The 69,432-nt window shown below is 36.2% G+C and overlaps 6 protein-coding genes across 8 annotated transcripts in view; 2 read left to right on the top strand and 4 right to left on the bottom strand.

Moving 5' to 3' along the window:
- Positions 1-2,903: 2,903 nt before the first annotated feature.
- On the top strand, positions 2,904-7,249 carry LOC133866006 (uncharacterized). The gene is made up of 8 exons (XM_062302553.1): positions 2,904-3,132; positions 3,647-3,910; positions 4,020-4,091; positions 5,120-5,158; positions 5,571-5,678; positions 6,010-6,107; positions 6,262-6,373; positions 6,715-7,249. The coding sequence occupies exons 1-8, from the start codon at positions 2,947-2,949 to the stop codon at positions 6,973-6,975; spliced, it is 1,140 nt and encodes a 379-aa protein (XP_062158537.1). The 5' UTR covers positions 2,904-2,946; the 3' UTR covers positions 6,976-7,249.
- A 1,501-nt stretch (positions 7,250-8,750) lies between these two features.
- LOC133866022 (proteasome subunit alpha type-1-B-like) lies at positions 8,751-14,502 on the bottom strand. Its single transcript, XM_062302586.1, has 2 exons — positions 14,010-14,502; positions 8,751-9,615 (listed from the first exon to the last, which is right to left on the bottom strand). The coding sequence occupies exons 1-2, from the start codon at positions 14,358-14,360 to the stop codon at positions 9,115-9,117; spliced, it is 852 nt and encodes a 283-aa protein (XP_062158570.1). The 5' UTR covers positions 14,361-14,502; the 3' UTR covers positions 8,751-9,114.
- A 4,382-nt stretch (positions 14,503-18,884) lies between these two features.
- Positions 18,885-22,513, bottom strand: LOC133867038 (NAC domain-containing protein 30-like). 2 transcript variants are annotated; one of them, XM_062303711.1, is made up of 4 exons: positions 21,402-21,535; positions 21,127-21,299; positions 20,261-20,536; positions 18,885-19,813 (listed from the first exon to the last, which is right to left on the bottom strand). In XM_062303711.1, exons 2-4 carry the CDS (start codon positions 21,284-21,286, stop codon positions 19,299-19,301), a joined length of 951 nt encoding a protein of 316 aa, XP_062159695.1. In that variant the 5' UTR covers positions 21,287-21,299; positions 21,402-21,535; the 3' UTR covers positions 18,885-19,298. The 2 variants fall into 2 exon arrangements, with proteins under 2 accessions (XP_062159695.1, XP_062159694.1); XM_062303710.1 differs by lacking the exon at positions 21,402-21,535 and adding an exon at positions 22,254-22,513 and having other exon boundaries at positions 18,887-19,813.
- A 12,634-nt stretch (positions 22,514-35,147) lies between these two features.
- On the bottom strand, positions 35,148-53,355 carry LOC133867210 (uncharacterized). The gene is made up of 11 exons (XM_062303923.1): positions 52,800-53,355; positions 52,384-52,700; positions 50,782-50,859; positions 50,540-50,642; positions 47,268-47,356; positions 46,005-46,116; positions 45,074-45,127; positions 44,940-44,988; positions 40,873-40,973; positions 35,772-35,884; positions 35,148-35,667 (listed from the first exon to the last, which is right to left on the bottom strand). The coding sequence occupies exons 1-11, from the start codon at positions 53,169-53,171 to the stop codon at positions 35,331-35,333; spliced, it is 1,725 nt and encodes a 574-aa protein (XP_062159907.1). The 5' UTR covers positions 53,172-53,355; the 3' UTR covers positions 35,148-35,330.
- A 5,615-nt stretch (positions 53,356-58,970) lies between these two features.
- LOC133867077 (gibberellin-regulated protein 9-like) lies at positions 58,971-61,597 on the top strand. The gene is made up of 4 exons (XM_062303759.1): positions 58,971-59,117; positions 59,229-59,279; positions 59,445-59,505; positions 61,209-61,597. The coding sequence occupies exons 1-4, from the start codon at positions 59,070-59,072 to the stop codon at positions 61,388-61,390; spliced, it is 342 nt and encodes a 113-aa protein (XP_062159743.1). The 5' UTR covers positions 58,971-59,069; the 3' UTR covers positions 61,391-61,597.
- Positions 61,598-66,209: 4,612 nt separating this feature from the next.
- LOC133865316 (uncharacterized) overlaps positions 66,210-69,432 on the bottom strand; it is a 4,336-nt gene continuing 1,113 nt past the window's right edge. For both annotated transcript variants that reach the window (XM_062301703.1, XM_062301702.1), the window contains exon 3: positions 66,210-66,925. In XM_062301703.1, the coding sequence (XP_062157687.1) occupies positions 66,344-66,925 (582 nt within the window). In that variant the 3' untranslated portion in view covers positions 66,210-66,343. The remainder of the gene's footprint in view (positions 66,926-69,432) is intronic.

Here is a 69,432-nt window from a genome sequence, read left to right as displayed (position 1 = left end):
GGACCAAATGTTATCTCAAGAAAATATATCTTTTTTTTTCTTCTTCTAAATAAAATAGGAAAAGAGGTTACAATGGAGGATCCTTATCACTCTGGATCCGAATGGAAGAGAAAATGGGAGAACCCTTAGAAATGCTACCAAAAACATGATTAGTAGCGGCTCACTTGCCTAAAGCATGTGCCCTAAAGTTGCACTACGTGACATGTTTTGGTATGCTTATTTCACTACATTTATAACCTAATTGCTGTTTAAATACCTTAAGGGTTCATTTGAATTTGCAATTTCAAAAAGTGAGATTTTAAAATGTGCAATTTAAAATTTTGATTTTTAAAAACGCGTTTAAGCATTTGGCCTTTATAATAGCAGGTTAACCTTTAAAATTCTGTATTTTCAAAAAATCACTACCTTGCATGCGATTTATTTGAAAAACACAGATTTCTACGTTTCTAATTTGCAATTTTTTAAAAATGTAATTCTCAAACCATAAATTTTTTGCGAATTGATTTAAAAACGCAATTTTTTGTCTATGAAATCTCAATTCCAAATGCATCCTTATTTGTTTATTAAGTTAAAATAATTAGACTCATAAGTTATTTTTAACTGTATATAAAAGTTTTTTTTTTATGAACAATAATATATATTAAAAAAAAAAAAAAAAGGCAAAGCCTTACTATAAAGTATACAATAAAGACAAACAATTACCTTAAAAGCGTGTCAATCTAAAAAGTTAACAAAATCTATTAGATTGGTATACATAAATTCGTTTTGGGTCGAGTGAATATTATCTACTTTGACAAAATAATGGAGGGCCAAATGTTTTTTTTTTTTTTTTAAATAGTATTAGATTAATAAAAGGCATAAAATCAATTCTAAATACTTCGGGGTCACGGCGTTGATGGTGTCAACATGGCCAATGCAACTTCATGCGGGAAAAAGGTCGGTCGATACGGTGCCTAATGCCTTCGCCTAATTCGGCGCTGAATGGCGCGCATCTTCAGAGTATTATATTAGAAATGTTGTCGCGCATGCCTCATGCTGATTGCTGACAACTGAAGTCTGACGCCCCAGCCCGCATGGCGCATGCAGCATGGCAGCATGCTCTCTCATCCTTGGAATTCCTCTTAATAAGCAATCATGCACGCACAGGGCTAGGAGGAGGCCATATCTAGGCTCCAACCCATTTAAGTTGTACATGTAACACTTCAATTCTACGTTGAAAAGATGAGTAGCTTTTACACAGGATGAGCGGTTTATAAACTAGCGTTTTTCTTTGGTCATTATAATATCTCCATGGCCGATGCCATGTCTAATTAAGAGGAGCCACAAGTTGTACTTGTGAGACAACTTTTCAGAACCGCTTCGACTAACAAGGGAAAGCGGATAACTCTTCACATTCTTGGTTGAGGTTCAAATTTTTTTATAATTTTACCCCTACGTCAAAATTTCTAACTCAAGTCTAAACTAGAGCAGTATAGAATAATATCATAATAATAAGGCAAGCACAAATCCTTTATCATAACTATTCTGCAATAGTTAAAAGAAATGGGAATCTTTGAAAAAGGCCAAAGCCAAAACTCCGTGATTTCGGCAGGATTCTCGTCCAATTAATTAAAGTCACAAAAAGGTTGTCCCACTAATCATGCATCCAAATCTAAATAGCCACTCGTCTCTAATTTCCTTTATCTCTTTGTTCACTTCCCTGCATGTCACCCTAATTGGATTTGCATTGAGCTTTTGTTTTATTCTTGTGTCCTATATATATAGTTTTCAAGCCTCTCACTCAAGGCCATTATTCGACATAACCATCTAAGGCACTCCGCCGGCTTAATTTTTAGAGTTCTGCGTCACCACGATGGTCTTCTCTTATTTTACAGGCCTACCATTTGGTCCGGTCATTATATATATAACAAGATGGGAATGGAATCAAATACTATATATATGGGATAATGTTAGTCAACAAAAGTGGATAAACAAGATAAGATGAAACATATCAAATGCATCGTGGGATGTGACCCATTGTATTGTATAATTTGTATTCTTAATATGTCTTGTTTTTAATCCTATTCCTATATATATATATATATATGGATGTTAATCATGGAGTGCATGTTACTCCTCTTTTGTATAATGCGGTAGTGGGCTAGGTTGAAGCTTTTAGGCTCTCAATCATGTGAGAATATTTGGGCAACTTTTAGTGGTAGAGAGCTGCGTATAGTTTTGCTGATGATACCTTCATGAATAAACTTGCTGAGCGAAAGCACTTAATTAGTATTTAGCTTAAACAAAGCAAAGATTAGCAATAAGCTCTTGAAAAGTACTTGGGCGTTGAATTTTTGAAATTAGAATTGAATTCTTATTTTGTTTGCGAGTTTTGAGGATTAACTGTTCAAAAAAAATTAATAAAATATGATTTGTTTTTGAAAAAATTGAATAAAATATAATTTATTTTTAAAAAAAAAGATAAAATCAGAATCATATTCTGTTTCTAAAATTCTATCGTCAAACAGATGATAGCCATTCTCAATTGCTATTCCTTGGCTTCTATTTTATTCTTTTTGTGCGGCCAATGATTTAACATTACAAGATCTTAATTGCTTTGAAAATGATTTTTTCAAAAAAAAAATTCATTCGATCACCATTCTCTTTGAAAGATTCCTTGATTTGTTTAGCCAATTAGAGTTACGTACTAGTATTTAATTTCTTCATAAAAATTGCCTCTTTTTACTTTTTGAAGGCTAAAATGAAAAAAATGGTTACAAAATTAAAAATTAAGAGAGACTGATTTGATGCGAATTTGATAAATGCATGAACAAATATGGCGAATTTCGATCGGGGGCATATTGGTAAAAGAAGACGAAACCGCAAGGCCTGGTGGGAAGCCAAGCGGTGTGTATATAAAGGAAGCAGAGGCGCAGTGAGAGAGAGGGCAAGGGGTGGAGCAGAACAATGGGAGCGGAGGAGCCCTTGCCCAGCAAAAACAATGGGGACGAGGGGGTCAAGGTCAATGCAAAGCTGGAGGCTGAGGCTCCTCTTGTCCTCGGTCTCCAACCGGCCGCCCTCGTCGACCACGTGGCCCGCGTTGATTGGTCCTTGCTCAATCAAATCCCCGGCGAGCGCGGTGGCTCTATTCCGGTACTATCTCTATCTCCATTATTGACTCACTTCAATTTGCTCAATTTTGGATCTTTATGCTGATTTGGTGTGTTAAATTTATGTGCTTGGTTTTTGTTACTACGTATTTTCCATTTCCAAGTTGTTTTGTTTTGGGTGAATTTTATGCTTCCTGGCAATGCAGGCTCTCGTGTTGCTCACATTGGACCGCTCGCGCGGTCTGCTTGTTTGTGGCTTTTATGTGCTTCTTTTTGTGGGTGTTTTTTAAAAGCTTAGTTTAGTTTCCCCTTTTTCTTGTGCGTACTAAATGATCCAATTTTTTTCTCCATTGCACAAGTAGTTAGTTTTGGTTTAGATCAGCGTAAAGTAATGGTTTTTCTGTAGTTGATCAAAAGGGTATTAGAATTTTATTTTCTAGATGAATGAAAAACTGCGTATGCGCTTTCTTATAGCATAACTTGGGTAAAGTTGTTGTTGTTGTTGCGTGTAGTGATAGATTTTCTTTTGTGTGTGTATATATATATATTCTGTTTAGGTTGCGATTGAAGAGCTTGAGCACATATTGAGTGAGTTGAGAGCCCATATCCTTGCGTCCCCGGATGATCCATTGCCCATGAAGACGATGGCGGGTGGCAGTGTGGCCAATACCATTCGGGGACTGAGTGCGGGCTTTGGAGTCTCCTGTGGAATAATTGGGGCCTGTGGGGATAATGAGCAAGGTCGGTCCTTTGTGAGCAACATGAGCTCTTATGGAGTGAACCTCTCGAGCTTGAGGATGAAGAAGGGACCCACGGGACAGGTGAGCTTCATGTTACAAGTTTTGCAATGTTGATTGTTCCAAATCTTTTTTTGTTTAAGTTCTAAATGATTGGTGCTGAAACTTTTATAATCTATATTGTCTGGTACAGTGTGTTTGCTTGGTTGATGCTTTGGGCAACCGTACCATGCGGCCTTGTCTCTCCAATGCTGTGAAGGTTCAGGTGGGCTGACTTTTTCACATGTCTATATATTTATAGTGAAATGCTAGGGGTACAAAGAATTTTACCAAGGGTTTCCCATATAGTGAAGTGACACTGTCACGCCAGTTAAAAACAATTTCGCACATAAGAGCGGAAGTGACTCTGTGTAACGTCATCTAAAAAAAATTTGTGCACGTAAGCCGGCCGGTTCTGCAACTTCAAGCGGCCAGCTCTGCAACCTCATCTAAAGGGAACGAAGTGTAGTAGGTTAAAGCCTTCTCCTTTAAATCCTTTCCTTGGCATCGGATCTATGAAGCACTGCAAAAGCAAAACCTCAGACATACAGATTCATCTCTTAATTTATGCTTCTCTTTTTACCATCAATCTTGTGGCGTAGAAAAAGAGAGAGAAGACATAACCGTGGCACATATACTTAAAAATAAGAACACTGAACACGAGAAAGTGTGTATTGGGGGGGGGGGGGGGGGGGTCAAGTGGAGAAACCAAAGAAGGGGAATCTAAACTGCCTCTGAACTTCAAGCCGGCTTCATTCTGCAACCTCTCTTCTTTGGTGTCTGATACTTCTCCAGAAGAATGAGAAAGAACAGGGAACAAAAGAAAGAAAAACAGTACACACTCTTCTGTGCGAAAGTCACGTCCACTCTTTGTTGCTAAAAAACCCATTTTAGCACACCAAAGTCACGTCCACTCTTATGTGTGAATTTTTTTTTTAACTAATGTGGCAGTGCCATGTCACTGCCACGTTAGTGTGTAGAAGTCTCTTTGTAAAATTATTTGTACCCCTAGCATTTCTCATATGTATATATCGCAGGGTGTGTATCAGTGTATGTGTATTTTGAAGTTATGTTTTTCACAAATTTTAAGGGTCGACTTAGGCTTCTTACTGAGATAAGCTACATTCTTTAGATGTCTCTGTATGCATATGTAATAGGGTGTGTGTGTGTCTGTCTTCATATTAAGATAAGGGTTTGTCATGAATTTTAAGGATTTATTAATAAAACAAGCTTACAATCTTTATTCTCTTTCAGGCGGATGACTTGACAAGAGAGGATTTCAAGGGATCCAAGGTTAGGCATCTCCCTCTAGAATAAAATTGTGAATCAAACCTGCCAATAACATTTTTCTCCTTTCTTTCAGTACCTTTTTCTTGAATTCTTAATTTTCTATTATTGCTCTTCTTGTCATAGTAGTTCAGTCACTTATAAACTTGTTAGGTTACATTTATAATCCAGCTGTAGTGTATAAGATAGTGTACAGATAATGCGCTTTCTTTAATTAAATTAACTCATTGTTATAAAGATAAAGTCATTCATGCCACAAACTAGATCTGTTTTTTTTTTTTTTTTTTGGCCCATAGCTTCTGCAAGATAACATGTTTGAGGCTTTCTATAGGCTTAATTGTTTAATATATATATATATATATATATATATATATATTTTGTTACAGTACTTATCAATTTTTTTTTTTTTTTGTTACAGTGGTTGTTGTTGAGATATGCAAAATTCAATTTAGAAGTTATTCAAGCGGCTATAAAGATTGCCAAACAAGAGGGTCTTTTGGTGTCGATGGATTTGGCCAGTTTTGAGGTATATTTATACATCTACAAATTCTTTTAGTGTGGCTCAAGATGCTGATCCATTTTGTTTCCAATATTTGAGTTTCAAATGGATTTTTTTATGATAGAAAACGTTCTTATCGGCTGAAAGAATACTTGAAACAAACATTTTATTACATGGAATACAAATTTGCATAGAATAGGAAAACTCAATTCTCAAATATGATTTTGTGTGGTGATTTGCATTCCATTATTAGTTTCTCACTTTTTTCTTTCCCCAGCCCTTGCCTTCTCTTAACGTGTTTTTCTATCCCAAAATTCAGGATTAAATGTAATCTTACATGGTCCTTAACTTTGTACAGATGGTTCGAAACTTTAAATTACCTCTTCTACAGTTATTGGAGTCAGGGGATATAGACCTCTGCTTTGCCAATGAGGATGAAGCAACAGAGCTTCTAAGGTGACCGTCTGTCTCTTTATTGTGTCAAAATTTTAAGAGTCTTTTAATGAAAAATAGTCATTTTTACAGGCTCTTCAGTTGTTATGTATTTTATTCTTCTCATTTGATACAGTTCTCTGGTAGGTGGTTTACATTTCTCCTCCATTTTATGTAGGGGTGATCAAAATGCTGATCCTGAAGTTGCACTTGAATTTCTGGCTAAACACTGTCAATGGGCTGTGGTGACATTAGGCCCTAATGGATGCATTGCAAAGCATGGAAAAGAGGTAATTGAGATGCTCCTCCAGAACAAATTTGAGGATCTCAATACTGTATAACAATTGCCTTTTTACATGCTAGTGGCATATTCTTCTCTAGCCTACTTTTCAAATAAGCTCCCTCATGATAGTTCTAAAATATATAGCTTGGTGGATGCCACAGATATGGACAATCATAGAGTTAATGGTCCTTACTCAAAAATGGAAAGTCTAACCTCCAAATCTGCATCCAACTTTAAAAATAACTGTAAAAATATGCAAACACTAAATTTGCACCCTTTCCACAACATGACAGTTTCCTATGGATGTTCAATTGTGACTAGTGTAATGTATAGAATTTTACATGTCAGGTTGTCCGAGTTCCAGCCATTGGAGAAGCAAAGGCTATTGATGCCACTGGAGCAGGCGACCTATTTGCAAGTGGATTTTTATATGGATTGGTAAAAGGACTGTCTCTGGAGGAATGCTGCAAAGTTGGCTCATGCAGTGGCGGATCTGTTATCCGCTCTCTTGGAGGCGAGGTGACCCCGGATAATTGGCAGTGGATGTACAAGCAGATGCAGAACAAGGGCCTCCCTGTGCCAGATATCCACAAAATGATCACTCCATAATCACACGGTGGCATTTTGGGGCTGGCTTGACTAATGCTTACAAGACTATTTCTCCATGAAAATAGAATCACTACATCAATTTAAAATCATATTTTAAGGCTTTTAATCTGTGGGGAATGAGTGCTGTGCTGTGCCCAGGCAGTAATCTTTCAACTACGTTTATCAATTTGGATTGGATACTTTTGCGCATGTACGTAATGGATATATTTGGGGATCCCCAAACTAACACCAAAATTGAGACCCTGATTATAAACTCGCAAGGAATTCTAAACAAGATGGATGTGAGAGCGTCCGAGCCAGCATTTTTCTAACTGCCTCTCGTCCAGCAGCAAATGGCGATGTAATCATTAACTAAACTCCTTGCTCCGCTCCCAGAGAAATAAAATATCCCAGATAACTAGGAAGATAGTAAGCTCCTTTATTTGTTGCAAATCATTTAAAGCACGCTATTAGCCTGTGTGATAAATTGGTGTAAAGAATAGTATTATTCTTAAGAGGAAGCTTCTTTATTTTTTTATTTTTTTTGAGATAGCATCAAGAGTACGCTTAAATTTTTTTTTTTTTTTTTTTTTTTTTTTTTTGAGATTGCATTAAGAGTAAGGTTATAAACTTTATTTTTATCTCAAAATGCTGATGTAGCAATTTTAGCCAATCTTTTGATCAATAATTTTATTTTATTTTATTATTTTTTTTTAAAAAAAAAAAAAAAAAAAAGGTTAGGAGTTAGTTAGGACTAATATGTCAAGATAATTGTGAAATTAAAAAAAAAAAAAAAAAGGTTAGGAGTTAGTTAGGACTAATATGTCAAGATAATTGTGAAATAAAAATGTGGTATATAGCATTACTATTCTAAGAACCCTTGTAATTTAACTCAGACCTCTGGGATTGAGACTATCAACTCAATATCATTTTTTTTTCTTCCTCTTCTCTGTTCGATGAAAAAAAAAAAGAGATGTTTGAAATCCTAACACTTTTTTCCAGAATTTGGTTCCAACCTGATGTGTCACAATCCTATGAGAATGTTGCACATTTTTCAAAATAATAAATCTCATAGGATTGTGACACATCATGTTAGAACCAAATTCTGAAAAAAAAAAAAAAAAAAAAAAAAAAAAAAAAAAAAAAAAAATGTTTGAATGTCTAACATTCCTTAAAAAAAAGTGTTTTTTGCACATGCATGGATTTCACACCCAATGTGTCTTGGTTGTGCAATTGTTATACACAGGTATTTTGCAAAAATCATTATTCAAAAAATATATATATATATACTACTTTCGAGAACCCACAAAATAAATAATCAGAGGCAGTATTTTAGTGTTAAGAGAAACTCTGATAACTTGGATCCTCGTTGAGTAGTGTTGTGTTGGTTTTATAGGTTATATTTTTCACCCAATTTAATCTTTCCATCTACAACCTAAAGTTCAACTCAAAATCCAAAGGATGCTCACTCTTGCTTCATATGCCTACAGTCCCTTGCGATGTTACCATCTTTCCTATAGTACCCATTTCATTTGAGATGAAGAGGATCCTTCTTCGATGTTATATGGATCACGAACTTCCTAATAAAAGAAAAATGACAGATGTCTTTGAATATAGAGAGAAGTTGGGCCAAGATCTCATACGTAGTGAGACGTCACATGGTTGTAATTGCCGTCATGGCCGGCCAGAGCTTTGCTTGCTCGAGATGTATAACCAGTCTTCAGAGCTCGTGCCCCCAAAAAACACCGTACCTCCGCAGAAAACAGATTAGGAGAGAATATGGTGACACATGAAGCTTGGCAAAGAGAAAAAAAACAGGTGATAAATAGAAGAAAGCCTCTTGCACGCGCTGAACATGCAGAAAGGTCAAAATATTACCACAATACAAACAGTAGCTATAACCAGGTTGGATATCACCACTAAGTTCATACTTTATCTCGAGTATAAACGTAACAATGTAAACCTAAGTTCACCAGGGTCTAGCATTAAAATGTTTGCATCAATGAGGCAAAGATAAATTAAAAAATAAAAAGAAGTTTGAGAAGAAAATGAGATATTCCATGGTGCCATCCATATTGGTAAGCCATTTCTTCATAGATATGCTAGAAAAACCTTATCTCAAGGCAAAGGATGGAGAGACAATGGCTGGTTCTTGCATCCTCAAATCTCCATTGGAGCTGCACCTTCCTCAGCTGCAGCACCCTGGTCAGCATCACCACCCTGTTCGGCTGCATCACCTTCTTCAGCACCCTCTTCAGCAGCAGCATCAGGTTCAGCAGCAGGAACCTCTTCCTCTCCCACAAGCTCAAATTTATCGATCAATTGTTGTACAGTTTCCTGATCTAATATATGGAATGGCTCTCCAACTCCCATTACAGCAACTGTACATATGGGACTCCTGAGCTTCTCTCCCTGCAATGTTTCCCTTGTTGCAATAAGTGCATCTTTGATCAGATCTTCCCACGACGAGTCCACAAAGTTCTCAAACCTACGTTCCAAATATGTCTTTGCAGCTTGTGAACGGGACCCAATGGCAAAGGCCTGGTACTCAAAATAGTTACCACTTGGGCAGTTGTAATATAGGTGAGCTCCAGATTCATCTAAGCCACCTACCAGCAGGCCAACACCAAAGGGCCGTTTCCATGAGCGTTGCGTGCAGACCTGCCACCCAAAAGTTCGTTATAGCTACACATGAGGAATAGCTTCTCTTGCAGCAAGCATGGAAACATATAAATTTCCTTTTTCATTCTATTACAGACACAGAGCACATGGTAAATATAATTAAAACACTATCTAGGTAACTTTTTTGGTAAATAAATGCAGAGACCCCAATAAGATTGGTTTCCCATTAAACAATAATACCTTTAATGCTTTTGCTTCAACTGTGATGCATAAAGGAGACTAAACAGAACATTAAGTTCAGTCAACAACAAGACAATAAGTTCACACTACAGTTCCAAATCCCAAACCAATTGAACTATAAGTCCACATCTGAAAGAATCTCAGTCAAATAATGTTGAACTCATGTTTCTAACATCAGATTAAAATTTATTGCCAGAAACTACAACTTAGTTCAACAAGTTCAGTAATATGCTTGCAAAGATAACTTGGACACTAAGGGGGGAAATCACAGGGCAAAGAATCACCTTCAACATTACCATTACTGGGAATAAGCAAAAAATATGCCAACTAATTGTATTTTCCTGTTGGGTTGAAGCCATCCACTCATATAATTGTGGAATACTCCTTACAGCATATCAATTCTAAATCCTAACGAATTACAAGCAACTATCAAGTTTTGAACATTTAACAAAAAATTTCTTGTATGTGCTGAAAAGTTCTCTTTTGAAGCATGCGGAAGAATGTCAATCATGCTGAAAGGAGAGCTGGTCTTAACATGTAGGCGTGTTTATGAGTCTCTTCTCAAATGTGCACATGTACAAGATACTGTGCGAAGAGAGAGGCAGAGAGGCCACCTTAGAACACAGGGCACAACCATATGATAGAATTAAAACAATGGGTATTTGCAGTAAAAATAACAAGCTTCAAGCAAAATTTTCTTGATTTGAGACAAGGTATGCGTATCTACAACCCTACAACCAAGAATCATCTACATAACCGTCAAAAAAAGCAAATCATGATTGCATAATTCTTTAAACTATCCAAACACATTTTCCTAATGCTTTTTGATAAGTAATAATTTTATTGAAAAGAAAAAATAGCACAGCCCTTGTACACATTTTCCTAATGCTAAAAGGACAGCAATGGTGTACCTGAGGACATGTAATAGAAGCTGAAGCAATCAGCTAAAGTACACAACATATACAATTAGAAAAGAGAGAAAGATGCAGGAGCTTCCACGAATGAATAAAAGTAACGAAATTTGAAAGAGAATAAAAAATTTCACGTAATGCAAACAGTGCTCAAATAAATTCCTAGCAGAGTTTTCTTTGTTTAACATAACACATCCTATCATCAGTAAAGTCAATTCTGACACAGTTCCATCACTCAATATAACAAGAGCCATATAACCCAATTCTTGACTCAAAGCATTCTACTACATTATTAATCATTTGGCAGCGATGATTGCCCTCTTTTGTCCAACCTGGTCCCAACTTTGCCACCCAAGATCTAGATCCCAACTAAATTACTATCGTTTGATTTTAGCAAGCAATGGAATTTGAACAGAGTGTCCACTCCATGGTGGCTGGAACATACCACTTGGGAAAGAGAAACCATTGGTCAACTAGAATTACACTTCAGATGTAATTTCTTGGTTTTGAATGAACACACCTGCCATTTATGACTGGTTTTTACAATCTCTCAAAGTACTTTAGTTTGATTGGAATCAACACATAAAAGTCCAACAACTCCTTAACTTATATAAATCACTCTAATTGTATGGTCCAATCCTCCTCAATTACTCACTCGAAAAATTTCAAAGGATATGGTCATTTTAAGACAGATATTGCCATCAATACTGGCTGATGCACCCAAATCCTAGGTTTAAAATAGTTGCATTATGCATCTTAGATACCATATGTAACACCCCTATCCCACATTGAGAATATGAGTAGCCCACATAGAGTGAGTGGTCTATAAAGATAATCATGAGTGCAAGTCCAACATTGCTTATCCATCTACATTGCTTATCATATACAATATACACAAGAAAAGTTCCATATAATGAGTATACATATCCATCTAAAAACCTGTTAAACAAAGATCAGACCTATTGATTCTTTCTAAATATGAGCAAATGATCATTGGAAAAACTATAGTAGGCATTCTTACTCAATCACAACATAACGAAAATATTTCATCACACAAAACTCGCCATTATTCATTCAAAGATATCAAACAAGACATTTATAATTGCAGTTGCTTGTTAACAATTTATTATAACATGATTTATTCTTCAGAAAGCAACGGGAATAGTTCAAGGCATGGGAAATTCATAAAATGGGTTGGGCACTAAAAAAATATGTTCACCAATCTATTAATATGTTGAAAATAAAGACATTGCTATGTCAGAAATGAAAATATTAAACCAAATCCAGCCAGCCTAGGGGAGTGTTCATGCTGCCAGTGAAACCGACTGCATTTTTTTTTTTATAAGTAATAGAAAATTATCAAAAAGCGAAAGGGTGCAACTCAAGTACACAGGAAGTATAGAAGAGAAACACCTAACCAGAAAGAGAAAAACAGATAAAAAAAAATCAGGAAAACTAGAAATATGAAGACAATCATAGGCAGTTGTCCATTGGTAAAGGGTTTTGAAGAAGAAGGCCTTTAGCTCCACTACCATTCTTTCACAATCTTCAAAAACCCTATCATTTTTTTTCTCTCCAGATACACCACATTAAGCAAGGCGGAATAATCTTCCACATTGATACACTTTGAAAACTACCAAACTTCCCTTACCCACATGCAAAGAGATCCACCACTCGTCAAGGCATGACCCTCTCTAACTCAAAAAGACCAAAAACAGAATTCCATAAGTCACTAGGAGTTTCGCAATGGAGTAAAAGGTGATCTACAGTTTCCCCACTCTTCGTACACATGAAACACCAATCTACCACATGCAACACCGACCGCATTGCCTCACCACATCTGAGTTTGACTCTCAAAATTATCAAACCCAGCTTATTTGACATGTACAAATATTCAAAATTATTAAAATCTAAGAAAAACATAGATGTATGGATGACTATTCATACAAAGTCTTTGATTACAACCAATAGAGGATGTTTTTGACATTGGGTAAATCAGTACCCATGATATATTACCTGCCTAGCATCTTCAATTAGAGTAGAATGTGAGTTACTCAAAGGTCGACAACCACACAGGTTATGTAACATACAAAACACAAGTTTTGGTTGGTGAATCCCATGCTTGAACATAGGATTTGAAATGCCAAAATTCACATGATATTTAACCCCTCATGATTTCTTATAAACAAATGGATTTAAAGGTACCCATATCAGTCAAGAAATGCTCCTAAAAAGTTAGAAAAAATTCACTTTTTTTTCCTGAAAATCAAGGTCTACATGTTAAATTGATGTCATCCCCATAAATAAGGTCCTTACTAAACAGCAAAGCACACTTGGCATCAAAAAATCACTTGTGCCCATGGAAAACAAATGATTTTGTAAGAGGCAAAGCAAGACAGCAATTTGACAGTAAAACCAAACTTAAGATGCAGTTAAAATATCGAAACAGCTAACCAAGACAAATCTTAGTATAAGGAAAAGAAAGATGCAAAATCCTAACAACAGAGGTACACTTGTGCTCCACTAAATTAACCGAGTATAATCACATCTATGCCCCTAGCATTTTGCTCAGCTTAATTAGAACTAGAATGTAGAAAATGGGAAAAGGAGATAAAACAAGACAAAACACGCCATGTAGTTGTAAGATCTACTAATTTATTTCCCTCTCCCACAAAGTACACAGCATTCGGAACAATGAGCCAAGGGAACTAAAAAACAACTAGTTGAATCATAAGGGATAACAAAAGGGTTTCCCACCCACAATGACAACCAACATTTCACATATCCTCAGTTCAACTATAAGATTCCATTAAGGAAACATAGAGAAATCAACAAGACACCATGTAAAACCCCAATATCCTCCTTTGACCACCAAAACACCATACGCTAATGCCATTGTAAACTGCTTAGCATTCCACTTCTCTTGCAACCCAAGAAACCAAAATGTACATAATAGTTTGCCTCTCTAAAAATTCAAGATTTTGCGCATTCTCTCCGTAACCAAATCCACTCCTAACTCCAAAATCCAAAATTTCTATAATCCAATCACTCATCGACTACACAGCTTTCTTTCGGGTTCTCAATTTCAGTTTTTCCCTTTCTTTCCCGCATTTCTGTCATAAATCCAAAAAAGAATCACAACGAGAAAAGCCCTAAACCCCCGCAATTTCAAGATCCAACAAACACCACTCACCCAAAACAACCAACATGCACAGCAAAAGCAATAAAAAAACTTAGGGTAAAGCAATTAAAAAACTTAGGGTTTCGGGCATGACCACGGACCTGAGCCTTATCGGCGAGCTGGACGACGAGGCGACCGACGGGGAGCGGGGACTCGTAGGTGAAGCTGTGATTGATGCACTCGGAGCGCATGTAACGGGAGAGGACGCGGCCATCGGCGGTGAGGCCGGCGATGGCGACGCCGATGTGGTCGTCGACCTTGAAGATCTTCTTCTGGTGGGAGGAGAGCTCGGAGTTGGCCTTGTTGACGCAGGCCAGCACCACGTGGGTCTTGGATCGGAGGCCGATCGCCGCCGACCCTTGCTTCACCGCCTCCATCGCGTACTCAACCTGGAACAGCCTCCCCGCCGGGCTCCATGTCGTGACGTCCGTGTCGTACTGGTTCCGGAACATCGTTTCTCTTCTATGGCGTCGTTTCACTCTCTATTGCAATTCACACGAGAACAGTCTCTCGCTCTCGCTCTCGCTGTCTTTTGCTTTTATAGGGGTTTTCTTCTTCCACAAGGCAAAATCAGAAAGCAGAGCTAGCTGCGATTGGGAACATCCGCTATGTACTATGGAGTAGTTACTGTCTTCGAATGCCGTAAATGGGCCGACTTTCTGACCTGAGCTCAGCTCCGATATATTTGGACTTGGGCCCCAAAGTTTCCTTCTTCTTTCTTCTTTTTTCTTTTTCTTTTTTCTCTACAGGGCCCAATTTCATTTATGCTCCGTTTATTTCGGCGTAAAATGATTTCGACATTTTAATAATGGTCAACAAAAATTATTTTCAGTTTGACCATAGAAGTTTCTTTAATTTTTAGAAAACGATTTACGGTTTTAAACCGTAAAAACCGTAAATCGTTTTTCGAAATTAAACTCTTCATCCTTATACGCACGCTTGATATCCGATTGCCAGAATCCGACAATGGTCGGTCGTCGGAATCCAGGTGGCACCAGAATCCGACAACATCCGACCCCTGGAATATTGTCGGCACTAGAATCTGGCAACATCCAGCCACCGTCACCAGATGCCGGTGGACCAGATTCCGGCCAGAATCCGGTCGGATCTGACCTGATCCGGCCAAAATGGTTGGGATACGATCGGATCCGGAGGAAATGACTGGCCATTTCTGGACGGATCCAACCGTATCCCAACCATTTTGGCCGGGATCCGAAGGAATTCGACCAAACATGCTCGCCAGAATTCGGCAACGGCTAACGAACGTTGCCGGATTCCGGCAGCAGTTGCATTTTCGTCTTTCATAATTTTTTCGTACGAGCCAAACGCCGAAAAATATTTTCGAGAAAATCATTTTTTCTGAAAATAATTTCGTCGAAAATATTTTACGATAGAAACTATTTTATGTCGAAACAAACCGAGCATTAGCCACTTATATAGGTATTTTAGGTTTTCTCGTTGAAGAGCACCTGTCTACTATTTTGATGGGAAAATATGAAGGTCCAAAATAGTAAAGACTAGTTTAATACTTTAATCCAACCATATTGAATACTATTTTATGTGTTTATAACAAGGGATCACCTCATGAGTTATTTCCATATGACGTTTACTTATTAAGTCGTCGACTTAATTATCTCCTTTTACTTGTAAAACGTTATTTTTCAGAGGATTCAACATTAGAAATTGAGTAGGAGGATCATGGGCAGATGTAGCTACTTGGGTCATTATAGGATTTAGTCTAGGATTTCTTGTTTACTACTCCTAGCCTCTCTATATATAGAGGTCTATTGTAATACATCAACAATAATCTCAATAACAATGTAGTCCATTATTATCTTCCACTCTTTCTCTTCTGCTCTCTCTTCTACATATTTCTCAATTATATTGTATATGCTATCAAAGCTATTTAACATGGTATCAGAGTCAAAGGTCCCGAGTTTAAACCTTGACTCTATTATTTACCTTACATTTCAATTAAATATTTCACATGTTGGGTCTCATCTATTAAAAGGAAATCTGAGTCCACACGTGAGGGAGAGTATTAAAGTATTGATTAAATAATTAAATTTACCTCTTCTTATCAGCTTAAACTTTTGAGATAAGTGGTGATTTAACATGGTATCAGAGCATACCATTCTGAATCACCTTTATTATTTTTCTCTTTATTTTTCAAGCATCTTCCCAATAGTTTTTCAGCGTCACCCTTGCTTCCGCCATACCTCATTGCTCTATCTTCCTCTGTTCTTCCTCTTCCAGTCCTTCTTTCAAACTGGTGACCATACCATTCGAAACCTTGGGAGACAATTGTGCCAGAGCCACCGAGATCAGCCTCATCCGACCCACCACGCTTTGCCACTTGCCTTCTGAAGATTTTGCCGTCCTGTCGTTGGCCGATACAGTCCGTCGACTGCTCCAGTTTCCACCCAGATCCGTAGATCAGCTCGAGACCTATTTAAAGCTGCCAAGTACGCCACCATAGGATGCCGCATGCACCACCACGTGCAGATGGAAGATTTCTACACCATGTTTCACACGCTTTTCGACAGCTTTTTGTCAACTTTTCGGCCTTTCCTGGCAGATATTCCAGCGGCTTCTCTGTCAACTTGCAACCTTTCCTGGTGGATTTTCTGGCCGCTTTTCTATTGACTTTTCGGCCTTTCCCAATGACTTTTCCGGCAGCTTTTCTGTCGACTTTTGGCCATTCCCGGCAACTTTCCTGGCATCTTTTTGGACTTTTTCGGTGACTTTTGCTTTTATTTTTTCCAAACGAGAGGGGATGTTAAAATAATATCATTATGTTCTTTATTGGGTTTATTACCTTTTTAGTATTATTTCTTTCCTAATGTATTATAAGGTTTTGTCTAGGGTTTCTTGTTTACTAACCATAGCCTCTCTATGTATAGAGGTCTATTGTAATACATCAATAATAATCTCAATAACAATGTAGTTCATTTTTCTCTTCCGCTTTCTTTTTTGCTCTCTCTCTCTTCTACATATTTCCCCACTATATTATGCTATCAAAGATATTAATATGGTATCAGAGGCTCAGAGCTATATTTAACAAGAATGTTAATGGTTTTATCTTAGATGCATGCTTTGGTTGATGCTCATTTGATGCTAATAGTGACAAAAAAAGATTTATAACCAAATTTCCACAAAAACATAGTAGTAGCGTTTCAAATTATTCTATTTTTATAACCGTAATTGCCACACCTTAAGCGGTTATAAAATAATCGCCGGTTAGCATTAGCGGTTATTTAAAGTTATAACCGTACCGCATAACCACTTTTAAATTTAGACATTTTGGGCCTTTTTATTTTTTTATTTTTTTTTGTGTGTTAGGCCTTCATGGAACCTCTTTTTAGAGGTTTATTTTAAATGGTTTTTTTTGTGCCTTTTTTTTTTTTTTGGCTTAATGTATGGTGTCATTTAAAACCGTTTATGAAACGACGTAGTTATATATATGGAAGTTAGCAGTTAGTACCCGCATCCGCCTATGATAAAAACCCCAAAATACTTGGAAATAAAAATAGAGAACTTTGATTGATAATGCATTTGATGTCTTTGCTTACAGACTAGGGCTACATTTATAGGGATTGATTATTGGATTAAACAAGGAAATGAGACACAACTTATTGTCCTGCTATATTAGAATTGGATTGTACATGGGGGAAAGTAGTCTTTGGAAAATTCTTGTTAGGGATAACTTATTGGCACTTTCCATGCTGAATGCACAGTATCCATCTTAATTTGCTACACCCTTATTGTTGCTTGGCTTAGAGCATTCACAGCAGCTTCCCTTTGATTTTCTTTAAATTTAAAGAACAAAACTATTTTTTTCTTTCCTATCTAAATACACTCCACAATAGCTTTCCTTATTTTTTCTTATATCAATTAAATATTCTTTCTTTACAAATATAAGTTTGTACCTACCTTCACATTTTTCACAAAATTCAAACACAATCCCCAATAAAAAGCAGAAAGATGAGAGATGAGAGAGGAAAGAAAAATATTTTGTATTAAAATACTAAATAGGGAAGCTCTTTTGGCTCCCTACACATTGGGAAGAATGTAGCATTCCCAATGCTTAGGAAACCGATAGGGTATGTGATGTGCGTGGTTTTTTGTGATTCTTTTGACATTTTTCTTATATATAGGTAAGGAAATGGGCTATAGGGAAGCTGTTAGGAATGCTTCCTTATGCGGTGCTTAACGATACTTGCCTTATGCAGTGCTTAACAGCCTACCCCTAAAGCTGCTAACCACTCTGCCCTAGGATAGCGGTTTAGGGAGGTTAGCAGTTAGTTTAAGGTTATTAACCACCAATCTTTTCGCCCTTAGTGATTTTAACTATATTTGAGCTCTATTTATTAGTTAATTTGAGTAGAATTTGACTTATTTAAAATTAATTGAATGAACATGTTGTTTAAAAAAATGAAGAAAGTTTTTTGGTATTCCGTCTATTCTATAGTTATTTGAATAATGTCATTATTCACATTCATTTGTGACACTTATTTCACACTAGCTAATATAACGTATTTTAAGTAACTTTTCATATTAGCCACTTAAAAAAATAATAATAATAATAATAATTTAAAACACGCTACGCCAGCCATTATAAAATGAGTAAAGAGTTTCATTACTTTAGTTATTTTACTGTGTCAATTTCTAATTTTGGTCATTAATTGAGATTCATTGTGCAATACAAATTAATATTTAAGAATAGATACTACCTCTGGTCCTTTTTTTCTTCTTCTTCTCCTTTTTTTTTTCTTTTAAGGAAAAAAAAAAAAGTTGAAATGATTGAAGTTTTGCTATTTAAATCTAGGTGCAACATGTATATATCAAGTACGTGCTAAAAGATGTGAAATCAAATCTTGTCTCACAAAGATTTAACGAGATGGAAAAGAATTGTCTCTCTTTTTTCTTTTTAGGCTTTATAAGATTCAAATAGACACAAAATAATAATAATAATAATAAAAAGAAGAAGTCATAATTGCATTATGTTCCAGAGTACTGATGGATAATGTACAAAATGCAATTTTACAACAAAAGAAAACTCATTGAGTACAAATTAATGCATGTAATTAATGGAGCACAATTTACAATTACAAAATAGCACAAACAAGTAGGATGGTGAATAAAAACTTTCACCTAGAGCCCTAAAATAGTATCATGAGATAGTTTTCTCTGTAGGAAGTCTCCCTTTATCGCATCAAATGCAGTACTCTTCCTCTAATTTATGAGTGTGTGTTTTAGTGTGGACTCTCTTTGACAATTCTAAACGGGAATTCAACAATTCTTAACTCTAGCAGACACGGACTGTTATTATGATGATCAGCCATTATCTTAATTAATATAGATTGCGTTTATGCATGCATGATCTTTTGTTATAAGTCAGGAAAGCATGCATTGCTTTGAGCTTCAAGCTCATTGTTCTGGGATATTAATGGCAAGTTTTGATGGGAAAAGGATGTTGTGCCAGGAAACTGTGATGCTAGTAAGTTATCCAAATTTCTCCAGTCAATATATTGGCTGCTGATGCTCCTTTCCTCTTCGAAATCTTCGATGGCTAAACCATTATGCTGATGATGAAACCCTTCCTTTGTTGCCAAACTTGTTGATAGAGTGGGACTACCTAGTTGCGGTAGCTCAAGAAGCTGGCTGTCCAAAACATTGTGGCTGCAAACAAGCTCTTGTTGTGCTGAACTGATGGGTTCATGAAAAGCTGGAGCTTGAATGTTTGGATGAACCACTTGATCTGTTGTGCTTGCGAAATCTGAAAATGACGGAGGCCGGCTAACTTGGCTGTTTTCTCTGACATAGTAGGCATGAGTCCAAGCTTCGAAACCTTGTCTATGATTAGGAGTGGGCTTCTTGAATGCCCGACACACGACCCATCCTTCTTCCTGCAGTTTCCATGCACCAACAATATTAATGGTTTAGTACTAATTAATCTATAATTAACATGCACTTTTAAGGGTACCGGAAAACAAACTTACCCTTTGGATCTATTACGGGTTTTATATTGTTGACATCGAATTATCAAAAGTTGCACTGGTATCTCATTTTTCAATCTCTTTTAATTGCATTCATACAGTTAATAGGGTTTTGTGCTAACTCAAACGGCTAACATGTAAAATGTCTTTTATACCCACATTATCGTTTGAGTTAGCATAAAACCCTATTAACTATATGGATGAAATTAAAAGGGGTTGAAAAATATTGAACGACCCATATTGTTATTTTTGATAATTCGATGTTAACATTACAAAATGTGTTTGGTTTACAATACTCCAACGCATGTAGCACTAATAATATTAGTGGTAGATATAAGGTTAAGTTATTGAACTTGCCTGAGGAGGTCCATGCTCAGTTGTTTGGAGACGATATTCATGCATGATCCAGTCAGATTTCCTACCATTGGGTGCTCGTCCTTGGTAGAACACCAGAGTCTTTCTCATCCCTATGATTCGGTTCTTGGAGAGCACGGCCTTGTCCCTTCCCGTTGCCTTCCAGAATCCAGCAGCAGTGGCTCTATTAGTCCGCGTTCCAGTTGGATACTTCTTATCTTTGTGACTGAAGAAGTACCACTCATTCTGTTCATAATACCCTAGCTTGCATCTGGCTGCAGCCACCATACATCACAAAATAGAAATATAAGAAACCACACATCATGTAATTGGAACCATCTAGCTTCCCCTAGCTACCTAGTAATTTCATTCTCTTAGCTGCATTTTTCTAATAAGTACACGAGCTGCTTGTTGGTTCATTAATTAGGTTACTAGCTAATATGAACATTTGTGTCATTTTGCAAAAGTAGCGTTGCTAGCTGTGTTTAGATAGTCAAAATTAAATGAACGGCTGATTTTGTTAACGTTTTTTTTTTATTATTATTTTTTCAAAACAAAATCATTAACAAAAACTTAAAATATAGAACACTCACAAAACACTTAAAAAAAAAAAAAAATCACTTTTATGTCATATCATAATCTTTTTGTTAAATAAAAAACACCATCTAAAAAGCATTAAATAAAAAAAAATCAATTTCGTTGATTTCAAATTAAATTGTCACATCTAATAATTAATTTCAATTCAAAATCAACAGTACGTAGTACAAATATATAAGAGTATACGCAAGAGGTATATATATACAAGAAGTTTGAAAATTAATAACATTTTCTTTATATAGTTCTTGTACTATATGTAAATAAATACCTTGGATGTCCCATGGCTCCATTTTGTAGAGATCAATGTCAACAATAACATCTAGATCGATTTTCAGTGAGTTAATCTTTCTCGCAAGGTAGTAACCCACGAGTTCTTCCTCCGTTGGGTGAAATCTAAAGCCCGGCGGTACACAAGACTCCATCTCCATTGATAATCTTCTCCTGAGAAAGAGACAAAGTATGAGATCAGAGAGAGAGAGAGAGAGAGAGAGAGTACTCCCAGTAATTAAACTAAAGTTACATTTTTTTTTTTAATTTAATTACTTGAAATGAAGTGATTGTGAAATTCCTCAAACAAAGACGACCATAAAAAGTTCCTTTCAGCGTTGGCCTATCAACATGAAGATATATATGACTGGGAAATGCAAGTAAATTTCAGAGCTGAAAAGGCCAGTGAACCTCCACTAACGTTTGCCTCTTGTATATTATAGTTATGATTCGCATCAATCCCAGAAAAACAGAGGGCTAGGATAAAGGGTAATGATGATGATGATGTAACTTTGCGGGACCCAATTACAGTGGTCCTGCATGTGTGTAATATTTATCACATAAAATGGCAGACCAATTGTGGAGCCCGCCAAAGATCGATCCTAAAGACAATATAAAACAAACAAAACTAAATATTGGTTTATGTTGCATGAGCTTAGGCGAAGTATATTGAACACAAAAGTTGGCCGAAAAGCTTGACTTTGCTGGCAGAAGCATGTTCTGTTCTTTGAGTGTAGTGCACTCCCAGCCCCAGCCCCAGCCCGTGGTGTTTGAAAAGGCTTTCACACCCACCGTGCTACACAATTCACTCAATAGCTGGGAAAGCTTGTCAAGTACAACCACTCACAACATGAATACTAAAAAAGTATGCGGAAGCTCGCAGGCTGTCTCTGTCTCTTTTTCTCTCACAAATTGTAAATGGCAGGGATTTCGATCTCTTCGAAAGAACATCCTTTTTCAAACCACTCATTTCAGATTCTTCCCCATTTGAGAGAACAAATGCATGTCATACATATATGGTTGCATGTTACAGAAGAATAATTAACACCCAAAACAAGAAACCTAGATGGCATCATATATAATACGTAAATAACACATTCTACAACCAAACAAACCGCAAATACTCACAGAAAAACGTGTTGCTGCTGTGTTTTTAAGCAGGTCACTGGCACAGACAGAGAGAGAGAGACAGAGAGAAGAGAGACAGAGAGAGAGAGAGAGGGGTTTTGGTAGAGAGGTTGGGTGAATTAATGTTTCTGATCAAGAGAGAGAGCTATAGTGTTAAATATGGAGGAGATCGAATATTGATGTGTTGGAGAACGAGGGATAATAAATGTATATATACATGCTATAGAGGGAAGGGGGTGCTATTGATTGCGCGTGGGGTGGCAGATAAATGAAAGGTTTGTTTGGACGGCGTGACACAAAGTTTTCACGCCACCCCCCCCCCCCCCCCCCCCCCCCCCCCCTCCCACCGCAATTTTGTGTACTAAGATTTTCCATATAACTTTTACAACACTGACTGACCTTTCGCTATCTCACATTCTCACATCAGATGAACCTTATACATCACATTCTCTCCCCCCACAATCCAGCTGCTCTTGTCTGTTTGGTGCGCCGCCCTTTGCCATTTGGCACCACTCATAGATCGACACCCGGACGCCATGTCAAGCTACCAAGCTGTCTATATCAAATGGCCGGCTAATCATTTGCGTTCTCCTCATATATTTCACACCAGATGAGTCCCACTAAAGACATGATCACCTTTCACCTGGCTTCCCAATATTGCACATATAGCCTCATGCGTCATCCTAGAGATTCTTGTATGAGTACTGACAATTTTTGTTCATTGCCTCTCTTAGATCTAACACATTCACGTTTCTTTAATGACAATTAATGCACTACTGTTTTGAATATATATAGTTATTTGAGCAAAGTCTTTTGTATATATGAACATCGGTGGAGCAAACGACAACTTTGCTCGTTTTGAATTATTTTTAATTTGTATAATGGGAAAGAACATGCTCTTTATGCAAATCGATCATATACTAGGTTATTATCCCTGGCCTTCTAATTTTTAGGATTATATTAATTTGTTTATAGACTCGATCATTCGATCGATTGGACCTAAATCCAACTAACTAAAAAGGGTATTCTTGAAATAGGGACAGTATTGAATGACCACTATTAACCTTTAAATTTGAGTGCTAATCCCTAGGGTAGTCAATATTTATTGGCACTATGAGAAAAATAATCTTAGGTCACATTTGGCTTGCGGAATAAACAACGAAATAATCATATTATTTTGTAAGATGAATGCTAGATCGAGCTCCTTCTTGTATTCTTCTGGTGTCCATCTGAAATAACATAAATGTAATAAAAAATTAAAAAATTGTATCCATGTCATCCAAAAGGACATAGATGTAATTTTTTTATTACATTTATGTCATTCCAGATAGACATTAGAAGAACACTATAAGGAATTCTAGCATTCCTTATTTTGTAAACCACCCACTTTATGTGGGCTACTATTTTCCTAATGTGAGACGTACTGGGGTGTTACGTACATATTATTGTAACAAAAAAAAAAAGAAATGGTAATTTCATTCCAATTTCTTATATTTTCAATAATACTCATTTTTATTCCTAAATGAATGACCATTTTATGTACCAAACATGCCCTTAATTTTGGAGAAATTATAGTTTGCCATTACTACACAATTATTCTAATTTGAACTTAATCTCTTTCTAGTTTGAAGTTAACCGTGCATGCATGCAAATAAATTCTATTTTGTCATACGACGAGCCTATCTAAGGCCTCATATTTGGAGGCGCTACAACTTCTGATCTAAAGACTTGAGATGGAGTAATGCTACATATCACCCTCTTGTCCTCCTTTTGTCTCTCCAAAATTGACGTGCATGGCTTTAAAAATCACCATTAGATCAAAATTCAATAGTGATCCATCATAAATTTAATAGTGATTTTAACAGCCACGTCAATTTTGGAGGGATAAAAGGGGGACAAATGAATGATATATAACATTACTCCTTGAGATGATCACCCACCAAACTAGGAATTTTTTTTTCCAAAGAACGGTTAACAACCTTTGTCTGTCAGTTATTAGTTTGTAGATGATAAGCACTATTGAAATCAAGCTTGGTATTAGACGAGGGCCATAAACACCTCCAAAAGTGGATTAGAAAGTGAGTATCCCGATAAGAAACAATAGATAGTGGAAAACCATGAAGGTGATTGACCTCACGAAAATACAACTGAGCCACTTAATTTAACTTCATATGAAGTCTTCTTACAAGCTATATATGAAGTGAATCATCTTCAAGAACCAACCCTCCTTGTATATCAAGAGACGGATGCATACAGTCATTGAAAAAAAATTGGAAGATCTCTATGAGATCGAGGAACTGAGGAAGACAACTCAAAATAAAGCTTTTGCAATTTGAAAACTTTTGAATTAAAATCTTAAAGAGGTAATTAAGATCTGTTGCCGAGCATTTGAGTGATTTCCAAGACTTGGTGGATCAGTTGATCACGATGAAACTAGTGTAGGATGATGAGTTGCAAGAATGCCTGATAGTTGTGAGACAATATTGGTAGTGTCACTTAGCAACTCTGCTCCAAATGGTATTCTACAACTGTAATTGCTATAGTTTAAAACAATTTGTAACGCCCCCAGTGATACTACCTAATAAAACAATCTTTGAGCGCTACTACTATACCTTGATATATATTAAAAACACAACGGAAATTGCTATAAATCTTTATTTTGAAAGTATAACATCATGTATGTATATATGTGTGTGCGTCTATATATATATATATATATGGAGCCAACGTTGTGTGCTCGCACCACAAAGGATGAAAGCTGAAATTAACTTATAAAATACAAATAAATCAAAAAGAAGAAGAAACAAGTAAAGAATAGAAAAAAGAGGCAAAGAACAATATCGGAAAATGATAAAAGGGTCCTTTAATTTCTAACTCCTGGCCGGTATTTGTTAATTGTTTCTATGGGCCTATTCCTGTCCCTTTTGCTTTAATTAACTAATTAAGAAAACATAGAAAAAGAAATTAATTAATTATAAGGTTGTGCTTATAAATCCCTAGTTAATGCTTTAGATGTACGGACTAGATTAGACTATGTACCCCAATCTTGTCCCTCACTAATCACTAGCCGATCATCCCACGTTCGTGAACTCCTAGGGCTTAAGGGGGGTGTTTGTCTGCACGGACAGCCTTGTTTTGGACAGTGAGAAATTAAACCAGTTATATATATATATATATATATAAATATATACCTGTTTGGATTAATATTAATGCTCGATCTGTGAAAATTGAAAAAGATAGTCCTGTTTAAGTGTTACCCCAGGCATTATTTCAAGCCTCTCATTGTGAATTTATTAACCTTTTGCCTTTCATGCGGGGCTCACAATGAAAGCTGCAGTGTCAACATCATAGACTTGTGGCACCAGTGCACCACACACTCACAATCTGGTAAGTTGTCCATAGATTTATGACCATACAACAAATCAGCCTTTCTTCCTTCCTATTTTTTTTGTTGGTTCAATTTCAGTCCGTTAAAAGATGGTGACTTATATTCTGAACGAGAAAGTAACACTTGTAGTCTCTAGTATAAAAGTTTTATAGGCAGAGTGAGCGAATCGTAGCCCAGATCGTTGGCGTATACATACGTACGTGTATATATATATATAAGTTATAATCCTATTATATTTGTTGACGTAGTAAAAAGCTTAATTGCTTGTTTATCTGGGTGTAAGTCAATTGTCGAACCATGTTAAGTTAATTCTTCTATGTATTGCTTTCGATCTCCAATATTTCCTTTTCATTTTTTACTGAATTAATTAAATAGTCTGGACAATCCCTAACACAGTCTTATATATTGAGCTATTGAAATCTCTCCTCTTCTTTTCTTTTTTTTTTTTAATAATATAAAAAATCTATAGATCCTTAGTTTTGCTTTCATCATGATCACGTAGCACGTACCGAAGTTAGAAAGGTGCTTGGAGATGCAAGTTTACCACTAGTCCAAGCCATTGCTCTCCATCACTATCTACTCTCTACTTTGGCGAGACGTAAACGTAACAGAACTTCCTTGGAGGGCCGGTGCGTAATGCATTATGGCTTATGAAATGGTCCAAAAGGTCAACCTCTATTATCCTACTTGCAAATTTGCTCCAATAGTACTTCTCTGCTAATTAAGGTTCCGTTTAAGTTTACGATCTTAAAATATGCGTTTTGAAAACGTGAGCTTTAAAAATACAGTTAATTAAACATTTGATAAAATTTTAGTTCAGGCTTTAAAATTGTACGTTTTCAAACAAGCACCACCATTTTGCATGCATGGGTTAAAATCGTAATTTCAAACGATTTATTTTCTGCTATTTGGTTTAAAATTGCAATGATAAACACACCATAAATAATATTACTTTGAGCTCATGACCTCTGCTTTAATAAATTTACCGACAGATCACAAGTTAATTAAAGAGGAGAAAAATTAATTACATGTTATATTCTTGAAATCAAACAATCCTTGAGATGGGTCTCTTGTTATCAACTATATATCATGAGACCAATCTTATAAATCATTACAATCTGATGCGATCTACCGACCTTCCCTTTTATTTAGTATTTTATAGTTTATTAATATAAGTGGTTTTGTTTTTTTCCATATTAATAGACTCCTCGTCAAACATGGTACATCAAGAAAGACCCTTTCCAATTGGCTGCATTTCTCTTTCAAACCCTTCGTTGGCCAAAAAAAAAACCACAAAGAGTAGATAATTTTTGTTTTTTTAAAAACAAATTAATCATTTCACTTGGAATTAGGGTCGCACATAAAGCAAGTGTAGCATGGGTGGCGTGGTACATAGGATCTTGTGCTGGATTCTGCTTGACTGAAAATCTTCACGCAGTTACTTAAAAAAATAAATAAATAAATAAATATATATATATATATATATATATAAATAAATAAATAATTCTTAAGGCAGTCCTTGAGCTAGTTGACGTGTTACCCATTTTTTTAATATTTGTTTATACTGTTTTCTTTTGATTTTTTCGGTTTTCGATTCTCTCGGCCTCTCTCTTTTTTTTTTTTTTTTTTTCTTTTTTTTTTTTTCTTTTTTTTTGGGGGGGGGGGGGGGATTCTGACCTTTTTTCCTATGTAATTAGAAAAAAAAAAAAAAAAAAAAAAGAGTTGACGAGGTACTCATTAATTATTAGGGTTAAATACCTCATTGGTAGCTTAGTTTTAAACATTTTTAAATTTAGTATTTGAGTTTTCATTTGTCTCGTAGGTGGTATCTGAGTTAGAGACAAAAACTTATTTGGTACCTCTGTTAGATTTTTCGTCCAAATTTTAACGGCTTGCCACGTGTCAACTGCTGAGGTTGACATGTGACACTATATAAAAAATTGAGATAATTGCACCGTTGGTTTCTGTGGTATGCCATAATTATTTTTCACTCCCTATGGTTTAAAAAGTTCATGGAGGTCATTGTGGTTAGCAATAATTACAAATTGATCCCTAGAGTCAAATTCTGTTAAAAATTTTAACAGATTTCGTCAAATGCCACGTCAGCACCACATGTCGCCAATAAGATGGTGACACGTGTGCATCTTAATAAAAAATATAAATTTATTAAAAAATAAATAAATAAACTTATTTTTTAAAAAAAAAAAACAAAAAAAAAACAAAAAAGAAAAAGAAAAAAGGGAAGCCAAGGGGTGGTTGGCTGCCTTTTTTGTTTTTTGTTTTTTTTTAAAAATAAGTATATATATATATATATATTTTAATAAATTTATATTTTTTTATTAAGAAAGACACGTGTTGTCATCTTATTGGCGACACGTGGTGCTGACGTGGCATTTGATAGAATCAATTAAAATTTTTAACGGAATTTGACTCCAATGATCGATTTGTAATTATTACTAACCACAAAGACCTCCCATGAACTTTTTAAACCATAGGGAGTGAAAAATAATTATGGCATACCACAGGGACCAACGGTGCAATTATCCTTAAAAAATTAAAAAATAATAAAAATGTTTAAAAAATAATAAAATTAAAAAAAGAAACGATGAGTTTTGGCCCATGGGAGTGGTTCAAGCCATCCCTATAGGCAAACCCTCAAATTTGTTTGAAGGGTTTTGACTGATCTTGGGGTGACCAAACCATCCCCTAGAGCCACAGGGGTGGTTTGCCCACCCCCATGAGCAAACCCTCAAATTTTTTTTGATGGATTTTGGGCTAGCCTGGGGTGGCCGAACCACTCCCATGGCCCGTGATGGTGGTTCGGCCACCTCTGACTGGCTAGCCACCCCCTTGACAAAAATAGAGGTGGCCAGCCACCCCATGGTGGCGAAGGGGTTCTTTTTTTTTTTTTTTTTTTTTTTTTTTTTTTTTTTTCAATTTTATTTTTATTTTTTTTTTATTTTTAATTATTTTTTAAAGATTTTTATTTTTTCTTTTATATAATGCCACATATCAACCTCAGCCGTTGACAGGTGGTGAGCTGTTAAAATTTGGATGGAAAGTCTAACAGAAGTACTTAATGGGTTTTTATCCCTAACTCAGATACCACCTATATATGATACAAATAAAAACTCAGATATTAAATTTTAAAAAAAAATGTTTAAAACTCAAGTACTATTATTCCAAGTTGTAAGAGGGGCCAAAACTTAAAAAGGAACTATTTGGCAAACACTAATTGGTATTCAACAGTCTCGTTTAGAATGTTTAATGATTCATATAATAGTTGTGAGAATTTTTGAAAAAGCCATAGGCCTCCAAGGCATAACGTACGTAGGTCCGCCCCTCGGAGAGCACAAGAGGTGTTTGATACAATTTATCTTATATATTTTAAATATAAAAAGCATGTGTTTTTAATCATTTCTGAGTTTCACAAGATAATTAAATGAGATTTTTTTTCATATTTTACCAGCTGATCACTTTTATCTATGTAACCTAAATTTTTTTTATTTTTTTATTTTTAATTATTATTTTTATTTTCTTGCTAGACATAATGATTCCTGGGATCAATACTCAAATCGATGTAGTAGGCAGTTTTGCTTGTATGCACGGTTCACATTTGGCAGCCTGCTAATCACACCACTCACCAAATTGAAATGGTTGAATGAAGAATGGGGGAGGCCTACAACATCATATAGCTACATAGCTAGATATACTGAATAATTACGATCTTGAAATTTGTATGAAAGCATTAACACTAGTTGAGTTCGGGCACTATGAATGGAACTGAAAAAAAACCAAAAAAAAATAAAAAATAAAAAATAAAAACATTTTGAGTGCACCTAGATATTCATTAAGTGTTAAATTGCTATCAATTTTTCTCTTTACGGCCGGTTATGATCTCTATCTTACCAGATGGACAACTTACATGTGCCAATGATGGTATCAAAGTGATCTCTACAGGAGGTAGCATTAATGACCAACCTGGCTCTTTCGACTCAATCGATCACTTGACATTAAGTTGCCCATTCTTCTTTTTTTGGGTTATTTTATATATGGAGGGTTTGACTATCCACATGTCCCTATTTGAATTTTTATGGATTGATTGATTGATAAACTAATTATATAAGGAAATTGGGGGCTACCGGAAGGTCTGGGTTTATTGATGAGCCTCAATGTGCTTCTATTTAAATTTCCGTTAATAAGGAAGATGAGGGGCTATTGAAAGGCCTGGTTAGTTACCAACGGATCTCGAAGACCCATATGCCAGAAAGCTCAACAGAGCCAAGAATACTTGGACCTATGAGTCATCGTAGGTTTGTTGGCCTACGATCCAACTACATTGTCAAGATTTAAATACACCTTAACTTAAGTATAGTGCTTAGCAGCTGTTTCTCCTTCTGCCAGCTTAGTTAACAGCTTGTCCATGACATGCATCCATTTCCGATATTATGAGGAAATTGAATCTCAACGTCAATATAACAACATATTGGTGAGAATCCTTACAACCCTAATTAAAGGAGAAATGCATGGACAATGGCCTATATAAAGGAGACAAGGGCACTCACCCAAGTATGCCTTTTTCATCCTAGTCAAATTCTGCCTAATTTTCCTCTAACCCTAATTTCTCTCTCGTAAATATCCTCTCTGACTGACTGACAGTGTAAAGAGATTACTGCAGTTCACCACACCAACAATATAAATGAAGTAGAACTTGCATAGATATAATATGCCTGTGCTTGTTTGCTTGGGGTGATCTTTTTTACTTTTATTTTCGTGGTTCTTTTTTAGGCAAGCCAAGTGAATAGTAATGCTGCTTGTGGTTGAGTACAGTACTGTCTTCTCTTTTGGTGGCCAGAATTACTATTCCCAACTCATCCAAAAGAACATAGTACTGGTAATGAACAAGGTGACGATCGAAGATGTTTGTTAATTCATCCATCACCACCTTGATAGGACGTTCTTCCTTTAGGCTTAAATGTAGAACAAACCCCACTCTTCCCTTTTTCTTTTCTTTTCTTCTTCTTCTCTCCCCCTCTCCAAACAAAAGAAGTGAAACAAAAAAATTGGGAAATATAAGAAACGGAGACAAGGTTTCCAAAACAAAGCGTAGCAAAAATCTTTTGGGAGGTGAATTAAGATGGATATGCAATTTTTGACACGATCCGTAAATTCAACACAAAATTAACGGGTTAGAGTTGAATGTTTGATTTGTTTAATTAAAAAAATCATATTAGGGTTGACCTGTAATATAGTTTTATACCCATATTTTAATATGACTCAAACCTGACACACGAACGAATTGCCACCCGAAAGTGAATTGAAGATGATGCACCTTAGTAGTACAAAAAAAAAGCCTCATTATATTGTAAGGGTGGTGGGGTTTGCTTTGGCAAAGCAGAAATAGTGTGAATCAAGCATGTGGGAGGGGTGTTTGGGGCGGTTTGTGGGACTGCAGGAGGTTGTGCTACTCCGTCCCACATACATTAATGTATTATTACAACATTTTCAACTCTCCTCATAATATCCACATCTTTGCGTTTTTTAAACAACAAAAAAACCTTCTAGATTGAAGGAGAGAGAAGAAGGGTAGGGTTGAAAATAATTAATAAGCTTGATGATGACTTAAAAAACAAAGTTCAAGAGAGACATGTTGATAGATAGAATGAGGCTTAACCGAGGTCGATTATGACATGTCTCCTCACACAACCCAAGTTGTCTCCTTTTTCTTAATTTCTTATATATATATATATTTTGGCTTTCTTAGGCCTCACCTCAATGATCTAGAGACATAGATGGATTCATGATTGCTTGTGGGGTTTATTCCTTTTGTCTGTTCTTCTTCCTATTTCTGTATTCTTTAATTAACTTAGGACAAATTTAATAATCTCTTTCAGTACTATGCTACTTCTCTCTAAATTTATTTTCTTTCTTTCTTTCTTTCTTTTTATAGTTAATTAGAAAGTTTACTTTTATTCCTATTTTATATATATATATATATATATATATATATATATATATATATATATATATATATATATATATATATATATATATATATATATATATATATATGTATGTACCCTTGTTACTTTGTTTGAAAAAAGCTGGATAACATGGAGATTGGTACTTTAGATAGGAGTAGCTAGAAAAAGGGCTAGTTATTTATTGATCATGATCAACTGTATATCCAAATATTTTATTTAGTAAATTAATTTATATATTTAGTTTTCAACAGGTAAAGAATTGTATCATTAGGTGAAGATAGCGTCAAGATATCAATAACTTTTCAAGTGTGCCATGAAGAAAATGGAATGCTTAAATTATTTGATACGACAATTATATTCAAGACATTCCCATTGTGGAAGTTTAGAACATAAACAAGTGGAAACCACGCTATAAAAGAAAATTCATTAATTTTATGTGAAAAAACTCCTCTAAAAGGGAAAAATATGATCGAACGCACATAGGAATAAACTTAATTGGTGTTATGGGTGCACGTGTGAGTCTTAAGTCTAACGTTGAATAAAAAATAAACAAACTGAATAGTTAATATACATAAGTGGACTCAAAAATAAACCTCTCTCCTAAGCCTTACCCTTAATGTGCTTTCCTCTTTCACCATCTATTTGTTCTCTATTTTACATTTTCCTCTAGTTTTTTTTTCTCTTGCATGCCTCTCCACCATGGATGGAACTAGAATTTTAGGTATAAGAGGTACAACTTAAAAAAAAAAATTCTTGGGAGGTACAAAATTAAGTTTGGAAGGTCTATCTCATATATATAAAGGTATTTTTAAAATTTTTGGATGATTACTTTGAAGCTTGGGGGCAGCTTCAATGTGGTTCCTCCCCAGCTCTCCACCACCTTCAACGGTTTCCTCTCCATCCTTTGGTTGCCCCTACGTCCACGCGCCACTGTGGCACTCGTGGGCTGAATGCATCGACCCCCCCTTTTGTTATCTTGCGGAAGATCTTGGCCTCCTCTAACCATGCGCCTCTAGATATCTACAAGTAGTGCCCCTTTGGCATATGGAGCCTTCTACAGCTAGATCCAGGCCAGTCTATATACTGCCCTTGTGTTATTATCTTTCAACTCTTGTAGGGGACCCCATTTCTGATTGTTCAACTTTTCTTGATCTCATCAGCTCCTTCAAAAGCTGCCCAGAACTCCACACATAGGGCCCCTAGAATCAGTTATGCTGGAAACATTCCTTTTCACTTGCTCCACCGGGAAGACATTATACTCTTTTGTCGATCTGATTCTGTTTTTGTTTTCTTATTTCCCTGAATTTCTTATTGTTATGGTTAGTATGTACTATTCTATTTTGCTTGTACACATGATTATATGTTCTTTGTTTCATTTCATCTATTTAAAAATAAATAAATAAATTCTAAATTTCGTAACTAAATTCGGGGGTGAGTTATTAAAATTTTAATTGAATGGTCTATATTTTTCTATCTCAAAAGTATAATTCCATAAAAATGCAATAAATTAAAGAAAAACAAAAGATCTTGTAGATCTGATACATGTAAATAAAACAATTTGAACCTAGCCCTTGAGAGTACTGATCCAACTACGTACTCTTAACCAGCTCTTTTTTTTTCTTTTTCCTTTTGATTTTCTTGGCATTTTTTTTTTCCCTTTTTATGTGACATTTTCTAAATGATGTGGCATTTTTCAAATGATTCGACGAAATTAATTAGTGCTTGATTCTGATTCAATGATATATACATGTATCGATAAATCATTAGCTTTGATGTCAACAACTCCATGAGCAGCTAAATCATTCATAAGATAGTCATAAGTCCACGTGTCACAGTTCTCCATTAAAAAGCATAACGATGTTTGTACAGAATGAGTAATTTGATAAATTTAAATCATATGGAGTGTGTTGAAAAAAGAAAGAGTTAAACCCCAAAGAGTCAAAGACCATTACATTAATTTTCCCTTAATCTTAAAATTCAAATAACTAATGGTCAATTAAATCTAATTGTTGGATCAAACTTATAGACATCCTACTATACTATCCATATTAAATCACTAGATTGTGTTGACAATCATACAAAATTTAATGATCATGATCTAATTGCTCCTCACTCTAATCCAAACTTCTATCTATGCATTCTTCCAACACTATAGGACACTCGTTATATCAAATACCATAATTTGTGGTTTTTCTTAAATATTTAAGAATTCTATATATGACATGCCGATGAATATAACTAAGATTACAAGTATATCTACTCATTTTACCAACTGCAAAGCAATATTAGGTCTAATGCATGTCATTGCTTGCATTAGAAAACCAATAACTTAACATATTTCAATTGATCATCTACAACTCTATTTGTATTAGGATAAAATTTCATATATATATCAAAAGGTGTAATTATTGCCTTACAATCAAAATGATTAGATCATTTAAGTATTTAATCAATATAATGATACTAGGCGAATAACCCCAAAGGTTTAGTTCAAGTAGTAAGGGTCTTGTTCTTAGTTAGATTTCCATCAAGTTTAAGGTTTGAATACCCTTGGGTGCAAACAATTCTTTGGGACCAACCCGCCGACAAAGCCAAAGTATTACCTGATCCGTGTGGAGTAGGCACTCTGTACAGGTCCAAGATTTACCCGACATAAGTGGATACACGAAGTGAACCTGCCTTAAAGGGGTTCCTTGTTAAAAAAAAAAATGATATTGGGCGAATATTATATCTTTGTTATTTATTATGATTCTAATACCTAGAATTACATAAATACTACGCAAATATTTTATATCAAAATAGAAAGACAAAAATATTATATCTCAATACTTTCACCATCAATACAAAAACTCGATATGTCATCAACAAATAAGCATATAATAACATCCTGATTTCTATGAAACTTGCTATAGACACTTATCATATTCGTATATCATAAAACTATTTGCAAACAAAGCTTTATCAAATTTTTCATGCCATTATTTCGGAGCTTATTTACGATCATAGAAGACTTAACTAATTTAGACTTTATTCTCTTATTCAGACCTAACACATCCCTCGGATTGTTATATATAAATTTATTCATCAAAACGCTTAAAAATACAATTTTCACTATAGTATCAAATGCATAGACCAAGCTCAAAATCATATACACAGTGGGGCGCTACTTGTTAGATTTTACAGTCATCTTTAGATTCCGGCTGCAGACCTACGTGCCTGTTTAAATTCTACAGAATCACCATCTGACCAAGGAAAAGCATTCTAAGAGAACACCATGAAACAAGTAAACCAGGTACCTAAGATTTATGTTGACTCTTTTATGTTATACCCAATAGGTCAATAGGTATTCTTGAAGTAAATAATAAAACATAAAAATAAAATAAAAAAGAAGCTAAAATAATAGTGCCAAATACACACAAAAAGACGAAAGCTGCTCAAGTTGAATTTGAGTAGAAATAAAAGCTATAGCCTTACAATCGTCTAAAACTAAACCAAGGAAAGTGACAGATCAATAATCCATGGTTGCATGAACGAAGTTATTAAACACTTTTGGATAGGAAAGCAACAATCACACAAACAGAGGTGTCATTAGGACTGTCTCTTTCCAAGATTGATTAAACCACTATTCATGAACACCAAATACGAAGTAAAGAGGACTGAAAAGGGAATATAATACTATGAACTGCAAACATACAAGCCCAAGGGCTAAAGGAAGTTTCTTTGAAAGTTTCCTGAAGAAAACCTGGAAGCTAAACCCTCCATGCTTTCTGGATCCAACTTTATATTTTTTCTCCCAGCTGTCAAGTCCTTCTCACGATCCCAAGGCTTCCAAGGATGTTGCCCCACCCACTCTTCTTTCTCTGGCTGCTGCTTGGATTTTTTCTTCGAACGGCCTACAGCCTCTTCCTGGTGCTTCTTTAACAATGACTTCGATCGTTTTTCTTTATTGTATTTATCCACCAACTCTGCCTCTGAATTTTTCCCTTTGTTTTGCTCTTGATTTGAAGCAAGTGCGGAAGCCTCATTATATGCTTCTAAATAACTGTCATGGTAAAATAAATGAATTACAAAATCCCTTAAAATAAACAGGAGAGAGAGAGAGAGTTGACCGCCAAGGCATTCTCAAAACTAGAAAGTGAAACATACTTCGTTTTTGCCTTCTGGGCTCTATCTGAAGGGGTATCCGTCCAAACACTAGCATCACCGCGTCCTTCTTTTGAGCTCCTGCTAAATTGTCTTGACTGCATAGTCACGCCGGGCTGAAAAGAAAAGGCAGTAGGAGGCTATGACTTGGTAAACAACATAAAAGGCATTTAGAGTTTCAGGGACCATGGAAAGTGAAACGCTTCAGGGTGTTTCACACAAAGTAGACTTAGTGCACAAGCATCATAAAATAAAATATATATATATATATATATATATATATTTTTATAAGTAATAAATTTTATAAAAATAAATGAAGTAATTATAAAATAAAAAGAAAAACTAATTTATAATCACTGATTTTTTGTATTTTTTATATTTTAAGAATGAAAAAAAAAAAATAAAGACTGACAGATTAGAGCAATGAGAGAGAGAGAGAGAGAGAGAGAGAAGGGCCAGGGGGAATTGGTGTGTATGTGGGGGGTGTGGGGAAGAAGAGGTCCTGAAAGAAAGTTGGGATAAAGTCAGTTGAATATACAGAATTAACATCAATTTTTTAGCAGATCTTTTCAAGAGAGAGAAGCTCTCCCTCAATTTTTTTGTAGGCCATGCTTCTTCCGCTCCCCCCTATCCTTTGCGTAGTGCCATGGTTCCCTTCATCCCTGACACTAACCGAGTTCGTCCCCCCCCCCCCCCCCCCCCCCCCGGGTCCCCAAGCAAGTGGCAAAACTGCCTTCTGCGGTCCCTTTCCACGGCCGTGCCGAGAATCCAATTGGACTGGGCCACTGGCTTACTTCTAGAGAACCCTCCCCACTGTCTCTATTCCCTCTTGGATTTGGCCAGTGGTCAGGGCCCACGGCATTATTGATAGGCTTTCTTTGTATCCCTCATGAATGGCCTTTCTAATATTTTCGTATCTAAAATTCTTGCTAAAAAAAAAAAAGTTTGGTGTAGTTATTAAAATTTTAATTTCTTTTTATTTAAATGAAAAGATCACCACAAAGGATCCCGTTATTAATAGTAAAGACAAGTATATTGTGCACGATATGATAGACGTTAAATTATCATATATAGTGACAATTATAATAGTTATGACTTTGTTTTTCTTTTGCAGTTTCCCTTTGTGGAAATAACAGCTCACCTTAAGGATGAATTCCATTTCCCCATTCTTCTAGATTGTGGCATTATGCAGGGTGGCAAAAGATATTTTAAGTTTGAGAATATGTGACGGAAGGCTTTGTGGCCAAGGTGAGACAATGGTGGACCTTATTGGAAGAGATGAGTTGGAGGCAAAAGTCAAAAGCTCTATGGCTAAAAGAGGGTGACAAATGCACGAAAATTTTCCATCGAGTGGCCAACACAAATAGGAGAAACAACTTCATTGAGCCGTTGTTGGTTAATGGTTCAATTTCTTCCGATCAAACTGAAATCAGAGATCACATTGTGAACTTCTATGACAAACTGATTATTGAACAATTCTATTGGCGGCCCAAGCTAGATGGCCTTGCTTTTGACTCCATTGATGAGGAGGAGGACTCTTGACTAGAGAGACCATTTGAGGAGAGTGAGGTCCTTGAGGTGGTGAAAGGTATTAACAGTGAAATGGCACCCGGCTCTGATGGTTTGACTATGTCTTTCTTCCAAGTTTGTTGGGATGTGATCAAAGCATATATTATGGGGGTGTTCCATGATTTTCATGCTAGAAGTAAGTTTGAAAAAAGCCCCACTTTCATTGCTCTCACTCCAAAGAAATCTGGGGCTATTGATGTTAAGGACTTTCGTTCTATCAGTCTTGTGAGCATAGTTTACAAGATTAATGCAGAAGTCTTAGCCATTAGGTTGAGTGAGGTTGTGGAGAAGATTATTTTGAAGCCCCATCATGCGTTTGTAAGATGTATGAAAATCCTTGACCCCGTGCTTATTGCAAATGAATGTCTGGATAGTAAGATTAGATCTGGTGAGCCAGGGGTGCTTTGCAAATTGGATATTGAGAAGGCTTATGATCATGTCAATTGGGAGTTCTTATTATATATATTTTTTTTAATAAGTAATAAAGGTTTTATTAAAAAAGTGCAAGGCGCTTCTAAATACACAGAAATTATACACATGAACTACCAAAGCAAAGTTCTTATTATATTTGTTGAGGTCCGGCTTTGAGTAGCAATTGCGCTCATGGATAGCGCATTGTATTTCTTCAGTGCACTTTTCCCTTTTTCAGAATGGCAATTCATCCAATTTCTTCAGTAGTTCCTGTGGACTAAGGCAGGGAGATCGCTTCTCACATTTGTTGTTTATTGCCCTTTTTTTGAGTCGTCAAAATATCATTAAAAGTGAAAAGTGTTACTCAGGTACACAGGGAGTATACAAAAGAAACACCTAGCTAAGAGAAAAAAGAACAAAAAAATCATGAAAACTAAGCACACAGGGAGCTACAAATGCAACTGTCCAAGTATAAGAGTTAAAAAAAAAAAAAAAAAAAAAAAAAAAAAAAAAAAAATTGACTCAAGAATTTAGAATGCTTGATTAATTTCGATGTTAGGGGTGTGGGTTCCAATAGGGTTAGAGGCAAGAAGTTGGGGATTTGATGTAACTTTTCTACTGTCTTTTGGGTTTTTCAGGTGTTCTTCTTTTTTTGTTTTTCTTTTGTTTTGGTGTCTTTTTTGTATACTACATGTATGCTTAGGGGCGCCTTTTACGCTTTTCTAATGCAATTTGTTTACCTATAAAAAAAAACATCATCTCGCAGTCCTCAAAACTTCTATCATTTTTTTCCCTCCAAAGACACCTACAACCGTCAATGGTGGCCTTTTATCAGGCTTTTATGTGGGGTCAAGGTACTTTGGTGTGCTTAACATGTCCCATATTTTGTTTGCGGATGACACATTGATTTTTTGTGGGGCCATTTCTGACCACCTTCATTATCCGTGTGCCTTATTTTTATACTGTGAAGTTGTTTCCAGTTAAAAATTAATCTGGCTAAATCGGAATTGGTTCCTATGGGCAATGTCAATAATGTTGATGGTTTGGCCAATATTCTGGGATGTGGGTTTTTCTTTGCCTTTGAAGCATCTTGGTCTTCCATTGGGAGTCTCATCAAGGCCAAAGCTATTTGGAATGGTGTTATTGAGAAGATAGAGCGTCATTTGGTTGGCTGGAAGAGGATGTACTTGTCTAACAATGGTAGTATTACCTTGATCAAAAGCACCTTATCCAATATGCCTACGCATTTCATGTCGGGTGTTGCCCACTGTATAGAGAAGTTACAACAAGATTTCTTATAGGGTGGGCTAAGTGAAGAATCCAAATTTCACCTAGTAAGCTAGTGCAAGATTTATTCTCCGATGTCTGAGGGAGTTAGGGGTCCGGAACTTCTTGTTTAATCGTGCTCTTTTAGAGAAGTGGCTTTGTCGCTATATGCATTAGAGAGAGACTTTGTGGGGATTCGTAGTGGATTCTAAATATGGCAGCTCATGGGGTGGATGGTGTTTTAATGAGGTTCATGGGTCATATAGGGTGAGGCTTGGGAAAATTTGGAGGGGAGTTTTCAAATCATATCAGATTTGGTAGGAAATGACACCAAGATTAGATTATGGCATGACCTATGGCGTGGGGATCAAGCCCTAAAGGAAGCTTTTTAATTAATTGTACTCCATTAGATTAAGACGAGGAGGTAAATACAAGCTCTGTTGAGCCCCCTCCAAAAGAGGGTTGTTCGACGTAAGATCTTTGTACAATGTCCTTGTTCCTCATGATGACACTCACTTCCCTTGGAAGAGTTTTCGGCAGAATAAGGTCCACTTGAGAGCGGCCTTCTTTGCTTGGTTGAACGCCCTTGGGAAGATCCTCATAATAGATAACCTACGAAAGCAGCATGTCATTGTGGTAGATTAGTGCTGTATGTATAAGAAGTGGAAGTCTGTGGATCATCTTCTTCTTTATTGTGAGGTTGTCAATGCCTTATGGAGTGTTATTTTCAATCGAGTTGGGCTAACTTGGGTTTTGCCTAGACGAGTAGTGGACTTATTTGCTTGTTAGAGAGGGATATTTGGCAGACATCAGATTGTAGCAATGTAGAAGATGATACTATCTTGCCTTTTGTAGTGTCTTTGGCGGGAAAGAAATGATAAATGTTTTGAGGACCAGCAGTGGAACTGAAGTCTTTCTTTTTCAATACTCTTTGCCTCTGGACAACTGCTTCAGACTTTGCTAATGTGATTGGTTTTCTTGATTTATCATTTTTATCTTTCTAGATAGGTGTTTCTCTTGTATACTTTTAGTGTACCTAGGTTCTGCTTTTTGCGCTTTTTAATGACATTTCGATTACTTAAAAAAAAAAAAAAATGATTTCAACACCTTTAATTCCCTATGTGCCTATATTGGTAGGTAGGTGGCATAGTTTATTTAGCAAAGAATACTGTATCTACAGATGTGACAACTAACTTCTCCAGGCACTGACTTCCCCAAGCTCCAAAGTCTGATTACTAGAGGCTTGAGCATGCTTATCCAAGTAGAAGAACATCTCTTTGAATCCATGTTAAAGTAAATTTTCCTCCGTGTTTGTATTTTCTTAAAACACTCGTAATTGGGAATGACCAATGCAATATTCATGAGTATATTTTGTCCATATGAATATTAGCAAAAAAAAAAAAAAAATCAACTAAAATTTTGAACAGGAAGTAGCTGATGTAAAGAAGAATAGACAGAAAACAAAAACAAAAAAAAATGCAGAATAGATGGAGTACAACTCCTTTCTAGCCTAAAACAAAATCACAAGTACTTATCAATGTATCCCATCAAAATTTTATTATAACAATCCACAATTGCAATCCTCTCCCTTACTAATTTTATTTTTTTACATAAAAGAAAAGAGTTACTTAAAATATTTAAATTTTACCCTGAGGCAAATTTGATTATGGCACAAAAGAATCAAGTTTATGCACAAGAAAGTATCAATTCCTAAAGCCTCCTAAGTGAAAAGCACAGGATCATAATTCCTCGCTGGTGAGTGTGACACATACAGGAGGTTCCAAGTTCCAAGAAATAATGACAAAAGTGAAATTAATTAATTTATATATAATAAATGATAATTGAATGATGGTCTTACTTTTCTTTCAGGAGGTAGTGTTGTCATCCATTCATCTCTTTTAGGTTCCACCTTAACATCCATGTCTACTAACAGCTCATCATCACCCTCCATAGATATACCTGCAAACACAACAGCTTTCTTGCAGTCAGATTAGTGAATAAATTTTCAAGTCATAAGTTGTTAATACCCACTAAAGAAAGATAAAAACAATACAATGTAAAATAAATATTTATTTTTTGATAAGTGTTAAATCACCACTTATCCCAAAAGCTTAAGCTAATAGGAAAGGGTAAACTTAATTATTTAATCAATATATTAATATTCTCCCTCACGTGTGGGCTCAAACTTCTCTTTAATAGGTGAGGCCCAAAACGTTAATAGTCTCTTTTGCAATCTACTGCCTTAGGGAAGCTAAAAAGACCGCCCACAAGGGAACCTTAACCTGCCAAATACTCTTCCAAGGGAAAGGAGTGTCATTGTTACAAGTAAGTACAATGAAGGAGTTAACAAAGAACCCTTTTCTGGAGGGGGACCACCAAAGCTTGTCTTCACCATCCCATCCTGAGTACAATAAATTGAAGAACAAGGCAAAAACATCAACCTCCCAATCACGAATCACTCTAACAAAGCTTACATTCTACTAATTGGAGTCATCGGAAAACTCCAAGTGAGTTGCTACTGAAGCATCCTTTGCACAGGCAATACCATATAAATCTGGAAAGGCTTCCTTTATGGCATTGTTCCCACACCACAAATTACGCCAGCATCAAACCTTGGCGCCATCTCCCACCTTAAACCTAGCATGACTTGAAAACATCCCCCACCCCTCCTGATATTCTTCTAAACCCCTAACCCATACGAACCAAGAGGCTCATTAGAACACCACCCACCCCACGAACTGCCAAATTTAGAGTCTACCACAACTCTTCACCACACCTCTATATCATGCACATAGTGCCAAAGCCATTGTCCCAAAAGAGCACGGTTGTTCCACACTAGCACAATGAAAGAAGTATCCAATGACTTCTCAAACTTAAGAAGAATGTGATACAGTGTGTACTCCCATTAAGGCCGGTCAATCGGGTGTTGGAAAATTGAGCACCATTAACGAGCCTTGCTAAGGAAATGGCTACTGAGTAGGCTATTTTTTTGTGGTGAAAAGTGGCGTAAGTTGAGATTTATTATTGGGGTGAAGTATGGGGCAATTGCAATAAATGGATATCTAATGTAGTAAGGGAGTTTGGGCACTGGCAGATGGATCGAGTTTATGGGAAGACATCAGATGATCAGGATTGGTTGTGATATGTTTCTCTGGTTCTATCAAATTTGTGGCCTGCAATGCTACATAGAGTTTTGGCATAACATGTGGTCTGGTGATTCTTTTTTACACATGTTTCCTGATTTGTTCATCTTCGCTGTGAAGGAGGCTTCTGTTGCTTCATATCTAGGAAGCTCCAAGGAAGGGGGAATACAGTATCGGAATCCTAGGTTTGTGCAAATCATTGCAAGATTCGAATTGAATCAGTTCTGTTTTTTTTTTATTATTATTATTCTTTTTTTCTCATGTATTCCAATTTCCTTTTAGAAGAGGTGAAGATGGGGGGACATCTTGGAGGTTAGAACAGTATGGAAAGTTTGATGTTAGTCTTAACATGGAGCCTCAAGAGGTCTACTGGTGCTGGGTTCCTTGGAAAAGGATATGGATTGCAAAGGTCCCAAAAAGTTGCACTTTTTTTTTTTTGTCTGGACACTCTGTATGTGTAAGGTCAGTGATGAATCAGTTGAATTTTCTTCTTCATTGTTCAGTGGCACAAGAGCTTTGGTCATTGGTTATTCTCTCTTGTGGGAGTTGAATGGGTGTGCCAAGGCCAGTAGTTGAGTTGCTTGCTCTATGGCTAGGGAAACTTGGTCACTATAAGAGTAATAGAATCATTAATGCTATTTCATTATATCTAAGGTTGACAAATCAGAGAAAAAGGATTGGCCAGTCTTTCAAAGAGGGTTGAGCTTTCTTGGGTTTCGATTGTGCCTATTCTTGAGATCATACATGATTGGAAAACTGCTTTAGGCAATTCTTGAGAATAACTGCTTTATGGGTTTCGATTGTGTCTACATCTTAACATTTTTTCGACCTTCTGAACTTCGGTTTGTAACTTTTAGGAGCTACTCTTGTACACTCGTGTCCTTCTGCATTCCCTCTAATCTACATATTTATTGTTTACTAATAAAAAGAAATTCTCGAACTTAGGGATCCATCAATCTCCCAAAAAAACACATAATACTCTACCATACTCCAACAGTATTAGAACAAAGCCATAGTAGAGCCATTTGGTCCCAAAGCTTTGTACCGCCCATATCTCTCAAGGCTATTGCCACCTCCTCTCGCTCAAAGTCTCTCCAACCATCTTTTATCTTTCATGTTAAGGAAGGAGAAATGTGACCCATCAACCCGAGGTCTCCATTCATCAGTTGCTTTGTAGATGGCCTCTCTCTTTTCCGTAAAAAGTGTCCCATATCTCCAAATTGCCAATTCCCACTCGCCAGCCAGGGAAAGAACTCAGTTTTATTCACTTTCCTTCGGCCAGATGGTTCTAGATTTCTGCCTCAAATAACTTTCCTCAATTCAGCTGACCTCTCCAACTCATATTTCAAATCCTCCCTCTCTCCGTTCCAGAGTGATCCCTCTCCCCTCCTTCAAATCTGTCCCCCATAATCTATCCAACACTCTACCCTTCCTAACCCCCGCATGTTTCCAAACACCTCCTTGTTCCAAGTTTCAAATCATCTTTCAAGGCTTTAAACTTCTTAGTTATTACGTAAGTAGTCAAGCCTTGAAAACTATAACTACACCAAACCTTCACTTGTTTAATATGCTCTGGTAAAATAGAATGACATAGGTCAAAGAACTTGGACTCTAAATCTGATGTAGGAGAGCAGCAGTAGCAAGTCTTAAAGTTGGTTATTTCTTGGAAGTTTTAGGTTACAAAAATATGGAAATAGTTGAGTGTTCAGGTCGGAAGATGGAATCTTGACGGATTTTGCTGTTGGAAACAAGAGTAAAAAGTTGCAGGATTTTCCATGAGGTGTTTTGGGCTTTGGGGCTGCTAGGGTTTGGGTTTTAAGGTCTAAAAGGGCTAGGATATATGTAGCATTTAAGGTTCATTTATAGTGTCACAAAAGGCTATAGTTTGGGGATCAATTACAAACAGGAAAGAGAAGCAATAAGGGTACGTTCTAGCATTGTAAACCTTAATCCGAGTAGTGCCGCAGGCCTGTTTTTGTTGGTTTGGGACCTTTCGGCTCCTAGATGATGGTTGGGTGGTTTAGGGTTTTATTATCTGGAATTTAGGGTTTCCACTGACACTAGCATAAACACATCTCGCCTCTAAAGGGAAGAATAAACTAGACGTTTCAAGGTGAGTACTTTAGCATCTATATTGGATACTCCATCCATCCCAAAATAATTGTCTTACTTTTCCTTTTTCGGGCATCCCTAAATAAGTATCCTCACTGATTTTTTTTTTTTTAAAAAAAAGTCTGTATCCACCTGGAATATAAAGTAGAAGGCATTTTAAAAAAGATTACTAGATATATTCCATTTCCTTAAAATATGTGTCATTTTGAGCCAAAACATCTAATTTTGTCGGAAGAAGTACAAGTTTTCCTCACAATTTAGTGAATTTTTTTTCCTGTAACAATTTGAGAGATAATAGTTTCAAACACTTTTGTCACATCTACGGGTCATCTATTTTGTACCTTAACCAATTTGATCAACAAGAGTTTGATATTAGCATTCCAAGAGATCAATAATTAACTGTGTATATCAGCATTTCCCTCAAGCTAATTTGCACAAGCACAATACTACTTGGAATATTTTATCAGGGGTCAATTTTTTGCCCAAATTGGATTAAATTAATATGCTTTATCCATGAAAATAACAATAGGATGAAGTCTTATCATTGAATCGTTAAGAGAGAAAATAAAAACATTCTACTAAGATGCAGCCGATAGGACACGACCACACCCTTTCAACTAGTCATTATACACACACACAGAGTGAGAGAGAGAGATCGAAAAAGGCTAACCTTGAGATCTTCTCCACTGTGCAGCCTCACGCATTACTTTCAACTCAGCCTAAAGGAGCAAAAAGAATTAATGTTACTTTGGATGTAACTTCCTTAACTTATAGATAGACCGCTACTTCAGTGAATGTATATACCTTAAATTTCTCCTGTTCTTCCTTAAGTATAATTTTCTCATCCAGCAGTTTCCTCTACAACAGACAGATAGGTTAGAAAGAAACGCCAATGTCAAACTGAACATATCTGTTGTGAAGATGCCAAGGCACAACTATAATCACCATAGGAATAGACCAACTACAGTCCTTTACACACACACACACACACACAAAAAGACCAACTACAGTCCTTATAGTTGCATTTAACAGTCTATCCAGAGAACAAGAAACAGGAACTACTTCAAAGGAATGGAACGGGGAGTTGATGTGATTCTTAGGCCAATGAGCCACAACTGGCATGTTCGTGCTCATGCGTCCCACAGACACTAAACTGTTTTTAGCTTTTCCAGTGAGTTGCATCCATTGATTAGGACTGTGTTTGAAATATAATATTACAGTCTGCCTCTCAAAATGTCATTCATAAAAGTATTTGATTATGATCTGTCTGTTAGAAATCAATTAGCCAAGCATTTTACTCTTGAGTCATTTACTAGAATAAATGGATTATAGAAAAGCTAACAACAACCAGGTGCTATACAAAACTTTGATTCCAATAAGGAAATTTGGGATAACTGGAAATGGTGACCATCTTTTGTTTTATTACGCTTCAGTTGGACAAGACATATTTGTTTATATTAAAAGTGAAATTTAACAATCTCTTTTTGCTTGTCCCTTCAAGCCATAATATGCTCGGAGATTAAAATTTAGTCTCCCCATTTATAATTAACTAGTGACCACAAATCACATGCAACAGGACAATTAAAATCCAAATATACTTAATTTATGCCCAAATTAACTGTATCAGAACTTCGAGAATGAAATGAAGAAAGCATCAGAGTAACAGAAAAAGCGACTGCACAAATACAAGCATTTTAAATGTTTACATCTTAACCATGTTGCATAAGAAACGCACCTTATCTGGATCTTGCAATTCTTTAAAAGCTTTATTCAATTTAATAAATGCTTGATGAGCCTGAGGATGAGGGCATTTATCTGGGTGCACTAAAAGAGACAACTTCCAGTACCTGAATCAATACCATGTCCATCATTAGACAAAAATAAATAATTACATAATGCACAAGCTCACCAGTTTGCAAACATATAAAGATCAACGAAAATTCTAACAACAAAGAACCTAGATCCATCTGTTAAGATGGTGATTGCAGCTTCAGGGTACTTGTCTCCATATCTTAGCTTTCATCAGCCAATTTTATTTTTTTTTTCAACCTAAAATAAAGTTTTAATCAAATAAGACCACTGCAACATGTATTTGAATGTCTCTTAAAAATTAATTAGTAGATTTGATGAATGTTTTTAGCTTCCCTAAGGCAGTAGATTGCAAAAGAGACTATTAACTACTTTCTTCTTCGCTGTAGGACCTACACGCTGAGGTCTTTCTCCTTTAGCCTAGTGGTTACTTGTTGGGTACCCCCAAGACATCTCCTCCTCAGAGACGCTTATTTTCCAGCTCTTAAGGTGCTAGGGATATATGGTAGACAGCATCTTCAAGCCTTTGGTAACAAATAATATTTTGAAACAATCTCATGCTGGATCTCAGCTTTCAAAGGTTTTGGCATGCCTCTCCTTTATTACTACAGACTGGCTAACTATTTCCACTGGTTCCCCCAAAAAAAACACCCTATTAGTAACCTTTTGTAAGACTCCGATCCCATATTGAGAAGATGAGAACAGCCAACATTGAGTGGGTGGTTTATAAAGACACTCATGGGTGCTAAATCCTACATTGCTTATTCACTAGGTGAAACTAGGCTTTACAAGTGATTCTAAGTAAGTTCCAAACTGACTAGTCTTTTTGGGGTAATAGCACAAATGTGGCTAGCGCTTTTCCTGGGTCATTACACCTTTCCCTTCTTCCTCCCCCAGTGTAGTTAAGCCAAGCATCAAAATATGCTTGCTGGGGTAATGCTACATGCAGGCATCTTATGGGTATCTAGCACAGGAAGAATAATTTGTTGAAGGGGGAGAACATTATTCATCAGACAATAAAATAACTCCTCAGCCAAAAACAAAAACAAAACAAAAAAATTAAAAGAAACCATCATACCCAACTTCCAAATTTGCATCCCATACATACAATGAAAAACTAAAGTTCATAACCGATGCATAGAACATGTTAAGATCCATTATTTGAGAGATAAAAAATTAGGATACTTACCTTTTTTTTACGTTATCAACGGACATATTCCGGTTCACTCCTACAACATCATATGGACAATCAGCCTCAACCCCCATGATTCTGGTGACCTGATGAAATAAATGTAACTAGTTTATGAGCAATTGCACTCACATGTAACAATTAGCAAATCTTGGAAAAATTGTTATGATCAACAGACAAGATACACGTGAACCTCATATCACCTATAGCCATTATTTTTAATACATTTTTTTTTTTTTTTGGAGAAGTCAAGAGATTTTATATAATAGAACTTAACAGTAAGTCCTTAGTTGCCATGCCTAATTCAAAAGCACAAGTGAAGTGTGAGGAAGAAGAAATAGAAGAAGGAATGAGAGAAAAAAAGGAGTTTATGATGACTGAACAGCATCATCATGACCCTAAGATAAAGTTATACAACATACATAAAAAAATCCAATTTTTTTCTTTTAAGTAATTCAAATTAATTAAAAACACAGAGGGGCACAACCATAGTATACAAGAAGTATAGAAGAGAACCCCTTATAGAATAGAAAAAGATGAACAAAACTCCAAAAATTCATAAATAAAAACAGACAATCTAAACAACACTACTATCCATGTATACAAAGATTGGAACAGCCTCTTCTTTAACTCTAACATCACCATCTCACAATCTTCAAAGCTCCTTGCGTTCCATTTTATCCAAATATGCAAACATAAAGGAGCCAAACTCCACAATTCCAAAACCTTACGTTGTCCCAATGGCCCCCTCTAACTCACCAACAAATCTCTCACCCTTCGAGGCATAACCCATACAACCCCAAACAACTGAAAAAGTGAGCTCCATAGTTCTCTTGCCACCTTACAATGAAGAAGATGATGATCAATAGACTCCACATTTTTCTTACACATACAGCATCAATCCACCACAATAACATGCCTCTTTCGTAGATTATCTAAAGTTAAAGTTTTTCGTAAAGCTGTTGTCCATACAAAGAACGCCACTCTCGAAGGAGCCTTAACTTTCCAAATACTCTTCCATGGAAAGAGGGAATTCACCGGAGTAGATAACACCTGATAGTAAGACTTCACTTCGAATGATTTCCTTTTAGAAGTAATCCAGCTCATTTTATCCTCACTTTCTTGCCTTACTCTTTGGGAATACAACCACCAAAGAAAGAGTAATTCTACACGTATATTAAGTATCCATCAAGTGTCCATCAAAAAATGAGGTGGCTTTTAAAATCACCATTTGATCAAAATCATCATTTGATCAATCACACGCACAATAATGATTTTAAAAGCCGCCTCATTTTTTTATGAACACTTGATTGACAATGTATATATAAAATTACTCCCAAAGAAATCAAAGACCACTTCCACCTCCCAATCATGCACGGGTCTTGTAAAGCAAATATTCCAATAAATGTTCCCATTCCGGAACTGCATATGATCTGCCACCCACACATCCTTACAACGAGCAATAGAGATAATTTTAGAAAAGAGAATTTCAAAGGTTGCTCCCCACACCATAAATCATGCCAAAACCGCACCATAGATTCATCTCCCACCTCATACCTCACAAAATTAGAAAATCTTCCCACCATCTCCAAAATTATCTTGCACAGTTAGAAAATTTCTCTTCATACTTCCCTCAACACTATACTAGTAAAAAGCACATGCACAGCAAGTGTTCACAGGGTGACATCAAACATCAGTTTGTGACGCCAAAGCAAATTTATATTTTTGTCATCCTTAACATTTTATGCATCTACTTCTAGAAAAGAAAAAGAGGCCATTTTCACAAAGGCGGATGAAAACAGAGCTACATCAATAAACTCATGGCCTTAGAGCATTCATAACAGCTTCCTTAAAATGGGTCTGGTCCCTAAGTTTTAGGGAAAATTTCAAAAAAGTTACAAAAACCCCTCAACAACAGCTTTCCTAAAATTTTCGTTTCCCTGAGAAGTGAATAGTGCGTCCCAATGCATTGGGAAGCACTATTCACTTTCCATTCAATTGTTTATTCACAAAATATATCATCTCTCTCCTACTTTATCTTCTTTTTCCTACTTTTAATTAAAGTAAAAGTAAAAAAATAATATTTTAATGATATAGGAAAAATGAAGGGAAGCTTCTGTAAAATGTTTTTTGATAGGGAAGTAAATAGTAGTTTTGTTCCCTATATTTTGAAAAAATGGTTGGGAAGCTGCTGGGAATGCTCTTATACCCAGGCATTGACTTTACAAGAAACAATATTATCTTAAACTTTTGATTCTAAATATTAGGACTACAACAATATCACTTGCAATAACAATATCGAAAGAGAATACTAGACCAAATGAAAGACATAAAGACAAATGAAACCCATTCTATGTCCCACTCTAAAATTTTAGGACATCAATCCAATAAAAAGGGGAAAAGAAATTTAAGAAACATAAAAAATAATAAAATAAAATAAAACTATTATATTCTCTCTTTTTCTTCTAAGAAACCAAAATCATAGCATGCCTTTGTATTATGTGTATAAACCATTAGAACCCAGAAGAATAGAATAGGAAAAATTACATTGACCTCTCTTGAGGTTTCACGAAATACATATATTCCTTCCTTGCTTATTTGTGAAAAAATAAGCTTAGATAATCCATAACTCCAACTGGTTGGTAGCAAGCTCCCTTAAATAATTTAAGCCCCCAGCAATTAGTACAATCATCACTAAGCAACAATTGAATTTGCAATGGCAAAAACATCATTTACACATTTTAATCAAGTCTTAGTTTTTATTTTAAAATCAGCGAAAGATTTCATTAGTTTAATTTATGGTGATACAATTTAAGAGGTTAGTGTCTAATTCAAATCAAGGGAGACATGGCAAAGAGGTCAATGCAATTTTCCCAATAGAATAATATTTTAGATTTGGAGAGAAAGGAATGCTGAAAGCTTCAATGATTGCGAAAAGACGAGATCAGATCTATAGATTTGTATTCTTAAACCCCTATTTGAGTGGATCTCTTCTAACGCCTTTCTTCATGTTTCTTTGCAGATTTTTGTACTCTTTTTTCCCGTTCCTGATTTGCTGGATGTTTTCCTCTTGTATGCTTAATATGTACTTGGGTTGTGCCCCTTGCACTTTTAATGAGTTTAGTTTCCAAAAGAATAATATTTCTTGATTACAACAACCCATTGCGAAAACTAGGTACAAAGCAACTATATCACATGAAAAAGAAAAGGAGGTGGACAAGAAAAGAAAGTTAAAATTTGATCAATATGCAAAGGGAATAGGATTAGAATACCTCTTCAAATCGCTCTGCCTCATTTGCTGATGCAGCCTCAGCAACCAAAGCAGGCGGTGGAGGTCCTATAAAAATCTCAGTATCTTCCTCCAACTCAGCTTCCCTGAAAAAATTTGTCTGAGACTGTTGTGACAAGTCATCTCCACTGACATTACATATTTCACAATTATATATCACCAAAAATCCCTAACTATACCCTCAAATAAATCTAAAGCATCTGTTGAAATTTTTCCAGGAAATACCTGAGCTCAGCCTGCGCTTCTGTTAATTTCGCTGCAGCTGCAAGCAACTCAGCCGATGGCATCTCAGGGCCAATTATTCTGCAGCAAGAAGCAAGCAAGAGCAATAAAATTAAATATTTTTTAACAAATCATAGATGATTGTCAACAAATATATATTCTTTTTTTGGTTAGTAACATATGTATTCCACATCTCAGTACCAGCTTGGAGCTTTATATCATGTTATAAATTATGTTCAAGTTTAAAGTCCAGAAGTTTTATGATTAAAATGTCTTTACACCAAATTTCAACTTAGGGAGTTCAAGCTTCTAAAAGCTTCATGCGTGTTTACAAAAGGATTGGAGATGCTCAAGCAAGTCATATCAGCTCACCCAGATCTAATGAAACCTCCGTATGCTCACTTTCTTGGTTTATCCTGGAAAGTTTTGAAATGATTTACAAAAGCATGCAGTGTGTGATGTATAGCAGATGTACCTGGTAAAGAAAATGTAAAAAAATTACCACTGTCAAATTTTTTTTTTTTCTTTCTCTTAGGCTGGTTATTAAATGCAATATATGCTAGCGCCAACCACTATACACATTGTGTCACAACACCTATCAGAAGAAGAAAGTCTTTTAAAAAAAATATATATTGGCAAGTTACACAACATCTAGCAAGTTTAATACCAACAACCACACTCTCCACCCTGTTCCAACAGGGGGAGGAGATGCCATTTGAGCCAAAGCTCATCCGCCATCCGAGAAAGAAGTGTGGGGTATGGATGACAGATTCCAAAAGTTACTCGCGAAGCAGCCTCCAAGATATCAGATCCACTAAAGGATCACCTAAAGGGGGCCACAAGAAACTCATAAACTCCAACTCATGAGGAATTCAGATAAAATTGACATTCCATGTAGGATGTTAAGGTGTACTCCCAATTCAAGCACCAAACATGTAAATTCTCCCTGAATCAGACCACAGGAGTTTTTTATTTTTTTTAATGCACTTGACCACCTTTATCAGAACTTCAAAGGCACAATATAGAGGGGATGTCGGTAAGAATAAATTGAATCACGGTAATCCCTGATTCTTGTTACCTTTCCTTTTTCTGGTTGAATATTTCTTCTCTTTCCCTTTTTGCTTTTAATAAATTGAGTTATCAACAAATATTATTAAAATATTTGTAAAGGATAAAAAATTTATTTCTCCAGAGTTCATGTACTTCTGTTGGCAACCTGTCTGACAATTAAATTCGCTTATCGTGTGTTCCTAATTCAGACATTGTATTGTACTCATACCCACTATCCCTTTCTGTTTGTCACAACATCTAACAAAAATATAAACAGTGTAGCTACCTAACTACTAATAAATGTAGTCCAGAAACTGTACATTTAGCACTTCATTTAGAAACTCTCTCTTCTATTTTACTAGTAACATAAGACAAACTTTTAACACTGAGAAAAAAAAAATGCTGAATGCAGAGAACAGCACGCATGGGTATAATTCTAAATCTTCCACAAGTTGGTTGTTTCTCATTAAAATGCACAAGAACCTTCAATGACTCATTCACTGGTCCAAATTTGCGATCCTTTAGAATAAATCACATAGCAAGGTATATCATTACCTTCTTCTAGGAGCAGTAGCATCATCCTCTGGACATGGCCCTGCCACATTACTCTCATCCATCACTTGTCCGCATTCCACATCCCCATTTGCCGGCACAGAAGGATCGTTTTGTTGTTCTTTGGGTTCTATATGAGCGTGAATCAAAGGTCCTACAACTTCCAAACTCGGACGAGCATTTGAAGTTAGTAAAAACACTCTATCACCACTCTCCTTGAGCCCCAATGAAATGAAGAGCTTCTTTACATGCTTCATCAGAGACCTCTCAGATACACCCTTTATGTCAACAGCTTGCCCACCGTCAACCATTTGCAGAAGCTGTGTATCACAAACAACGATCAATACGAAACCGGCAAATGTATTTAACTTTGCTTAAATTCTAGTCCTATCAAATTTAGCCACCAAAAAAATAGAAACCTGAATCAGATCATTGCCAACACCAGGAAATTCTCTCAACAAGTCTAGCACAACCGCTTCGGGCTCGGCCTGAACCTGCTCCGAATCAGTCTCATCGCTCGACGAACCGGATTCGGACTCGGAAACTCTACTCTTCTTTCCGTCTCTTCTAGATTTCCTTCTCTTTCTCTCTCTCTCCTTTCTTCGTTTCTCTCTCCTCCTCTCTTTCTCTCTCCTCGACTCTTTATCGTCGCTTCTCTGCCGGTGCCGGCGCCGCCTCTTTGAGGAGTCTTCGTCGGAGCTCGATGGAGACAACGTCGATGATGAAGTCTCTGTGTCGTCTATGTGCTTTTTTGTCTTCCTTCTCTTATTCTTCTTCGACTTATCGCCCATTTTGGGACGCTCCTACGATTTGCAGAATCGAACTCTTTTCTGTGTGAATTAACCTCCAATTTTTGTGATATTGTTGCGGTTGATGAATATATCGGGTCAGGTGGTTACGGGTCAATTGGATTTATGTGAACTGACAGTGGGGGCTTGGGCTGCTTGGTTTAGCGGCACGTTCCCGACCCGACCGGAACCAAAAATCCTTTTTTTTTTCGACAAGATATTGGAGGCTTTTCTTTGAATCTTGATTAGTAGATTCCTCTCGACCCGGCCTCCAACTCGCCGTTCTACCGTTTTCATCGATGCTCTAGCTCCCGTAGTTATCGGCCGTTTCTCCTTAGAGAATAACTTCTATTCGGTGGTGACAAAAACCACCACCTTTTTGCCCACCAATAGCCAGTTGACATATCAGCATGAAACAAAAAAAAACACAAAAATAAAAGTGTAGGGAAAAACACCAGATCATTCTCTTTATTCACTCTTTTAGTCTTTAGAAAAAAGAAAAAAAAACCAAAAATCCTCCTCCCAGCCACTGCCCCACGCGGCCACGCCGGACCTCGAGCTCGGCGGCAACTCCACGGCTGGATCGACGACTCCATGGCGTCCGAACTCGAAGGAGAAGACGAACGTGGTGGGTAGTCCTTGTACGGGAAGGAGAAGACGAACTTCTTGGACCCAAAGTTGGCCGGGGATGGCCGCGCGGCTACCCCCGGTCCATGGGGCGGCCGCGCGGCCATCCCCGGGGTCTGGGGGTGGCCTTCGGGCCAACCCTAGATCCATCTAGGGCTGGCCCGATGGCCACCCTTGGCCCTGCGCGGCCACCCCCGACCACTGGGGGGTGGCCGCGCAGCTATCCCCGGTCCTTGGGGAGGCCGCGCGGCCACCCCTGAGGTTTGGGGTTGGCCCGAACCTGGGGGTGGCCTTCGAGCCAACCATTCCGTCGGCCGGGTGGACATCGATCCATAGGAGGAGCAGCGTTCGGTGGCGTGTTCCGACTCGGGAGTTGGCGGCGTGTTCCGGCTTGGGCGGTCGGTGGCGTGTTTCGACTCGGAAGTTGGCGTCGTGTTCCGGCCTGGGCGGTGCTGGCAGCGGGTCCATTACGGGCGTTGGTTTTGGCCTGGCTGGTGTTCCGACCCGGTCGGTGGCAGCGGGTCTGTGGTCTGGCCTGGGAGGTGCCGGCGGCGTCCGGCCTGGCTGTGGCGGAATGCTACTTGGGCAGGGGCGGTCTCTTTCAATTTTTGAGTTTTTTTTTCTTGAAATGACGTGTCAAAATGTAATTGGTGGGCAGAAAACCCTTGTTTTCTGCCATGGCCTGATAGAAAGGGCTCTCTTCTCCTTAACCTCCACGCATTGGTGCGTGGTTCGAGGCACTTGCCGCGAGCAATTATCAAAAATGAATGAGAAATGTTACATATACTAAAATTTTTATAAAGAGAGCCTTACTAATTGATGTGGAGTTTATTTATTAGAGATGATCAAAACAATTAATAAAAAAAAATGATATGGGTACCAATGAATAAGCTTCACATCATCTTAGTAAGGCTTCATTTGTAAAAATTTAAGTACATGTAGTATTTCTCAAAATGAATAATCAACTAGTAAACATACTCTCTTGTCGTACTACAAGTCTTGTCGCTACCTGAAAAGCCAACCAAGCTTTGAATGCTCCTTGCTTGCGTGGATCTCACTCGCCATCGATCCTTCACGAAGCCTTCCTCCGCTCTGTCTGATGCCGAAGCTGCTGATTTTTTGAGTTTTTTATTGTTGCCTTTTATGCCGTTTAGTTTTTTTTTTGTGTATTTTTTATGTATTTTCGCAACTATGTTTGTGTTTTGCTACTTATGTGTTGTGTGGGTTATTGTCTCCCAAATTTTATGTGGTTTTATCTTTTAGGTGAGACTTTTGTGACTGAATTTGCGTTGGTAACTCTCTCTTCTGCAGTCTCGGATTCAAACTCTAATAGTGTTTCTACCGCTTCAGTCTCCTTTTGGTGATTGTCGTTATCAATTTTCAAGTGGAGGGTCAGATAGGTTCACTTCAATTTGTGCTCCTGTAGCTTTTGTAACTGCTTTGTGCAGCTCTTTGAGGGGACCGGGTCACTTGTTTTACCCATTTTCTACCATTTGTAATTATTTCAGCATTATTTTAGTTTGTTTTTGTTGGGGAGCTCGCCCTTTTTTTCTTTTATAGGATCGGTCACTCCTTCCTTTCGAATTAGGAGTAGAAAGAATCATCTTCTATAACCATTTCCTTATTTAATTATAAAAAGAATTAAAAAAAAAGAAAAAAAAAAAAAAGAATCATGAAACCTAGATGGTCTTACGAAAAGTAGGAAAGACTCAAATTTAGTCACAAGGTTTTCATGTGATTTGAATTTAATTTCTAGGTTTTCAATTTTAATAATTAGATTCAGGTTTTTCTCTTATTTTAAATAGGTCCCTCCCTCAATTTAATGTTCAATTAATTTACCGTATGTCATCATATCATGTTAGACAAATTAACTAATATCATATGCCTCTCGTTTAAAACGTCATGTAACCACTATAAATGTCATGTGACATAATTACTTTAAAATTATAAATTTATTTTAAATAAAAAAAAAATACAAATTATATTTAATTGAAGAAACTATGCCACGTGGCACATATAGTGGATATATGGTTTGTTAAACGAGAGTCATATGTCATTAATTCATTAGTCTGATGTGGTATACCATTAACTAATTGAACAGTAAAATGATGGAGAGACTTATTTAAAACAAGACAAAAACTAGAAGACCTAATTTTCAATACTAAAAACCTATAAATAAATTGCAACAGCATAAAAACCTAGGAACTAAATTTTATTTTTCCCCAAAAATTATTACTTGAGTGGATTTTAAAATTTAATCTAAAGCTATTTATTAGGACCGGACTAATGTGGGTTTTACGAAGTCACACCAGACAAATGGATTCTTCTTTTTTTTTAAAAAAAAAAAAAAAATCAAATGGAGAAATGGTTAGAAAGTGGGTCTTTCTTATTATTAATCCGGATGGAATAAATAATGGAAGATCAATTGGAAATGCTTCCGAACAATAGGTTGGAAGCAGCCCATCTAACAAATGTGCACGACCATTAGCACTTATAAAAATTTTGAAAAAATAAAGACTCTTAATTAACGTGAGTGTGTGATAAATTGTGCAACAAAATATTAAAAACGAAATTTAAAAGAGACGAATATTTTGTTGGCGAAGTGGAAACTCTTATCTAGAGAAAAACCACTCCGGACAGCCAAACCCTAGAAAATTTACTATTCAGAAAACAAAGCTAGTTACAAAACAGTAATACTCACATAACCCGATGCAGTAATCATACCTAGTTTTAACTCTGACACGTACCTATATGTGAACGCTTCCCAACTAAACCTCCTGTCTGAAGGGGTCTTCAATTGACTCATTTAGCTTAGGGTTCCTCCCTAAAATATACTTCAATGGGTTAATCAAATCAAACAAATAAAACTCTAAGAGAACTAGCTGATCTCACAATCTCTGCCTAAACACCCTCTCTTAGTACACAGGAATTTAGTACCGAATTCACTATAGAATACATGCCTAGAAACCTCTATATATAGGCTTTAGAAAACCTAATACAACTCTGATTCAGAGTTCTCTAGGCGGCGTCCGAACCAAGACAGTGGGCATCTGGACGGCAAGCAACAACCGACTTCTTTTCATGCGATCTCATGCGTTTCTTCATTAATATTCAATCATCGTGTCCAAACAGCATAGCCCTAGCGTCCGGACGGTTGCATGCTGTTTTCACTGTTTGCAGCCTTCAGTTTGCAATTCGAACACCTGTGCGAACAGGAGCTCTCGAGTCTAAGTGTTCGCTAGGCTGTCCGGACATCTATGCGAACATGTGTTCCCTGTCGTTGTTGTCCGTTGAGGTGTTCGGACACTTCTTCAAACACTGGTGGGAATTCGGACGCTTCCTCTGGCCGTCCAGACGGTCACAAAAGAAACCGCTTTTGTTGAGCAGTAAGCACATCAGAATCTTCATTGACTTTCGAAAATTGTCTTTCTTGATATTTGTGACACTGAACTTATCATATTAGGCCATTTCCATATTGGAGAACATATTCTGAATTATCTCTGAAAAATCCTCTGAATTACAGCGTTCCTACTTCAGCAGTACCCCAATATGGTAAAAGAATATAGCCAATAAACTAACAAAACTAATAGTTTTCCAGCAATGAAAATAAAGCAATAAAAAATTAATATCCGAAATAATGGAAGCAGAATTCTATTATTAGAAAATATCAAAAAATTTCCAATCCTTGAAGAGATCCAGCTTTTGAATGGCAAGAATGATGTTGATGACATCCCCTTCAAGAATGAGAGAGTACACCCTAAGAGAAGCTAGCTGCTGATGAGAGAGTACACCCCAGACAAATAGCTTACTAAAATGAGTTGATAGCACGGACCATTTTAAATCGGTTGTATATATAGCTTACCATTATTTTGGTAATTTTGATACTCGAAAATTAGTTTGGTTGACTACAAATTCTAAGGACTAAATAAATAAATATTTCTTACCGCATGCCAAGGTAAGCAAAACTCGCTCATTATACCAGAATCCCTAACACTCTTAGGTGTTTACAGGGCCGTAAACAAACAATACTACTTGTAAATAGCCCAAGCTTGGCTTGGTTAAAGTTAACTTAAGCTCAATTCGATTATCAAACGATGCAAGCTCGTGTAAAGTTCAACTCGACTCATATAATTCTCATATATATTAGTTATTAAGTAATAAGCACCAATATATTTTAACAAAATCAATATAGTATATATACGCACACATACAAACATATACCAGATCTATAGTGCCTCCATTCCCTCTTCCGCCCATGCACCACCCCTGCACTTCCCGGCTATGGTTCACAAGTTTGCTTACCGCCGCAATAGGTGTAGCTCGATCAAGACAACTCCCTCCTCTAGATTGTCCCAAAAACCGTTATTTCAAGCGGCTCTTTTCTTGGTTGGTATGCGTGCCAAGAATCCAATGTGTCAGACTATTCATTTGGCTCATTCCTAGTATTTTTTAAGTTTTGTTTGCACGGTAATGGTTGTATGGGGTCTTTGTTGGGCTGCCTCACCCTTCCCTTTTGTTTTCTCTTTTCTGTATATTCTCCTTCCCGACCCTTGTATTTTTTTTTTTTTTAAAAAAAAAATTAACATTCTAACAATCACTCTACGCGTTGGCTTTAAACTCTCATTTAGTAAATGAGATTCAACATGTGTGAAATAATTTACTGAAATGAGGGTACTTTAAATTGAGTAAAGGATTTTATAGGGTTTTTCAGTTACACTAGTCGTATTGGTTACAGGCTTTGGCAATTCTTACTTAATTAAGATGCTTGGCCGTCTAGCAAAGACAAAGGACAAGTATGTGATCCTTGTCTTTGTCGATTTCCAAGGCTTTTTGGGTTGCTCCCTCAAAATGATCGATCACAAGCAAACATGGCCATGGCCATGAGACATTATTATACCCAACTGCTGATCGAGGGGACCATATATATATATTATATATCCTCTCTCTTAATTTCTCTGATATCGTCCATATGCCATATATGCAGTCAAAGCATCAACAGCTGTGCCCACACGCTTGAGTAAAGGCAATAAAACTAAAGTGAAAGAAGCTTCCAAAAAAGAGATTAATTTATTAGTCCTTTTGCTCGAACATTTTCCTGTACCCTCAATTCAAAGCCTGTGAATTTGTTCCAACCCTTGCATGTGAATCTTAAAAGATAAAGGTAAAAAGGTAACAAAGATGCCTATATAATAACACTCCTTCCTGCCCCACCCATTTTCATTCAGAAGTTCTCATCAACCTTATCATTTCCCCATTTATACCTGAACTCCCAAGATGAAGCTCTTCTCAGGTTTTGTCATCGCCATCCTCCTCCTATTGCAGGTATATATATATACAAATATACTGCATTTAAATATTGCATCAATATGTAGAAGATTATTATCTAATTCATCATATTTGAATTACTTTGTCCCTTGCTGTACCTTTTTTCAGGCTCTTGCAGAGGCTTCATCAATTAACAAGGCCGCAAATGCTCTTGCTACTGTGAGTCTTTGTCTCTATACCTTTCTCTAAGCAAATATTGGATATATATCTGGCTTCAATAGGAAAGATTTGTGTGCCAATGGTGTTCTTTAAGTGATAGTATAGAACATTGGATTCTGAAACCGGCCGGGGACTGATTTTTGTAACATCATCTTATGGATTCAGGTTGATGAAGGAAGCAATGTGGTAGCTCTTGACAGTAAACATCATCCTCCTAAGCAAATCAGTAAGTTGTTGATCACATTGTGATTTATAGCCTAGACCTTTTATATTTATGGGGAAACCAAAACTCACTCGGTAAAAACTAATGCTAATTGTAATATATATATATATATATATATATATATATATATATATATATATATATATATATATATATATATATATATATATATATATATATATTTTGTAAAATCAATTTTGAAGTCAAAACTTGTTCATATGATTGGCTTAATAATTAATATATAGGGAATTAGTTGAAGGGTATTTCATCTGTCTTTCCTTTATATTTTCTTTCCCATTCCATTATCTTTCAATTTTGTTTATTTTTCTTTAAGCAAGTGCATTCCGTCGCCTTTTAAAACAGTACGTGTGGAAATTGGACAAAGTTTTCAAAATTCACGTGATATGATTCTCAGCTCTTTTCTTTTTCGTTTTGTTTTTTTTGGGAGGGGCAAATGCATGTGATTCTAACCTTGGAGTCTTAATTATTGTCCCATTCTCAAACGTGGACTTCACTAAAAAAATATATGCTTCTAAAAAATAGTTTTACATTTTATAAAATGTCAAAACTATTTTTTAAATAAAAAACACATAATATTACTCAAAACACATTACATTGACAAATATATAATTAACCTATATATATTGCTCCTATATATTGTTTGCATGGGCTCCCTCTAAATTAACCCTTAGCCCCAAGCCCGGCCATGCATGTCTTCACGGCTTCAAGGATATGTATTGTATTAAAATCGTAATATTGCAGATGAGAATTAAGATACGTACCTTTCATTTGTTTCATGATCAAAATCCTCTTTTGCTTAAATTAATTGAAATTGTTATTACTGTTATCAATTATTAGATGTGTATTATATTTAAAAGAACCAGTTCTCGATCTATCAGTAATGATTATGGATAATTAATTATATTTACATTTTCAACTGCATGTATAAAGAAAATGAAATGAAAATTATGTGCATGGCCAACCCTTTATAGGTTTCTTGATTTTTCCCAGAATGTATATGCCCAACCCTTTATTGTTAGCCATTGAAAATTTATTATTTGCTTTACAATATTCCTTGTCCCTCACCCAAGTCAAATGCTGGCTCCGTCAAGATCGAAGCAACCTTCATTTGAAATGAGGATGCAGTAAGAATTTAATCTCCATTTCCTGATCTGCCTTAAAGAAAAATCCCCCATGTCCTAAAGCTAAAAAGAACCACTCAACAATCACCAGAGAAGAAAGGGACATGGAACTCTTTTAGAGCATCTACAAGCTAGGATGCTTTAAAGACCGATTTTCTTTCCAATTTTAAAGGGTTGCATCTTTTTCCGTTTTATTTTTTTGATTTTTTTATCTGCAAAAGTACAACATATTAGACAATTTGAGACATGGTAACGGATCGGATATATCGAGGGGGTAAATTGAAAGTGTCTGATAATTTGTAGGGTTGATTGTTACATTTTTAAAGTTTGATGAGATGATTTTTAAAGTTTGTTACATTTCCATGCCCTACTCCTTCCGTCTATCGTTTTAAATGGCATCCATAAACACTTGTATTGAAATTGTATCAACCTGACCACAAGTATCAGATAATTTAGTGTCTTTCTGCCACTCAAAAGGAATTTAATTACCATCTTGTTAAATATGAGTCGTCTTCTGAAGAGAAAATTGAAGAGTAACTTTTATTTTGTGGGGAGACGATTCAGATTGCAGTTCAGCATGCTCGAAGAGATGCAAGAAGGCATCAAGAAAAAAGAGGTGCAGTCGGGCATGCAAAAGTTGTTGCATGAGATGCCACTGTGTTCCACCTGGCACCTACGGCCACAAGAATGCATGCCCATGTTATGCACGCCTCAAAACTCATGGGAACAAGCTCAAGTGCCCCTGACCAAATTGCTACTATATATACATTTATATGGACATTCAAAATTTATTTGAATGAAGTTCTTCTATTGCATGTCAAAAGAATAAAACCCAGAGCTATATATGCTTTGAGTATTATTACTGTATTAATGTCGACGCCCAATGACTCCAGCTCACTGATGATGAGTACATTCTGTATTGTTTCGTTTCAATGACAGTACGTGTTTCCTTCTTTGTGTTGGTAATAATGCATGCTTTAAACTGTTTGGTCCATGAGAATCCCACGTCTTTTGTTTCTAATTGAGAACCAACCATAAGGGATCTCATGCAAGGAGATGCCGTTGATGATCAGACATGCTTAAGATTGAAATAACCTTGGCGTCTTGGACCTTCATCAACGACCTAGCTAGCCCTATGTTGAGCCAATTAAGCTGTCACAGCCATCAGATTGGCTTATATATAGAAGGGACAGGCTCACAGGCAGGTACTCTTCAACGCACAGCTCAAGAGCTCCCTTCCTCCTCATCACTACTTGCAGCAACTTCCCCCGGCCACTACATTCTTTCATTCTTCAAGGACAACATTGTTCTTGCTCTCCTAAGGATGTCAATTCGTATTCGCAAATCAAGTTTAGATGGTGTCGAAGCATGAATATAAGACTACACAGGTTAATTATAATTCGACTCATTTAATTAAACAGGTCTAACCCATTAATTATAATCCATTAATTTTGTATTAGGTTTATGTCAGATTTGCGAGTTGTGTAAAAATGGCCACGTCATCCCTTGGATGAACACTTGTAAAAAAAAACCAATGACTGATTTTCATTGTCATACCATCTCAGTTATATGACAGTCATATATCATTTTATTAAACATTACTTTTTTTTTAGGAAAAACTTCATTTATCACCGTTGATCTTTCATCATTTTTGCAATCATACCCTTAAACTTTAAAAATTTCAATAATTTAGTGTATTAATCTTTTAATTTTTTTCAATTTCAAATATCCTTTAAATCCTAATTAACGGAGGAGTGTAAATTTCTTAAAATACCCCCTCATTTTTTTTTAGGGAAAAAAATTGCAAGGATTTAAGTGTCGGTCAGGATTTAACGGAATTTGTAAAAATACTCATGCCTAAATCTTTGAAATTTTTTTTTTTGAGAATTTTAATAGGATTTAACGAGAAATCCTAACAAATTAGTGAAATTGAAAAAAGTTGAAAGCTGGATATATTAAATTGACACTTTTTAAAGTTTAAGGTTATGATTGCAAAAGTGATGAAAGATCATAGGTGGTAAGTGAAGTTATTTTTATATATATATTTGCTTGAACATGGAAGAAAGGTAAGAATTTAGGTACTTTTGGAACACCAATAACCATTAAAAGAAAGAAAAAAAAATAATGAAGTACTATATATTACTTAGATGTGGAAGCGTATAAATGGGTTTATTCTCTTAATAAGATTAGCCTTTATCATAGTTTATCCAAAATGTAATAAGTTCATAACATAAATAAATAAATAAAGAAGAAGAAGAAGAAGACAATGAATAGAAATATGACGAAAGAAGAAAATGGTAGAATCAGTTGGGCGCCTGAGATCGAGGTGATGGTTTATCCTGTGGCGGATGTCAATGGTTTGAGTCTGCTTATCTCCAACTCGTGAACTTAACCGATATAAAGCTATACGATAGCACGCAATTTTTCTTTTACGATTCGGTAGTTTGATCTATGATTTATCATTCATAGACGTTGATAAGATCCTTCCATTTAGTAGTACCTTAGAATGTCATAGTCTTAAAGTTAAGGGCAAGGTTCAAACGAGGAAAGGCTTACGGTGGATACGTAAGCATGCACCAAGAGACATTGATTGTCAGTTCTGTTGTGTGCATTATTTCTCATCAAGGGCCAAATTAAGCATGAATTAGCTAGGAACCAAATTTAATTTTGATATATATAATATGATCCCTTCGCTCCTGGTTCTGTCACTGCGTGTCGCCAACGCAGATCAAAGAAATCATACATACGATCGATAATACCATCCCTAATTACCTTAATAAAGACAAGTGAGCATATACAGGATTTTAGAAATTGGCAAACACACACACAGTTAAAATTAAATATACTTAATTATAACTTCTGTCGACTGTTAACACCGCCCTTCTTGTTTGTTCTCCTCGAATGATCTTTTTTCTTCTGCTATCAATATTATATAATTAATATACATACCTGCAGATGAGCAACTGCTTTTTTATTTGTTATTAGTTAATTTTATACGTTAATTTAATTAAGGACATTTGTGTTGACCACCATGAGTCTTCATATTGGCATAGCAAGGGCAGGCATCATAGTTGTCATAGGTTCCTGGAGGCACGCAGTTGCACCTCTGGCAGCACGAATTGCATGCCCTCATGCACATCTTATGCCGAGATGCCTTGCTGCACCGGTAACCACACTTCCCATTGCAGTCTGCAGTATAATTGATGATCATATATATATAGCATAAGTGCACAGCCTATAGTCAGAGTAGATGCCCTAGTACGTTTGTTAATGTGTTTTGAATTGTGTTTTTTTGTTTGTAAAAACAATTTTTATGTTTTGATAAGCGTTTTGTGTTTTGGGTAGTTGTTTGTTAATATCTTTAACTTGACAACCGAAAACAAAAGACAAACAATAAAATAGTTAACAAACATGGCCTAATTAATGCAGCTTGAAATTTCCTTCATGAGTAATGTCGTTACATATCATATGTACTGGCCGCTATCACACTATATATGTTTCCGTGGCAGACCGACGGACCGTTGATTTTAAGAGTAAATTGACAACGATCAAGTCAGCATAATAAGATATATAGTATTGATGAGATTATGGTGTGGTATATAGTATTACTCTTATTTTATAACGTCAAAAGTGCTAGAAGAATTTGAATTTGTGTCTAGATGCAGCTTGAATTTTATTGGTAATGACTTGGGGACTTGGTTGTATGCATACAAAATTACCAAGAGCAAAAATATAAAAATGAACCAATTAGTAAAAAAAAATTAGGCAACTTATAAAAATTTGGATGCAAAATGTAAAATATAGAAAATTCTACAAAGATTAGATGGACAACGTCTAACAAATTTGAATGCTACAATTAAGTACTTGGAAAAAAAAAAAAAAAAAAAAAGGTACTATTCTCTAAATTGAAAGATAAATCCAGACATGTGCAAGGTCTCCGCACACGGATCGGGTACCCCTTAAAGATACTTGTAACACTTAAGACAAGGTTTATATCATTCTAAATTATCGATCAATTTTAATATGATATGCCAATTCGATCTGATCACCAGAGGTACCATTTCCATTTTACATACCCAATTAATATCTCTTAACAATTTAAAACAAAATATTATATATATTGACTGGAAATCATGGTTAATTTGCCCCAACTTGTCATTGCATGGACATCACAAAAACCGGACCCCAGTAGATGGTCTTACCTATCATGTCATGGTCTTCAACCATGATCAACTGCCGTCCACTTCCATTGGAGATCCCCATCTGGAAAATTTCCAAAAACAAAAAACATTAACAAGCATGCACAATATCTTTGCCTTTTTCTAACCTAATCATATTTTTTAAAGTTCATATATATAATAATAGCTAATATGGGAAAATTCATGATATATCTTACTAGCTAGAACCCCAAAATCAGTTAATTACCTCGTGCAATATTAGAATAGAGCAAATTATTGTGGACAGAAATATTATCGACTTAGTGCAGGCCATTTCCAGCCTTCTTGGGACACGAGAGAAATGCCGGCCAGTTTGTGAAGGGAGAGTGAGAGAGAGAGGTGCTTTATAAAGGCACGTACTTTTAGCTTTTCATGTACACTTTTAGTGCCGTGACTTGTGAGAAAATAAGATGGGTTTTGATTAAGTGACGTTTGATTGAAGCTAAAATCATGAAATTGTGCAGGAGTTCTACATATTCTTTTCAATACGTGTGTGTGTGTGAAATTCCAGTCTAGACCCCAAGTTTAACAATTTGGAAAATTTTCAATTTTATCACACAATTCATATTATCAAGATGATTACTTTTCAATTTAAACACCACAAATATAAATACCAAAATCTAAGGAAGCATAAAATCAATCAACACAAATATTTTGGTAACAAAGTGAAAACCTTTTGAATAACTTTTCAAAAGTAAAATCATTATGTTGGGGGGGCGGTTTGTTCTACTTACAAAACCCCTGAAGGTCCAATCTCGTAACCCCAGTATTGATCTCTTATATATACCACTTTATATTCTCTCTACCTTTCTATAAATAGGGATCCTTTGTAATGTAAATTCACCAAGTGAATGTGAGCAAAATTTAGCCCTTATAACTTTATCCTATGGACGTAAGTTATAGACCGAATCACGTAAAATCTTCGTTTCTATTTTCTTTCGGCTATTGCCTTTATTTTTCCATTTGTTACAAACAACTTATTTGAAGACTTAATGTTATTATCTGGTATGGACATTTTTTTTTTTTTTTTGTTAGGCTTACATAACATATACTTAAAACTAAAAGATAACAAGCTCATGTGTACAATTAAGCAGACAGATAACATGCTCTCCCTTCCATAATTGCACCATTGGACATGCACCAGGTGTCTATCACTTTTTTGTGGTTAAAAACATGTATTCAATATGGCTTCAATTTTTAAGAATGTTGGAATATGGATGAGTTTTAACTCAAAAAAAATCTAAGCAATGCTTATAAGCTACCTAAAATAATGAAAGGAACTTCACAAACTATCCATGACATCTATATTTGAACATTCAAGTTTCAAAGAACTCTGAACTCATACAGATTGAAAAAAAAAAAATCTTTAGACCAAATGAACATTGAATAAATTTGGACTTACAGATCAGTCAACTAGTTTGGGTATAGTAAGATGCTCCCTTTTGTACACAGAGAAAAGCATATAAAATAGTAGACATACGGCTAAAACCGAACCCAACATCGAGTGCATTGTGCCATACAATCTCCCTTACAATCAACATTATAACCCAACACTTTTGGGTTTCGAAGAAGAAGGTTACGAAGAGTTTTCCCTTTTATTCCCCATTCCTCTCCCAAGATCTGCACATTGGTTTTTAACTCATGTTCAAGACTACATCCAAGAACTTCAGGAAATTTTTTCAGCAACTTGCAGATATCATCATTGGAAAGGCTTAAACCCCTAAGATAATCCAATATTTCATTGACAACTTCAAATTTTGGTACTTCTCCTTTACGTTCTTCACCCCAGTAAGGTGAATGAAACTGGCCAAATGCTTTTCCAAGTATCTTGTCTTCCTCCTCAACACTGAAATCGAATGCAGATAGAGATTCCCTGCATGCTTCCCACGTCTTCCTATCTTCATCACTCAAACTTAAATTTTCAATTTGTGCAGTTGAACGTATTACCCATTTCTTAGGAGAGAAATTGGTGGACCTAGATCCTCTGAGCACATCTTGTGAAAGACCATTAGAGAAGTTCACGTTCAACAGCACAATATTTGGCTTAGCAGTGGCAAGATCAGCCTGGAATGAGAAATTGCAGATCAAATTTCAGGATTTAATAGGTAAGAAGTATAATCAAATTGAAAAATATGATTTCGATCCCAAGTTTTAACAATCAAGATTACCAAACCGATTATTAAGCCAATTAACACTGATAAAATCACCACAATGAAGATAAGCAGAAAATAAACTAGACAAAGAAATTTGGTGATGAAGTAGAAACCTTTTGAAGAACTCTTCAAAAAAAAGTAAAACCATTTTGAGGGCCAGCGAACCCCAAAGGCATCCACTATAGAAGACTTGAATTACAAATGGATCTACTTACAAAACCTTTGTAACTCCCAAGACTCAATTTGCAACCTCGAAAAATGACTCGTTCACCTCCCACTACAATGGCTCTAGAACCTCTGATCTTATTCTATAAGGATTACCTTCACGAAGGAAACTTGTTCGCTTCAACCCAAAACTCCAGTGGCTTTATGCTTTTTATGTGGTTTGATTGATGATGAAACAAGGAGAAGGTTTAAAACTGTTTAGGATCAAGAACAATTGTAAACCTCACCAATTAACATTGAAATATAGTCTCTCAAGTCATATGAAAGTCATCGCATATGAGGCTTTTATAGAAAAAGAGAAAATTGAGATTTTAGGTCAAATTCGGTTGAAATTAAAACTCTCAAGCGGCTGGTTCGGCCAAATAAAGTTTAAGTTCGTTCGACCGAAATATTAGGGTTTTGAGGATTTATGTCAAACTTCGTTGGACCGAGCCTTCGACTGAGGCTCTCGCATTTAAGTATTGGATGGCTTTACACCACTTTAGTCGAACAACCTTCAACCGACCCATCGACTGAACGTCTCGGTTTTTAGTACTGGGACTTGATGCACTGGTTCTGTCGAACGAGTTTCAACCTAGCTATCAACTGAAGTCCCAAACTTCAATTATTGACTTTTCTTAAACCGCATTTTGATCCCGACTTAACCCCCTTAAAGCTTACAACTTCACATGTTTTGACACTAAATTTGTCAACACTAAAAAAAAACCTAGCACAAATAACTAGAGATAAATAACACAAATAACACAAATCCTCACTTAAGTATTTACAAAGCTTACAATCTAGGATGTAAACATTTGCACACAGAGCTTTAGAAGGATGATCCAATATACTAGCAGAAAACTTGATAAACATAAGAGTATTTAAATGATAAATCACTGATTTTTCTTCAAACAAACTAGTTTCAGCAGTATCTTCATTCTGCCACCAAAGCTCCATCATATGCGTCAGTTCACTTCAGAAAACCATTAACCATGAATCAAAGTATCAAACACAAACTTGAAGTTCCAGATTTGGGGATAAACCAGTACATCACATACCACCTCTGCCAGGCTACCAAACAATGCAAAGAAGATAACCAACTGGCTCTCTATCATGCTTGCACATAAAGCATTAACTCACAACAGTTGATTCCTCCTTGATTTTCAGTTCCTAAAGCTGCAGACTTTCCACAAAACATCATGTAACACCACAATGCTAAACATTCTTCAAAGAGAACACTATACTTGACCTAACCCAAAGAGTCCCATCCTCCCCTGTAGGCTGTAGCAGTCACATGCATCACAAAGAAGGCTCTAAAGAAAGCATCCACTGACACCCATTTCACAATAAGGAAGCTGAGCCAATGTAGCTCTCCTCCAGACCCCCCATATAACTTCTCACCATTGCCCTCTTATCTAAAGCTATAGCAATGACATCTTGAAAAACTTTTTTACCAAAACAAGATCCTATTCCCGTCTCCCACTCTAAAAGCAACAAACCTCCTGAACTTCCCACAAGTCCACAACCATTCCTTAAAGCTTCTTTTTTTAAAAAATAAAATAAAATAAAATTCTTTTTATTTCCTCTTTGATAAGTAACAACAGTTCCTAAAAATTTTCCACAGACTAACACCAAAAGAATTTGTGACAGGCTAAGTGCACCAACAGCCTGAATCCAGAGTTCTATGCTTCTTTCTCATTGGGTAGGTTATTCTCTTCATTCAGCTATACGCCTGTTCTCTTGATTGTTTCAGGGATTGCATATTGAGCCACCACAAAACTTCAATCTCATAACTAGGGATTGGGGCCAAAAACTATTCAGAATCAACAGATATCAATCCAAGCACAGGCAACAGGAAACCATATTAATATGAATTACTTATGAATCATTAAAATAAAGGCTGCATATGATTCAACGCCTACACCAAACTCTATATGGTTGAAAGCATCCAAGACCAACCAAAGCTTTAACGTCGTGCACATTTTGCCATAGGTGTCTCAACACCTATACCAAATTATATATGGTTGAAAGCTTTTGTTCCTCATGCACATTTATGACACATGGCAATGATTCCAATCTGCTAAATTGATTACATTTTAAAGTCGGATCAGCTTCTTCATATAGGCTAAAGAGGCCAGAGTTGAATTCATTTCAGTTTCACCTATTCAATGTCCCCATAGAAAAAGAGGTATGTATGCATTGGTAGCTTGGTAC

Source organism: Alnus glutinosa, chromosome 4, assembly GCF_958979055.1.
Source record: "Alnus glutinosa chromosome 4, dhAlnGlut1.1, whole genome shotgun sequence".
Taxonomy (NCBI): Eukaryota; Viridiplantae; Streptophyta; class Magnoliopsida; order Fagales; family Betulaceae; genus Alnus; species Alnus glutinosa.
Note: the sequence above shows the minus strand (reverse complement) of the source record. Positions and strands in the feature narration are given on the sequence as shown.

Bases quoted from the DNA above. Each gene is read 5' to 3' on its own strand.
- LOC133866006 (XM_062302553.1), top strand. From the start codon at position 2,947: ATGGGAGCGGAGGAGCCCTTGCCCAGCAAAAACAATGGGGACGAGGGG. The intron at 3,911-4,019 runs GTGAGCTTCATG...TGTCTGGTACAG, and splicing joins AGAAGGGACCCACGGGACAG to TGTGTTTGCTTGGTTGATGC. The intron at 5,159-5,570 runs GTTAGGCATCTC...TTTTTGTTACAG, and splicing joins AGGATTTCAAGGGATCCAAG to TGGTTGTTGTTGAGATATGC.
- LOC133866022 (XM_062302586.1), bottom strand. From the start codon at position 14,360: ATGTTCCGGAACCAGTACGACACGGACGTCACGACATGGAGCCCGGCG. The intron at 9,616-14,009 runs GTCCGTGGTCAT...TTTGGGTGGCAG, and splicing joins AGCTCGCCGATAAGGCTCAG to GTCTGCACGCAACGCTCATG.
- LOC133867038 (XM_062303710.1), bottom strand. From the start codon at position 21,286: ATGGAGATGGAGTCTTGTGTACCGCCGGGCTTTAGATTTCACCCAACG. The intron at 20,537-21,126 runs GTATTTATTTAC...TGGTGGCTGCAG, and splicing joins GGAGCCATGGGACATCCAAG to CCAGATGCAAGCTAGGGTAT. The intron at 19,814-20,260 runs GTTCAATAACTT...AACTGCAGGAAG, and splicing joins GCATGGACCTCCTCAGGCAA to AAGGATGGGTCGTGTGTCGG.
- LOC133867210 (XM_062303923.1), bottom strand. From the start codon at position 53,171: ATGGGCGATAAGTCGAAGAAGAATAAGAGAAGGAAGACAAAAAAGCAC. The intron at 50,643-50,781 runs GTATTTCCTGGA...AAATTTTTTCAG, and splicing joins GAAGCGCAGGCTGAGCTCAG to GGAAGCTGAGTTGGAGGAAG. The intron at 47,357-50,539 runs GTATTCTAATCC...TTATTTCATCAG, and splicing joins AGGCAGAGCGATTTGAAGAG to GTCACCAGAATCATGGGGGT.
- LOC133867077 (XM_062303759.1), top strand. From the start codon at position 59,070: ATGAAGCTCTTCTCAGGTTTTGTCATCGCCATCCTCCTCCTATTGCAG. The intron at 59,280-59,444 runs GTGAGTCTTTGT...TTATGGATTCAG, and splicing joins CCGCAAATGCTCTTGCTACT to GTTGATGAAGGAAGCAATGT. The intron at 59,506-61,208 runs GTAAGTTGTTGA...GAGACGATTCAG, and splicing joins TCATCCTCCTAAGCAAATCA to ATTGCAGTTCAGCATGCTCG.